The sequence below is a fragment of the Quercus robur genome, chromosome 3 (assembly GCF_932294415.1).
Source record: "Quercus robur chromosome 3, dhQueRobu3.1, whole genome shotgun sequence".
NCBI lineage: Eukaryota > Viridiplantae > Streptophyta > Magnoliopsida > Fagales > Fagaceae > Quercus > Quercus robur.
In genome coordinates this window covers 61,055,446-61,127,534 of record NC_065536.1, presented here as the reverse complement: position 1 = coordinate 61,127,534, position 72,089 = coordinate 61,055,446, and the positions used below count along the sequence as shown (strand labels likewise).

At 31.4% G+C, this 72,089-nt stretch overlaps 5 protein-coding genes across 10 annotated transcripts; 2 read left to right on the top strand and 3 right to left on the bottom strand.

Annotated features, from left to right (window-relative positions):
• Nucleotides 1–5,515: 5,515 nt before the first annotated feature.
• Nucleotides 5,516–7,661, bottom strand: LOC126716437 (pectate lyase-like). Its single transcript, XM_050417273.1, has 4 exons — nucleotides 7,462–7,661; nucleotides 6,674–7,325; nucleotides 6,108–6,350; nucleotides 5,516–5,808 (listed from the first exon to the last, which is right to left on the bottom strand). The coding sequence occupies exons 1-4, from the start codon at nucleotides 7,659–7,661 to the stop codon at nucleotides 5,584–5,586; spliced, it is 1,320 nt and encodes a 439-aa protein (XP_050273230.1). The 3' UTR covers nucleotides 5,516–5,583.
• Nucleotides 7,662–12,083: 4,422 nt separating this feature from the next.
• On the bottom strand, nucleotides 12,084–23,237 carry LOC126718721 (alpha-amylase 3, chloroplastic). 2 transcript variants are annotated; one of them, XM_050421044.1, is made up of 14 exons: nucleotides 22,815–23,237; nucleotides 22,061–22,105; nucleotides 21,825–21,955; nucleotides 21,607–21,661; nucleotides 21,406–21,525; nucleotides 21,146–21,275; nucleotides 20,108–20,463; nucleotides 18,204–18,859; nucleotides 17,029–17,218; nucleotides 15,907–16,013; nucleotides 14,573–14,822; nucleotides 13,851–13,973; nucleotides 13,134–13,301; nucleotides 12,084–12,629 (listed from the first exon to the last, which is right to left on the bottom strand). In XM_050421044.1, the coding sequence occupies exons 1-14, from the start codon at nucleotides 23,106–23,108 to the stop codon at nucleotides 12,468–12,470; spliced, it is 2,787 nt and encodes a 928-aa protein (XP_050277001.1). In that variant the 5' UTR covers nucleotides 23,109–23,237; the 3' UTR covers nucleotides 12,084–12,467. The 2 variants fall into 2 exon arrangements, with proteins under 2 accessions (XP_050277001.1, XP_050277002.1); XM_050421045.1 differs by lacking the exon at nucleotides 22,061–22,105 and having other exon boundaries at nucleotides 22,815–23,236.
• Nucleotides 23,238–43,479: 20,242 nt separating this feature from the next.
• On the top strand, nucleotides 43,480–46,625 carry LOC126718720 (mitochondrial outer membrane protein porin of 36 kDa). The gene is made up of 6 exons (XM_050421043.1): nucleotides 43,480–43,648; nucleotides 43,757–43,824; nucleotides 44,814–44,924; nucleotides 45,429–45,515; nucleotides 45,666–45,874; nucleotides 46,016–46,625. Exons 1-6 carry the CDS (start codon nucleotides 43,600–43,602, stop codon nucleotides 46,320–46,322), a joined length of 831 nt encoding a protein of 276 aa, XP_050277000.1. The 5' UTR covers nucleotides 43,480–43,599; the 3' UTR covers nucleotides 46,323–46,625.
• A 2,828-nt stretch (nucleotides 46,626–49,453) lies between these two features.
• LOC126718719 (hypersensitive-induced response protein 1-like) lies at nucleotides 49,454–53,636 on the bottom strand. 5 transcript variants are annotated; one of them, XM_050421038.1, is made up of 6 exons: nucleotides 53,475–53,636; nucleotides 51,839–52,035; nucleotides 51,198–51,318; nucleotides 50,455–50,546; nucleotides 50,267–50,363; nucleotides 49,454–50,149 (listed from the first exon to the last, which is right to left on the bottom strand). In XM_050421038.1, exons 2-6 carry the CDS (start codon nucleotides 52,025–52,027, stop codon nucleotides 49,788–49,790), a joined length of 861 nt encoding a protein of 286 aa, XP_050276995.1. In that variant the 5' UTR covers nucleotides 52,028–52,035; nucleotides 53,475–53,636; the 3' UTR covers nucleotides 49,454–49,787. The 5 variants fall into 5 exon arrangements, with proteins under 5 accessions (XP_050276995.1, XP_050276996.1, XP_050276997.1 ...); XM_050421039.1 differs by lacking the exon at nucleotides 53,475–53,636 and adding an exon at nucleotides 52,876–53,019; XM_050421040.1 differs by lacking the exon at nucleotides 53,475–53,636 and adding an exon at nucleotides 52,755–52,907.
• A 12,198-nt stretch (nucleotides 53,637–65,834) lies between these two features.
• Nucleotides 65,835–70,922, top strand: LOC126718718 (uncharacterized). Its single transcript, XM_050421036.1, has 7 exons — nucleotides 65,835–66,174; nucleotides 66,976–67,125; nucleotides 67,637–67,852; nucleotides 68,474–68,595; nucleotides 69,450–69,613; nucleotides 70,192–70,346; nucleotides 70,616–70,922. The coding sequence occupies exons 1-7, from the start codon at nucleotides 65,929–65,931 to the stop codon at nucleotides 70,712–70,714; spliced, it is 1,152 nt and encodes a 383-aa protein (XP_050276993.1). The 5' UTR covers nucleotides 65,835–65,928; the 3' UTR covers nucleotides 70,715–70,922.
• Nucleotides 70,923–72,089: the final 1,167 nt, after the last annotated feature.

Genomic DNA, 72,089 nt, shown 5'->3' with positions numbered 1-72,089 from the left:
GAGAAACTTATAATCTTCTTAAATTCTAAGGAGTATACAAAAGTTGTATAATTGGTTATACAATATATATACAAATATATAGAACAAAAAAATAAACGAATATAGTATCTTCCATCAAAGTCATGCTCAACAATAATACTTCACCTAATAAACTTCATCAATTATTATTTTTATAGCAAAATTATTCATAATTTTCTTTTTAATATATAAATTGTTTGCAAAACTTCATCCATGTTTGACAAATCAAAATCATAATGTTACAATTAAAGTCTCATATGAACTTTTTTTTTTTAAATTTATAAAGTATACCTATATTTTTTTTTTTAAATTAAAATTTTGGAGGGCCATGGCCCCACAACCATGCATGTGGCTCCGCCATTCTACAATTAAGAATTATAATGACCGTTAAATATTCGTGTTGATTCTACGTTGCTAATTACCAAACACAAGCAGTGCTTGTGCCTAAATTCCTCTTCGTAAAAACAAAACAAAACAAAAAATCATTTTCGGCAATCTCCGAGTACATTGGAATACAAAACTTGGTCACCCCTGAACCATAAGCATTTTAGTATATTACTACCAACTGTACTTCTTGTAACATGTAACTTTCAACACACATATAGAGAATAGAGATACATCATACATGCACATGCATGCGCGCTTACATTTAGAATTGCATGGCTCATTTTGCTTTTAATAGAGAGGAATTAAAAGCAAGCAGAAAATTACCATACAGAAACTTTTTTTTTTTTTTTATCTCTTTTTCTTTTTTAACTACTTTTGCCAATTTGTGATATCCCAAGTACTTTGCTTTCTTTTTCCTCAAACAAGCTATGCACTATATATATGCCCACAACAATTGATTACTACAACATTTCTTTTGCTGATCATTTTCTTTTTCATCCTCTTGTTCTATCCTAGCAATAAAGATGAGGAGGTGAGGTTTTTAATTATGATCTATGAAATATGTTGAGGTAGCAGAAGTTTTGATACCTATTTGTTATGAGTGTACCCAATAATAATAGGTTTATGGAAAAATAGAAATTGAAAAATATATAAGAAACAATCACACAAGCAACACAAAAATTCATGTAGTTCGGTCTTAGGTTTATGTTTACAAGCAACATTGCCAGAGGGTCTCTGTTATGTCCCAGACAAAGTTGGAACAGCCAAACCACGTGGCTGATACAATTGCAGTCACGTAGCTGAAGTTACCAAGTTGCTGAGGATTCAAATATCTGCTATGTTTAAATTCTGTTAGTTCAATTTGATTGCAATAAGAATTCCTATTATTTAGGAGGTTAGGTTGGTTGTGATTAGGTTGGTTCTCTATTATTTAGGAGATTGAGTTGATTATTATTAGGATAGTGTTTAGCCAATTGTTACGGCTATTTAAATTATCTAGTAATCATTCGTGATTGTTATCAGAAGCTGTGTTTAAATACAACAAGGAAAGAAGTAAAAGGCAAGCAAAAATTAATCTTAATTCCCTTCCTTTCTCCCAAGTTCAAGAGGTTGGTTGCCTCATATACAACCAAAATTATCTTTTATAAGTGCTATTTACCCCAGACTTATTAGTCTCACTAAGAAAATAGGAAGATTAATTGTGGCATAAAAATAGTCTCACAAAACCTAAACCCGAAATACATCCAAAGAACTCTCTCTCTCTCTCTCTCTCTCTCCACAACTTACAAATTACAACGGCAAGAGCAATCACATTGGACTCCCTAAAATAGAATTACAATGGCAAGAGCAATCACATTGGACTCCCTAAAATAGGGTAAGACCTTAAATTTAGGGATTAACCCAAAAAAGTCTCACATTAAGGCTCTATTTTGATACCGCTTATTATTGAAAATTAAAAACTGAAAACTGAAAATACTACAGTAAAATAATTTTTAAATGTGTGAATAGTGCCGTGAGACCCAATTGTAGGTCCCGTGAACAGTGCATAGGACCCAGCCAAAAAATGCAAACGCGTTGCTATCCAAACTTACGTTGCTAAAATAGGAAAATACTAAAGTGTTTTTCTATATTTAGGGAAGCACTGTTCATTCTCCAAACTATTATTCTATTATTTTTGTATCTTGGTAACTTAAAAAAAAAAATTATTGTTTTGAAATGTGAGAGAAATAATAAAAAAGAATAAATAAATAATATTTTAATGAAAAAAAAGTATAATTAGAGAATCTAAGCATCCACAGCAGTAGAGTTAAAAATTTAGCAATTTAGCTCCACTAAAAGTTACTTTATCTATTTTACCTACATACATGCTAAAGCAGTGAATCTATTTTAGCTTTGAACACAATAAAATAATACAAACATCACAATAAAATAATCTATCTCACTACAATAAAAACACCACAAACCGATCCACCAACATGGCCAACCAAGAACAACCGCCCACAACCACCCAACAACAACTAGCAAGCCAAGAACAACCACCCACAACCATTGCCAAAAATCCAAATTAGCCAAAAATTACCACACAAATCACCACCATCAACATAATTCCCAAGCCACCACCACCATCAGAAACCCAACCCACTCCACTGCCCATCAAAACCCACTGCAAAACACACTGAAATCCACCGAAACCCATTGTGAAACAAACTGAAACCCACTGCAAAACCCAACCCAACCCACTGCCACCAGCCACCACTACCCACACCCACTGCCACAACCACCAATACCCATTGCCAAACCCACCGATAGCCAACCCACAAACCCAAAATCAAATCACAAACTCAAACCCACTTTGAAATCAAACACAAATCCAAACTAAAATCCCTTCTTTTCACGAAACCTAGAGAAACCCTTGAAATCCAGCCACAGCCACGAAATCCAACCACGAAATCCGCGACGCTCTTGAGTTCGATGAAGGCGGTGCCGGTGGAGCTTGGATCGACGATGAAGCTTAGGTCGGCAATGGAGCTTCGGTCGGCAATGGAGCTTGGATCGGCAGTGAGATGGAGGACTAGGCTTGTCAGCGTTGGGTGAGCGGTGAGATGGAGGACTGGGCGAGATGAGTCGGCAGCGTGGGACGGCAACGTGGGCAATGACAATGAAGATCGATGATGATGAAGATCCAGAATAGATCGGCAAAGCAGAGAGTAGATGAGGGAGAGAAAAAAAATGAGAGAGAGAGAGAGAGAGAGAGAGAGAGAGAATATTTTTTTAATGGAAGAGGAGAGAGAAATTCAATAAATTTTTTTTTTTTTTAGCTCACATGAACAATGCACATCTATCTATAGATGTGCACTGTAGCAATGGAGCCAAAAATTATAGATTTAGCTCCACTGCTGTGAGTATGATTTTGGGGTTTAAGAAGCTAAAATATAGCAATATAGCACCATTGCTGTGAGTGCTCTAATGCAGGTGTTTTAAAAAGTGATTGGCTAATATAGAAATCATAAGTTCTTATACTAAAGTAATTAAGGAGAACATTTTAAGAAGACCAATGTGAATACCTAAATATATATAATGGTTATTTATAGAGCTTTCCTTACCGCAGTTCAAGTCCCTAAGAATGAATAAAAATCCTTAAGCGGCTAGGCTTCTGCACTTTTCAATTTTAGAGTAGGGTAGAGCACTCATATGCTAGTGCAATTCGATCATTTGGTGGGTTTTAATTGGCAAATTTTAGCTGGAAATTTTGAGTTCTTAGTCAAAATAGATTTGAGTTACAATACTATAGTCCATTTTTGGATGACACTATAGCTTAATCATTCGTTTTCCGGTAGGACGTGTAGGTGTTGGTATTGACAATATTGTGGATCTACAGCCAGCAATAAAGTTCGGCTATTTCACATCGAGGAATTTTTGCGGTAATTTATTTTAATTGGGAAAAGTCAGTGAAGTATGGGATTTTTGCTGTGATTTTTTAAGTGATTTTGTATTCTTTTTGCAGTGATGGAGAAAGAACAATATGAGATTTGGATTGAAGATGAGATTTTTTTTGCAATGAACATGGGTTTCTTTGGGTTAAGGACTTGAGAGAAATGAAATGAAATGATGATTAAGAAATGGTATTTTTCTATAGATTGGAGAAAGAAAATAGACAATGAGATGTGGAGTATATTTAAAAGTACCACAATACATAAAAATTGACCAATAATGTTATAGTTTAACTAGTTGGTATCTCCTAGTACTTTTAATGGAAATATCTATGGTTCAAATTTCTCATCTCCGTTATAAATATCGAATTACCAAAAAAATTAAATAAATAAAAAAGTAATTTCTTAAGCTAAAATTAGTTTTAAAAGAATGTGAATGCTTCTAGCTTGCTATGTGCCCATCACTAAATATTAAGTTTGGTAGGGGTAGAACATCCATGGCCATGATTTTTTGTGTCACAAAATTTGTGCACTTGATGCACCTCTTTGAAGCCACAGATCAACATTTTCTAGAATTAGAGTTTACCCTTGATTCTTGGATAGAATTTGATAAAAATTTATTATCCCTCCTTTTGTTTGTCAAGGAACTCAAGGCAAAAGAGTTTATGAGCTCCTACAAACAGAATTGCCTATGAAATTATTCCCTTATACTATTATTATTCTTTCTCTTTTGTCTTCCAGAAGCAGTACTGTAACATATAAGTTAGACAACTAGAGGCATTCTCCACAGAGAGAGAGAGAGAGAGAGAGAGAGAGAGAAAAAAGCTACTTAACATAAACTTTTCACTGACTTCTATAATTTTCTAATTACCAAAACACAATTACACAAGTACTTATCACTAACTTCCTCTTCGTAAATAAATAAATAAAAATTTAAAAAAAAAACAAAAAATAAATAAATAAATAAAACATTTTTTGGCACTCTCTTGTACATTAAAGTACAAATATTAGGTCACTAACCCCTGAATTCCTAAACATTTGGTATATTACCAACATGTACTTGTGATATGTAATTTTCTACATACATATATCATATGGATACAATCACATGCATGAAGACTTGTATATACTCCCTCCGTCCCATTTTGTTTGTCCTGTTTGAAAAGTCAAACTTTTTAAGGGAACATCATTTATTGTCTTGTCTACCTTTTAAAAATATATAAGTTTCCCAAACTACCCTTAAATAAATTTATCAAAAAATTGAATTAATAAATTAATAGGGATATAATTGGAACATTAGTAAATTAATGACTTTTATTTTTAGAAATAGGAAAATATTTTGGGACATCTCAAAATGGAATAGAGGACAAACAAAGTGGGACGGAGGGAGTAATTAGAATATGGCCTTTTTCTGCTTTGGATAATGAAGAATTAAAAGCATTCAGAAAATTACAGAAACATTTTCTTTCTTTCTTTTTTTTAAACCATTTTGCTCCATCTTTGTGATTTCCCAAAGTACTTTCCTGTGCTTTAATTAATTTCCTTCCTCCTTAATTAAACAAACCAAACACAAATTTTTATATATATATATGGATAGAATGTATACAAAGTCCATGAAAATTAATTACTACAACAGCAAAACTCTTTTGCTGGTTTTTCTTTCTGAACCTCTTGTTCTATCCTAACCTTAAAAAACACAAGGTGGTGAATCTTTTGCTTAGAACTATGAAATGAAACTGGAAAAGGCTTAACAAGGTATGCCCTTTCTGCATCTTACTGTGCCTGAGAAGCGAGTGAGTCTTCTCACATATGTGCCAGGTTTACTCTTGATCAATTGCTTCTTTGAGAAACCATGAGTTTTAAGTGGAGCCCCAGATTGAACGAAGAATGCACCATTCATCATCAGATCACCCTGTGATCTCCATCTCCAATTCTGCCAGACACCCTGTTCTGCATAGTCCCTCTTGGTCACCTTCACCAATGTCAAATTAAGATGAACAATTTGTTAGAATTTAGTCACTGTGATACAACGTAGCAACAAGCTACTTAAACAAGAACAGTAACACTAAGGACACAACAATTTTTATAATTTTTTTCACAACTGTTAATGTGATAAATTGTAATCGATCATTTCTATATGTCATCTCAACAGTTGTTAAATACATAGAAACTGTGTTACATGTTGTATTTGCATACATGACAAAAACAAAAACAAAATAAATCTAGTGACAAATCATCAATCATAAATCATTTTGAGAGAGGCATGCATACCTCTTTAGCAGCCAGGTTTGGAGGAGCGATGAATCGATTACCCTGACTGATAATAGTAGGACTGCTGCTACCACCAATGGCATACATGAGCCAGTGAGTGTAATCATTGTTAACCACATGGACGAATCCCCATCGGCACCTTGGCATCCGCTGCACCAATCCCCGGCCGAAATGGTTGAAGGCAACTGTAATTTGCATTATCTTGTCGCCAGAGAAGCTATCGCTTGCTCCAAACAACATCACCTGAATCAACCCCATCAAACTCTCAATTATGTTCTCCATTCTTCACTTGAAAATTGGATTAATATTTTACAATCTATTTCTTCTATATTACATAATACATTTGGACGTAGTTAACTTTTTTTTTTCTTAGGTTAAGTCATAATAGAGACTGAACTTTCACATATTAAGAGATGTGCTAGTACCTTCGTATTAATTTATGAATTATTTATGAACAAACATAATAATAAATGTGATTAATGCCACTTTAAGAATATAATAAATAAATGCTAGAATTACCTTCTTCTTTTTTTATGATTGACAACAAATAGAGATGAAAATGTTACCTCATTGTGGTGGGTGAAATGGCAATTGGAGATGGTAATAGCAGTTGAACCCATGATGGCATCAATGAGACCATCTTGGCAATTAGACATGGAAACATGGTCGATCCAGATTTTGGATGAGCCAAAGATAGAGATACCATCACCATCACTAGGGGTCCTAAAACCAACGTGGTCAATACTATCCCTAATAGTTCCACCACTTCCAGCAACAATGTTATGGATATGGATGTTATGGATGATCACATTCTTGACAAATTGGAGAGTAATGCCAGCACCATAAGCAATACGAACATTAGCTCCCCTACCATCAATGGTTTTGTGTCCAGTCATGATTAGCTCCTGATTAAGCCTAATGACCATGCTGCGTGCAAACACAATCCAGAGGGGCTTCTTTTGAATCACAGCATGTCTGAGAGTCCCAGGTTTGGGATTGACCATGTCACCGTCTGAGGAATCTGTGACCACATAGTACTTTCCCTTTTTTCCACCAATAGTCTTGTGGCCAAAGCCAAGGACACATTTAGTTAGCCTCTTGCGGTGATTGTACCATTCGGGGTCGCACCTCCAGCATCGATCAATAGGATTGGTGGCCACGCATGGGCCTTTATACTTTTTCAATTGTCTTCTTGTGCTGTTAGCGCCATCCAAAGCCCTATACATGCCAAATTTTAAATGAAAAGAATATTGGAGTCAAAACATGCCAATTCAACAGTTCTAAAAGAAATTGTAGATTTTTTTTTTTTCGTGTTGCTTTTACTTTATTATACTAATGATAATTTTTAACCTACTTGTTGACATGAGAGTTGAAGCTATTTGTGACTTCCTCAGGATCAGGATTATAGGCTTCATGGTTGTCTTTTTCGGCTTGGGCAGCTCTTTGCTTCCAGTAATCATCGTATTCAGCAATGTTGGCATGAAGGGTTGGGATGATTACAACAAATGATACAAAAAAGAAGAGAAGAAAGCAATTTTTGTTAACTTCTGCCATTGCTACTGTATGCATGTAAAACTTTAACGTAACTCTTTGTTTTTTCTTCGAAATTTTTATGAAAAAATTAATTGGTCAGGTCTTGGTTTTTCCCTGCAAAACCTTTTTCAATGGGACCTAAACCTAAGCCAATATGTCCAAGAAAAGCAGACAAGATGGTATTGAACCCTGAATGTAGAGGGTTCTCTTTGAGTGCTTGGAAGAATCCAATATTTAAGAAAGTGTTTGTTTATATATAACAGACATAATTCTAAAACAGGAGGACAATATATAAGTTTTGTGAAGGTGAGAGAGGCATTAGGCGGTAAGAGTGGAGAACCACTTCAATCTAACTGTGTATAGTCTAAAAAAACTTGGTATTTTGAATTCATTCTTCTATGTTTAGCCACACAATCTAACGCTATTGGCTGGTTGTCATAACTACAAGTAAATGGATGAGCTTGCGGCACTTTCACTTGTTTAACTTCTAAGTTATGCTAGAGATACAAACTGTCAATGTGGTAAGTGATTATTAGTAAATGAAAAAATGATGTTAATAATAGGCCTAGATAAAAACCAATGAGAAGTTGGATACATCAACAATTTGTAAAAATATTCTAAAATAGCTTTTGCATATTGCATTACTCTCAACTCTTTTGACTTTGTTTTTTATTTTTTATTTTTTAGAAAAAAAAAATTTATAAAATTTATTTTTTAATGAAATATATTTAGTGAACAATAATTATTGGAAATTTTCATTTAAAGGTCTATTGTTTAAGGTATAATAATTTAAACCCCATAGTTTCTAAATTAACAAATTAAAAACCATGAGGGTTTAAAAAATAAGCTAAAATGTAAAATGTACCTTCTAAGTTTGACTAAAATTCATTTCAGTCCTTTAATTTTACTTTTGTTAATTGAGTCCTTTAAGTTTCAAAGTTATTCAATTCAGGCCTTTTGTCAAATTTTGTTTTTAAAAAAATTGTCATTAAGTATGCAATTAACTAATGAAAAAATATTTTGTGAAAAAAATTCTTACATAAAAAATCTATAAAATATTTTTATTAATTTTATAGATTTTTTTTCATGTGTAAAAAAATTTTTTATAGGCAATTTTTTAACAAAATTGAATAGAAAGCTTGAATTGAATAAATTTAAAACTTAAAGGACTTAATTGAATGAATTTGAAATTTAGAAAACTTAATTAAACAAATGTAAAGTTAGAAGAATAAAATTAATTTTAGTCAAACTTAAAGGGTGCACTTTGTATTTTAGCCTACTTTTTAAAACCTCACAATTTAATTTGATAATTTAGAAATTATAGGGTTTAATTTGTTATATTTAGTGAACAATAATTATTGAAAATTTTCATTTAAAGCTCTATTGTTTAAGGTATAACAAATTAAACCATATAATTTCAAAATTATCAAATTAAACCGAGAGGTTTTAAAAAGTAAATAAATAAAGAGTAACTGTTTAGTTTCAAAAATAATAAATTGAAGCTTAAGAATTCAAAAATAACAAATTAAACTCTCAATCTATATTAATTAAAATTAACTTAATCTTAATGTTGTTACACTTAATTGAACTAAGGTTTAATTTGATACTTTTTAAAATCTTAGGTTTAATTTCATAAGAAAAAACTTTAAAGGCATTATTGTTAAGGGATGAGATCATTGGATGACTTCAAAAAATAGCATTACAATACCTTTTTAATATTTAATATTCTCTCAAACAAGCTTTATGATTAGCCCAGAATATATTTCATTTTTTTAATTGGTAAATTATATACACATAATAACTTTTGAACTTATAACTCTACTTTCCATCCTCCCTATTTTTATAGTAAAAATGTGTCATTTGCGAAGCTCATTACTATTTTTTTTCTTCTTCTTTACTGATGTAAGATAACAGCAATCTAGGGTTGGATAAGATAACAGCAAAAGTCTCCCCTAATTGAGCCTTTTAGTCTATCAAAAAAGAAAAAAAAGATTGAACCTTTTAGAAAAATAATATTATTTTATTAAGATTTATTAAAAATAGCATTGTGAGAAGCTTTGTTTTCAAAACTCGATTTCAATTTTGTTGATATTACATGAGCTAACGGGGTAGCTTTCTGCATAGAACTCGGGAAAAATGGGCATTTGCCCCTAATTTACAAATTACGCAATAAAATGCCCTTGTTTTGAAATTAATTAGCAAAATACCCCTGTTTTTTAAACTCAATTTTAAAAAAATCAAGTTACTGGTAGAACTCGACATTAGTAATGTCGAATTCTATACATATTTTGTCACTTAATTTTATTTTGAAAATTTAAGTGAAACTCGACATTGCTAATGTTAAGTTTCACTTAAAAATATATATATAACTCGATTTTGAGGATATCGAGTTTTACACAGAACTCAATGTTGTTAAAATCGAATTTAAAAAATAAGGACATTTTGCTAAATAGTTTCAAAACAAAGATATTTTACTACATAGTTTGTAAATTAGGGACAAATGCCCATTTTCCCCATAGAATTCATCTATACTATCAATAATACAATTCTCTGTTTGAATTATCACCTTTTATTTTAAATTCAACCCCGGCCTTTATCCCCCACACCTCATAAGTACTCATACTTGTGAAGTAACCATCGCACCAAAGGTGTGCGGTGGTATATAATTTTAAAGTTAAAAACACAAACTAGTTAAAAGAGTAATTTACTATTTTTAAAAGGTGCCTTAGTTTTAGGCTTTTTTTTTCTTTCTCTTCTCTAATTTGAATTACCACCTTTTATTTTAAATTCAAATTTTGAAACTTTTATCAACTCTCACATAGAGAAAGATAAAAATAAATAAATAATTGAAAAAATTAGGACACTCACTCTATCTCACTTTTAAACACTATTCAAGAGTTTCAATTTCAATTAGTTTCTTCCATTCATATAAGCCACTAACTCATGTACAAATAACTAATTAAAATATATATATATATATATATATATCACATAAAGAAAGATCCTAAGAATTAGGAGACTTCTACATCTTATTTTTAGATAGAGAAATGATATATCCACAACATTTTTACAATAAATCTTAAATAGCGGATTGTTACTAGTTGTTATTGTTGGGTTAAAAAAGTGATCTCAGTGCTAAATTTAAATTTGAACCAATAACAACTAATCACCCATGATTTGTTGTGAAAATGTTGTAAAAATGTTGTAGACATAACACTTCTCTTTTAGATATTATGACACTAAACCCAAAACAAAAAATAAAAAAGAGTCATTACACACGCAAAGTACAGACTAGTATTTCTATAACACGATTTCTTTGCAGCCAATTTAAAACTCCAACCCAAACTATCTCCCTCTCCCTTTCCACCCACATGATTTCAGTTGTCCCTAAATCAACCTCTCTAAACACAATTTCGACCTTAAAATTACTGAGGAACACCTGTGTACAGCAAGACCATGCAAGTCCCCCAAACAAATTCAACCTCTTCCACCCTCACAATTTCAGCCTTAAATCTATCTGTCACTCCCTTTGTTCCAACTCTCTCTTTCCATTACGTTGCTCTCTCAACCCTTTTGTTCAACCTCACACTCCTTCCGCCACTCTTTCAATCGGGCTTTGCTCAACCTCCCTCTCTCTTTCCGCCGCTCTTAACATAGGAAAATATGTGCCATTGAATTATTAGTTTTTACAGCCAAATAAGATAAAGCTGACTTGTGAAATATCTTAAATTTTGTTATGCAAATTTGAGGAATTTAACATTTTAGTCCTTCCATTAATAACAGTTATAAAATATTCCAAATTTTGAAAAGATTCTTTTAACCAAATTCTAACCACCATTTGGTGACAATGAATATTATTTAACTAAATAAATTTTCACTAATCATGGGTAAGGTTTGGTCAAGGAAAACTTTTCAAAATTTGAAATATTCTATTAGACTATTACTACTGTTAATGAAAATACTAATGTGTTGATTTTCTCAAATCTCAAGGGAGGGGAGAGTCATTTTCAATCCTCAAGAAAGGCTTTTGAAATAAGGGCAAAGATGCATGTTATTTCATCCTGTTTGTAAGTGATGCCCAAGCTTTTTTTCTCATCTTTTACCAGATAGACGTACCGTAAACTGGAAAAGTTTTTAGCATTTGCTAACCAGTTTAGTACATTTCAAAATCTGTATCTTCTTATTGGCAGGGCTCATTTGCAAACTTGTTTTTCTGGAGCCATCATTATACATCAGGCGTAGACATAAGACATCCACATTCAGATTTCCCAGGCAAGAGAAAAGAAGCCAATCCCTACTATAGATAAGAGTGATCTCTCATCTTCTTGCCGTGAATTTTTATGCAAATAAATCCACCTTTTTTTCTTTCGACTTGCACATCAATTGCATAATCAAGTCAAAATTTTGCCTCAAAGCATACAAGGCATATAAACACTAAGTACAGGAATAGAATAGGTGATTTATATTGTTCCACTGATGAGAACAATTTAATATACTCATCTCTTATGATAGATGATTTGTTTTACAAAATTATACAATAGTGTAGGTATAATTATTTTATTTTACATGTTTATATAGAAAATGTTTCCACGGTGCCATGATAGTACCCCACTGTCAGCCCTTAGTCAAGTTGCTCTTAACCTGGCCTCTATGTCAGGAAAAGAATGGCAGAACCAACTTCAATAGGAGTACGCAACCAATCCACCATCGTGAACAAGTATTTTATTCTTGTGGTGCTCTTCAACTTGCTTTGTAGGAAAAAAACTAAGCAAACACCACCTGTAATGGACTTTATATACTAAAATACACAAGTGAAATCGTTGTGTTCTATGAAGATGATTCCCAGACCTTGTAATCTTTTCCCTCGCAGGCTGAAGACCATTTTTGCTGCCCACTTGGGGGTTCATAATGACCTGGTCCTATCTTAACCGCAACTTTTTCATCAATAATAGCCGCATACACATCCCTTTCAGCCTTAGTAATTTTAATCTAGATTAAACAATATCACAAATGAAGTCAGTATTTCAAAATCGTTTTCTGTTCAATTTTTATGTACAGACTTGGCTTTAACTTGCCCATGTAGAACAACAGCATCCTATTTTCATCAATGGAAGTCATAAACAATAACTGTGAATTTGGTGCCAACAAAAAATTAGAGAAACCAAAATGTATTGAAATAGCATGTTTTCGCTGTTATAATTCTGAACAGTATTAAGATGGTATTAGCCAACAATGACAGTTATACTAGAGACCAATTAAGTGGATTGTTCAATGTCTTGGGGGTAATACTACTAAGAAGTAAAAATTTAAATTGCAGTTTCTATTAATTTTTTAAATCTGTCTTCTTTCCCTATATCCATATGATTTTGACTAGCTTTATTCTTCAGTTCTTTTATGTATGAAAAGAAAATTGTAACAAACATTTGCTTGTTTATGGAATGTTTTCTATGCACATCATGATGCCAACAATTGGAGCCAATGATTGACACTTACTATACTGCGACAATGGAGTTTGTTCCGGTTTCTTATAGAGATTAGAGCTTCGATTTCAGAACGGTAGTGAGAGAAAATGTGGTCGAAGAACACTGTGGGTGTTCCAGGATGAGTCAGAATATAAGCATATCCTTGCATTTCCTTTCCACGTGGGAATCTCCAATGGCCCTGCAGGACAAAGAATAGAAAAAGGTAATATATGTGAGTGCAATAACACTTAACAATTCCAAATTGAGACAATAGCATCACAAAACATGTTTAAACACAGTCTTGTTCTTTCCTAATACTAGTAAGAGAATTGTACGCTGAATCTTATTCTTTCCTAATTCCAGTAAGTTAAAATTGAAAGCTGGTCCAAGATTTATGGTACCGCTTCCACAAATTACCAGCAGAAAAATGTCCTTGTGTCCCAAGGTCTTCATTTTTAAGATTTTACAGAATTTCGTATGAACCTTAAACCTGAAATGAAGAGTAACCCTTAATTTGGGGTCTAAGTAATTGTAGAGAAAGGCATATCTTCATTCTCAGTTTTTATATGCTAGACTAGAACCAATTTTCTACTTAGCTGTTAATTTGGTTATTAGCTGTATTTTTTTTCATTCTTCAATGAAAATTGTTTTTTTCTTTTTTTTATCAATATTCTTCAATGAAAAATGTTTATCAGCAGACAAAAAGTGACAGATAGAATGGAAATTTCAAAATGGAAGATGTTTAAACCTGAGTAGAACCAGTATCATGATTCTCTATAAAGGTAACAGCACGCGATGGCCACCATCCAACAACCCCAGGAGGCTTTCCCTTTGAATCTGATAATCGCCAATATTCACATCTTTCCAGTGTCTGTATAAAATAAATGTATTATTTAAGTATAGACCATCCACCTTATATTGCACCTTATAAAAAGGGTTACCCAGTGTAAGTACCATCAAAGTTGGTTCCTAATTGTAGAGATAAAATTCCACCTTATGCATGCATATGAAATTGTGAGAAGGGAGGTATGCTATTAGGAGTTCTAGCAAGGTGGCAATTTTTTTTTATTATGTAAACCTCACATATTGCAGGGTCATAGAGACACCGCTTCCATAGGAACAACCACAAAGAATTGTGGCATAACTGCAAGCTATATAGTCTACGAACATCTCTCCCTCAATTTATGGATACCAAATCACTTCATTGTTTCTTTAATTAAGATATGAACACACAAGTCAATAGAATCACCATACAACAACAACAACAACAACAAAGCCTTATTCCAAAATTAAATTATAAATCATTTAATCTAATAATTATTTTTACTTGAAACAATAATTGAGACATTTATAATGATAACAAAAACAAAATTGGCTCTCAATTGTTTAGTCCATAGAAAACACAGTTAATTGATACAATATCCTCTAATATTCCTAATGGGACAAAGAATTGTCCCCATGAATACTTACTGCATGAAGAATCCCTTTCGTTGTGACATCAAATGCACCAGCAGTTCCATTAGTTGCGTTGATCCAGTCAATAATTCTCTGCCTATGCGCATCTTGATTGTGATCCATTTCACCATATGTATAACTGAGGGAATCCCAATACTCCCCAACAGCAAAGGAAGGTTCACTTACATCTATGTAATCTTTGACATAACCACCCCAAAATCCTCTGACGAAATCAAGCCTCCATCCATCATACCCAATTTCTTTCCTGTGGATCACATGTTGAAGCAAAATTATACAACTAAATTCTTAACACAACAATATTTACAGAAACATATGCACCAGAGAGAGAATGCATGTTTATAAGAAGTGGAGCTCGAATTACATTTTAAACACCACCAATGCACAACTGACTTCATAATATGATGAGGCAAGAGATAAGAGAAAGTTATTAAATTATAAGAAACCTTCAAGTAATAGATTTTTGCAGCAATCTCCAGCCCAACATTTTAAGGTTTAGAAAGATTATGCATCATCCGTCAAATTAACTTGGAATAAGAATTTGATTAATATCATGAAGGACATTTATTTACTGTATTAGGCAATACTCTAATTGACTACACCTCTGAAGTCCAGAAACAACCAAGGGTCCTCTCAAGCATTCATTTTTTATGAAGTCATTTTTCTATGAAGAAAACATGGTGTTTTTACTGTCACGGGATTGGATCATCACCTCTTAGGCAACTTTAAGAAAATGCTTTGAGATGCCTCTAGAGGTGCTGTGATCAAGAATCAACCCCAGCTTTCTTTATGTCATGACTCAAGTCTACTTTGTGCGTTTGTGTAAGGGGAGGAGAGAGAGAGAGAGATTTAACTTGCTGATATATCAGGGATTGCTAGAATAATGTTCTTTTTTTTTACGTAAATAAATTCATTAAAAAAAAGAAGGCACTCCCAATACGCAGGCTGTTCACAAAAGACAAATCACTAATTCACCATTACCAAACAGCTTAAGCTTCTTAGATAAGAGATTATTTATCATGGTATCAGAGCAAGTCATCTTAAGTTTGAACATTATCTCTACTATACCTTCCATTTAAAAGTAAAAAAATGCCACATGTTGAGTTGCACTTATTGAATGGTCATTTGGACCCACATGTGAAAGAAAGAATTATAATAATGGTTTGATGATTAATTCACCATTGTCTAACTTAAACAGAAGTGGTATTTTATGAGTAATTATTTAGACGAGTTCCTTTTAAAGATACTTTTCAACTCTATTGATACAAAAAGAATATGTCTCTCTCAGAAATGTTCCTCAGAAATTCAAGAAAATAGCCCCAACTGCTCACCTCAGCCAACATAACCATTCTTTTAGATCCTTCCTCACAAATTCTTGTGAATGATCAATGTTTGGAGCAGCGTGGAAATTATCTCCACTACTCTTGTTGCCTCTGCCCTGTACGACACAAACAAGGTACTTTATATATCTAAAAACACACGCTAGTATTCTTCCCAACAATGATAAATTGCAAATATAGCATAGGAAAGTAGTGTCATAAATAAAGCATGCATGTTAATTCAGAAATATGTTGGCAATTCTGAAAGCTGCAAGGTTGCCCAATTCTATAGCATAAAAAATTGCAAGTTTCAATGTTCATTAGGTCTAAAAATTTTAATCATATGACAATAAAGATCAAGCCCTTCAAACAAGCTTCGAACCTTCTACTCCTAGAAGTATGAGTCAGATAAACAAGATCTTTTCCTCTCTCAAAGGGTGTAGGCTGCTGTGTTGAAAAGATGACTATTCAATAGGCCTATTATTTATTGGTATTCTCAACTGGCTTGGGCTATCAGGAAGCTGAAGGGAAAAAAATTTCAGCAGGTAGTTGGAAGCTTGCTTGGTCTGGTGTAATTAATCCCCATTGGAAAGATGGGCACGCTAGAATCCATGGGTAAAAGATAAGTATTGAATATCAGTTGGTGCAAAGAATGCTATTTGATCTTAGAGGCAGATTGTCTTGGTGCAAGAATATAAGGAACACTACCAAAATAGAATCCTCTGCAATTTTTGGAGAATTCAATTCTCTGTTTTTTATGTTAGTTGTCAGTTTGGAGTGCTGTTTAGTTTAGTTTTGAGCTGTGGGGTCAGCTTTGGCTGGTGGTAGTTCACTCTCTGGCTTTGTTGATTGCCTCTGCTGTTCTTGCAGCATTCTTTATTCTGCTTAGGATGTGGGCCTACTTGATTTGCTTGGCTTATTTCTGTGTTTGCTGCTCATACAGCTTGTTGTACTTTTGCCTTGGTTAATGAAAACTTTCCATTCATAAACTAAAAAAATAAATAAAAAAACAACAAAAAACTTTAAGATTACAATGCAACTTTGTCTTAGGAAAACATTCCATGAATTATGAAATAGAGTTCCCAAGACCGATAATTCAAAAAAAAAAGTGGGAACCATGGTAAAATAAAGCACCTGAAAATGTGGATCATCTGCAACAACTGCACGATCATCCCAATTTAAACGGCCACCATAGATATTCCAAATACCATTCTGATTCTTATAGTGTGCACAGCGGTGATTCAAGACAGCATCTCCAAGAACTTTAATACCAACTTCATGAAATTTCTTCACAACTTCTTTCAGCTGATCAATATTTCCATATCTGAATCATAAACCATAACAGCAACAAATATTAATCACGGGATTCTATTATTCTGATATCACCTATCATATTTCATACAGAAAAAAGTACATAGAAAACAATATAGATTTTTAAAGGTGACACATCTCTACTCACTAATAATAATAAGTATACCATCATTCAAGCAATTAAGTTTGGAAGTCCAACCAATTCTGCTCACTACCAATCATATATACACCAGTCAATCAGATGTCCCTAAGCTATACAGGACCTAATCTTCTTTTTTGTGAAAGAAACGTTTTAGTTATAATTAAGATAAAAGTACACAAAACCCCCCTTGTGGTTTCCCCTAAGAACACAGAACCCCTTGAGGTTTTGACTGTTATCCCCTCTGCAGTATTGTTTTACACTATGTTTGGCTTGGGGGAAAAAGGAGGGAAAGGAAGAGAAATTAAATGTTTTCTACTGTTTGGATAGCATGAAAAAAATAAAATAAAATAAAATAAAAAGAAGCTAAATGTGATGAAAAACTTATCACTTTGGCTTACATTTTTCCCTTCACCTTTATTCTTTTTCTCTTCTCTTCCATTCCCTTCCCTCAAACCAAACATGGGATTAATGTGTAAGCCCCAATAATTATGTAACACCTAACCCTTCTTGGGTTTTGAGTGTAACACAACCCCCCCCCCCCCCCCCCCTCTTGTGGTATTATTTTTAGGTGAAAATACAACTTCAAATATGGACACATGTCATAACATGAACAACTCCCCTTTATTTTAACAGATGTCTAACAGTTTACAAGTAACACTATATCATAGAGGGGTAAGTATTACATTCAAAACTTCAGGAGTTCCATGTTTTATGGATAAACCACAAGTATTTGAGCACTTTTCCCTATAATTAATGAAAGAGTTCAATAACAAGCTGAGAATTCTTTCAATAAAAACCACAACACAGATTCTGTAGGAGGTGGTACACAGATTATGTATTTAAAAATTTAAAATACCTGGAATTTAGATTATATAAATCCCTTGGCATATATCCTTCAGGTGATATAGATTCTGTAGGTGGTGGTAACCATAGCACAGTGAAACCAATTGAAGATAACTCTGCAGTTTTTTCTATCAGCTCCATGTACCATCTTCCAGATTTATGAGATTCCCAGTTAAATCCTTGGCACAATATTTCGAACCCTGTGCCTGTCCCTGAGCATATTTTGACTGGAGATATTTGTTCCTTGGATTCAACAACAGCTTCCTCTGTGAATGTTGGAACAGAGCTTCTGAAGATACTATAGGCTTCAGCAGCCAGTTTTTCAATTTCTTGAAGAATACTTTCTTGTGCTTCTTTACTTTTGATCTTTTGGCTCTTCTCAGAGGAAATGTCACCTACCAAGTTCCTTATTTCCTTAATTATTCCATTAGTATATTTACTAAGAGATCCTTCTTGATTTTCTTTTGCATTCTTTTCGGGTATCTGTGTGCCTTCAGATAGACTCTGTGTGGATCTAGCAGACAAGCTAGAACTTGAGAGGGGGATGTAGAAGTCATTTCCCATACAGTTCAACCAAGTGTTTTCATTTAGCTTGAGCACAAAAAGAAATCCTTCAAGTCCTTCTTCTACAGTAAACGATCCCCAACAACCATCACCACCCTCTTTTGGCTGCAGAACATGTTACCCATGTAAATAAAATTAAGAAAGAAGATAAATCATTCTTAAAAGCTTAAGACTAAAAATTAAGATGGCAGAATTGAGACATCCCAATTCAAAGTTTCCATAGAAGTATAGCATAGGGGAGGACACAAGTAATACCAAAACAATCTTTGATAAGAATTTTTTGAGGCAATTCCAAAACTTTCTTTTTCCCTCAGTAGAATTTAAGTGATACTAAAAACTTTAGTACAAGTAATTGCAAGTATAATAATGCTTTCATATCAGACCTTACATGAGTTCTTGTCAGCATCATCTATGATCAATGTATACATATCAGGTACATCTAAAATTTTATTTAAAAAATAAAAATATCCTCCCATATTCTAGTCTAAATCATGCTTGCAGATCGAGATTCCATCTCCCAATTGGTAGATATAATTATAATTCACAATACGAATTTGTTATGCCTGAAGGTTTACTAATCATTAAAAGAGATAAATAACACAGTAAAAAGACCCTAACATCAAATTGGAGGAAAGGAGCAAAAAGAATGACAAAGTCACATGACATGATAGAGGAAGCACAAGCTTGCACTTTTAACTCCATAAAACCAGAATTACTTTTCTTTTTTTTTTCCCGAATCAATTATAAGACAGTTACCTTCAGCAAAACTCAACATCTATAATGTCACCACACAAAAACAAAAGTGACATTCCAGAATTGGAAACGTTTTTAGTCAATCAAAACACAGACACACCTCTAGAGAATGCATGAAAGGTTTAACAAGCTTAGCAATATTGTGATGGACCTGATGGTTATATAAATTTAGAATATATACATGAACATATGTTTAACCCCAAGGATAGCACAAACGACTAGGGATCATGCCTCATTAAGTGGAGATCACAAGTTTGAATCTCCCCCTAAAACTTCCCCTTGGGGCCAAACTCACTAATTAAAATATATATATATATATATATATATGCATGGAGCCTATGTTTGTCTGCTATTTGTCAATATGGTTGTATTTACATATTTGGTGAGTAGATAACTATTTTATTAAGAAAAGTGGAATGGCCTTCACTATACCGGAGGTTCACCTTAAATTTTACTCAAAGTTCAAAGAATCAAGAAAGTCTAAAAAAGATAATAGGATGGAAAGCTGTCCAAAGCATTATACAAAAGCTCCACTCTTAAAACTTAAAAGTCCGGTTATTCCTATCATGCCAAATAATCCACATTATTTAGATGCTATACCTGTAATCGAGTCCGCAAAGCCTTGTCCTTGAATGATATTGTTTCTGGTGGATATGGGGCAGCAGGAATTTCCCACTTTTTAGCACCATCTAGACAAACTCCCCAGTGAATAACAACATCTCCAGGTAGATCAGTTTCTACATGTAGATGATTTTTAGCAGTCTCAGGGCACTTTCTAACAGAAACAGTGACCGAGTTATCAACAGAAACTTGTTTTGCAATGGGCTGCTCATCATAAAACTTTTCTAGGCTCCTACTTTCTTGTTTAGGGTCTCTGGAATTGGTGCTGTTGTCTGGACCAGTAGTAGCCGATGCTTCTCCTTTGAGGATCAAGCTAGATAGCGGGCCAAAAGCCCCTAGGTTTCAAGTAGAGCCAAGAAATTTCCTGTCAGATGATTGTTGAATATAGAATACATAGGAGAGTACAGTTACTAAGAAAACAATAGAATATCATTCACCACCCACCCATGACACACCTCCTCCCAAACCCATTACAGTAGGCAGTCTACCACTTAGCTGCAATAAGGCAAATAGGATCAACTTTCCAAATTGATTCATATATAATGTATGTAAAAGGAGGTGTTAGGGAACAAATCAGGTTTCCATCTTCAGCAGTTCAATATTAAAAACATAGTACAAGTATTCACACACTCAACTCAAATAAAAAATTAAAAGGAAATAACAGATAGAAAACATGCTTTTAACAGCATCTAATTCCCATTACAGCAACAACTGCATCTAAGATCAAAAGGAAGCTATAAACGAGTAACAATACTTTTATTTCTATTGACTCTGTTATGCCTTTCAGCAAGTGGATCTTATTAAGAAACTGTCTCTCCATTTGACACAACTTCATTCTAATATAGATGTAGTGTACACAATTAGACTCACATGTTTGCTTACGAGTTACAGTTACACCATGTCTGGAAGAGAACACAAAGTAATTCAGACAGGATCCAAATTTATGTGAGTAAATGGAACCATAATATTAAAAATGGATAAATCAAGTGAATGATGGTATATAATAATTCCTACAACCTGGCCATATACTGAAGCCCCATTTTGCTCCTGCTATATCGCTATCAGGCCGATCATCTTGAACATAGTCCACAAGAGGCACCTTAAAATCTCTCCCTCTGTGCTGATACCAAGCTCCAGTTTCATCGTCCTGCACCACCAACACCCCCAAACAAAATGAAAAAGTAAAATATATTTTACCAAAAAAGCTTCATAAACATCCAGCAAATTTTTACATAATGAACTGACATTCTCAACAGCTAACTGTTTAAAATAAGAACCTTCAAAACAAAATTTATTGCAGCAATTTCGCTATTGGGGCTGAGATCAATCTTCACTTCGTAAAATCCATCTCCTTCCGATGACGATGATTTCTTCATGGGTGTCTCTATTGCATAGTCCTGAAAAATATTTTGTTTTCCATATTCTTATTTGCAATACAAAAGTGGCTCAGTACACGATCTTAATAAACCAATACATACCTTGATGGGGATCGAATCTGGGGGTCTCATTTGAGTAGGAGGTTGATCCCATTCACTGCAAAAAATTTATCAACAGATCTTTCATCAGTCTTCAGATAACCATTACCGGTTAATCATTTTAACAATACCATATACTTTATAGTTTATACTTGAATTCTATGTAGGCATCTTCATAAGGCACATAATTACATAATCGAATAATCCAAAAGCACGCATACCTGCCAACATCGCCGACATACGAAACTCCCCAGTGAAGAATCCATTTCCCAGGAAGATTACAACCTACAGTTAGCTGCCAAATCTGACTATTTTTCACCTGATCTAGTCGGACGAAGATCTTTCCCTCCACCTACCATCCAAGTCAATCATAGGAACCTTTTTTTAAATCAGATTAAAACCTTGAATTCTTTCAATCTGCTGCTGAGAAAATAGAGTATTGAGTCTATTGACGTACAATTTTGAGTTTTTTATGCACGTCATTTCTTTCTCCCTTCACACTCTAGTAAGCCATAAAAAAATATAATAAATAATTAATTAAAAATTAAAGAAAGGATATATATAGCTTCCAATTAAATTTTTAAAGTTCTGTTTGATTGCTGAGAAAACCAAAAGAAAAAAAAAAAAAAAAAACCCTTTCCTTGTGGAGAATCTTCGCAATTAAGTTCTCCTACAACTATTTTCAAGTGATCTAATAAGTTCAAATTTTCATTTTCTTAAAAAGAAATTTGTAGAGCTTCAAGTTTCACACTTTCTTTTCCAACACTTTCTCAGGAACCAAACAGAAACCAGACCAAAAAAAAAAAAAAAAACATAAATAATTAAAAGTTATATAGCTTTTAATCAGCTTTTAAAGTTCTGTTTGATTGCTAATGAAACATAGGAACTCAAATCTAAAAATCAAGAAAATCTTTCCTCTTTAGAGAATCTCCTAAATTAAGCTCTTCTACAACTATTTCCATTCGATCTTAAACTTCAATTTTTTTTTTTCATTTTCCTTGTAGAAAATCTAGTCAATTAACTTTTAAAATTCTGTTTGATCGCCGAGAAAACAGAGGGAAGAAAGAACAAAAAACAGAATCTAGAAAAAGAAAATTATTGAACAATTATTGCAATTTAATCTAATTTGAATTCTTTCATTTTCTTCAAGTTTCATGTTCCAATCATTTTCCAGGGGACCAAACAGAAAATAAACAAAAACAAAATCAAACCGTTTCAGTTCGTTTGAGAGGGAAAGTCTCCTTGAAGAAAAGCTCAGCGGATTCGAAGGTCTGAACGACGGCGGTTTCGGCGGTGGAGGCAGCTTTAACAACAACATGAGAATGCTTTGGAGCTCTGAAGTTGCAGAAGCGTCGAGAATGGAAGAAGAGCTTAGTCTGAGTCAGAGTCTGAGTCTGAGGCGAGCAATTCAATGAACCAGGTTTGAATGCTTTGGATTTGGGACTGTACTTAGGGTTCTCTCTAAGACTGTGGTGCTGTAGAGAACCTATGCTAACGGTCGACATGGTTGACAGAAATTGAGAGAGCAAGCCAGAGCTTTTTCACAATTATAGAAAGAGAGGGGTTATAGATTCACTTGCGAGAATTGTTGCAAGATACTTATAGGAGTTGTGGACAACAAAAATTTAGCACTTTTTCTATTTCTTTATGTGATATTTTTACAGAAAGTGGGGAACCTTTTTTTTACTTTTTCTGTTCAGCTTCTACCTTCAACGTCGTTTTCCGTTTCACAGTCACTGTTTCTTTTCCTTATACACACAATCTAACGATATCGTTCCCGTTTGGCTTATCAGCTTTGCGTCTGCGTTTTTTTTGGTTTTTTTTGGGAAGCGCGTTTCTATTGTTGGTGGCTTTTTCTGTCGGTTTTGTGGATTGTTTATGGACCCATAAATCACTTTTTTTTCAACAAAATTTTTATTAAAATAGGTACTATTTATATACTTAAAAATTATTTTTCTTTTTTACTCTTCTAAAAAATTATACTATATTTTTGACTTTTTATACAGCATTTTATAATTTTTTATTGAATTTATATTTTAAAAACTTTTTCAACCAAAAATATATATTTTAAAAACTTTAGCATATACATGTGAATAAGATGTTTTTTATGAATTTTTAAACTTATCTTTTATGTATTATTTTAAATTATAAAATTCTGAATTTAAACAATTAGTTGGTGTTATGGTTTTTTTTTTTTTTTATAAATGCTATGGTTATTGTTATTGATCTGTGATTATCTTAAAATTTTGTAAGTATAAAGAATATATAAAAATAATATAATCTAACGTCATTTCTAAAAATAATAATAATAATAATAAGAAAAAAAGTTACACCAGGTGATCTAGGTGTAACTTAAAGTCTTAAACCCATCCCTTATAAAACTTATCACAAACAAAATTATATATTTAGTCCCTATTCTTAAATCCATCCCTTATAAATAATTATCACAAACAAGATTATATATTTAACGAACCCTTTCTTAAATGATATAAGATCTTTGGACCTTTGTCCTAATCAATGAAATATCGTACAAGTTGACTATTAAAAAAAAAAATCCCCCTCCTCCACTCAATTGGGCGAGTTGGTGAAGGGGGTGTAGGTTGGAATTGTTGAGACAACATAATAATCCAAATTATAGGGACTAGTCACGTTATTTCTCCTTAATTTTATGAGAAGTGCTACGTTCACAATATTTTCATAATAAATCATAAATGGTTAGTTGTTACTGGTTCAAATTTGAATCTAACACTAAGATTACTTTTTTGCCCCAACAATAACAACCTGCCACTTATGATTTGTTATGAAAATGTTGTGTACATATTATTTTTCTAATTTTATATGTTTCCTTGTCAATATTTTTCTTTTTTTATTGTTGAATTATTATGGTTTTTTTAATAGATATAACTTGATTTTTACACAATCTACAAAACAAGCTAAATGGAAATAATCTCATGCAAACGGATGATAACCTCTCTTTTTTATGACCCCCACAAAATATATTTGCATAAAAAAATGACAAAAGTTATTGGATGATAAGTTAAAAAGCTATAAATTGGTAAGCGAGAATTAAAATTTGAACCACAAACATAAGATACCTTAAAGTTATCACATGAATTTCATGTACAAGTTTTGAATCTTGATTCGTTTTATGCTACTGGGATATTTTTGTGAGTAATGGCAATTTGTTTTTGAATAATAGTACAACAAGCATGAGTGCTCCAAGTTTTGGTCTTATATTTGTTGTTTGGATTTAAGTGTGCTAGAAATAGTTATTGGATTTATATTAAAATATCTCTCTTTTTTTTCAGAAAAAAAAAAAAAAAAAAATTCTATATTTGTTTCGACTTTCATCTCAAACAAAAGAGGAGGAACCTCATATGTAATTCATGGGATTTTTTTTTTTTTTTTGGTTAAATAATTCATGGGACTTTGGCAATACGTTAAAGGGAATGATGCTCTTCAAATCGAATGTCTTCTTCGTCAAATATCTTCATAAAATACTATGACTATGGACCATTTGATGTCTTCTCCAAATTATGCATCAATGTCATCATCGGAAACTTTTACAAATTAAAATTTTTCTACCATGGTATGTGTATTTTTTTTTAATGAATATGCATGGTTTGTGTATTATTAATTATTATATATAAGAAACTACAAAAGGAACTCTCCTGCCTTTTCCAAAAAGAAACTACAAATTTTTTTATGTACTTTCCTTTTCGACTGACAGATCACAAATCTACGTTCTTAACTTTACGTGGATCTAAAGGGTCAACATTTATCATCCCGACAAATCAAAAAGTATCATCGGATTATAAAAATAGCAAGAAGAAAATCTAAGGGCATTCACGTCTATTTGTACAAAAACTTCTGCGTATTTTAATATAATAAATTACTTTTTTTATATTTTATATATTTATTTTTTAAAGTATTTTATATCATATTATTTATTTTACACTACATTTCATTAAAATATAAATTTTTCGTGACTTTTTTAATTGTTTCTCTCTCTTCACACACAATAATCATCAACCACTATTTTCTTTTGTAATTGAAGCACATAAAAGAAAGAATAAACAATTAAATGGAAAATGAATAGTGTTAGTATCAAATTTACATGGTTATTATAGCAAACTTATAAATTTACAAAATTATACATGGATTGATGTTAATCATTTTTAGACAAAAGTCTCAAAACTATGTAAATTTTATACATTTTTCTATTATACTATATGAATGCTCCAATAAGAGCTCCTTAGGCTGACATGGCAAAAAATTCCATTAAAGGGCTCCTTGGGGTGCCAAGATAAAACAGTATGAAAAATATTTAGGGCTTCCAACAGTAGTTGGCAGAAATAAGAGAGCAAGCTTGAATTATATAAAAGATCGGGTTTGGAGTAAATTGCAAAAGTGGAAGGAAAAAATCCTATCTCAACCTGAAAAAGAAGTGTTGTTAAAAGCGATGATTCAAGCTATACCCACCTTTGCAATGGGGTGTTTTAAACTCCCTGTGGGTCTATGTAGGGATATTGAGATGCTAATACGGAAATTTTGATGAGGACAAAGAGGAGAACGAAAGGACATTTATTAGAAAAATTGGGAAACACTTTGTAAACCCAAGAAAGAAGGTGGGTTGGGTTTTAAGAAGTTGATCAAGTTCAACGATGTTATGTTGACAAAACAAGCATGGAGACTTATCTATGATAAAATAGCTACAGTATATTTAAGTCAAAATACTTCCCAAATGGCACTATTTTTTATGCAAAACAGTCTTGGGGGGTCGTTGCTTGGAAAAGCATTTTGAAGGCGAGAAAAGTAATCTCCATGGGTGCAAAATGGAGAGTCGGGGATGGATTGTCCATAAGTGTATTTAAGGTCAACTGAATACCAGATGCCTCAGGTGGGAGAGTAACATCTTCTGCATTGGCAGTGGACGCCAACATGAAGGTGGCTGACTTGATTGATACTAGTCTGGGCTGCTGGAAAGAACAAAAAATTGATGAATGCTTGGTGTCGTTTGATGCCCAAAGGATTAAGGCGATTCCTCTTTGTGATATTCCACAACCTGATTTTTTATACTGGGCACTAGAAAGTAATGGGATGTATTCGGTAAAATCCGGGTATCGAGCCTTGTGCGAAGAAGCAAGGAGTGAGGAAGCATCGGGTTCAAACTCAGGTCTGCTAGCTGGGTTTTGGTCGAGCATATGGAAGTTAAACGTGCCGGGGAAGGTGAAACATTTTCTTTGGAGAGCATGTTCAAACAGTTTGACAACGAAAACAAATTTGGTGAAGAGGAGAGTGTTGATTGACTCGGTCTGTCACCTATGTGGCCGAGCTGATAAAGACACTTACCATGCATTGTAAGGCTGTGAAGCGTTACAACAGGTATGGGATATAGACTTCAACTGGGTAAACCAATTCGAAGCATCACAGGGTTCATTCCAAGACTTGGTGGCTAGAATTATGTCGAAATCGAGAGTTCGTGAAGTTTTTGCAACAACGGCTTGGTTCATATGGTCTCACAGAAACAAGTCTAGATTGCACCGGTTCAACTCCTGCTGTGAACATTCTGGCTGGCAGCACCAAGGTGGTGAGACGACGCAAATGGCAACATCCAAACCCAGGTGAATATAAAACAAATTTTGATGGCGCTATGTTTAACGAATGCGATGAAGCAGGCGTGGGCATTGTGATTCGAGATTCAGGAGGTATGGTGGTGGCTGCGATGGCAGAAAAAATCAAAAAACCCCATTCAGTGTAGTGTTTAGAGTTGTTGGAAGCAAGGTGTGTTGTGCTTTTCGCAAAGGAAATCGGGTTACAACAGTCCCACTTCAAAGCAGACTCGGAAATGGTTACCAAGGGGTTGGCATGCACTTCTCATCTCTTGGTCACTTGTTTAGAGACACTTTATTTCATGTTAGCTTCATGCGAAGTTTCTCTTTGGCTCATGTTGTAAGCTAAAGTAATGCGGTGTTACATACTTTAGTCCAAAGAGCAAGATTATCATTTTCTTTTTTTGCTTGGATGGAGTCTGTGTCATCTGACATTGACGCTTTTGTATGGGCTGATTTTCAAGCTGCAAAATAATAAAACAAGTATGATGTTGCTTACCTAAAAATAAAAAAAAATGTCTCCAGCCCTTTTTGATTAACTGAAAAAAATAACAGTAAAAACAGATTTTTTATCTTTTTTTTTTTTTTTTTTAAAGACAGATTATGTTTTAAGTACTTTGAATCCATCAATCTGCTTTGAGAAAACAACGTAACTGCTTACCATTAAAAAATACTGATAATAATACCATTGTTAATAATGATAAAAATCAGCAAATAATAAGATCATGTGCAATAAATAAAATCTACAATAATTTTATTCATTGAATTTATTTTATTAAAAAAAATTAAAATCTATGAATGAGCAACATTATACATCTAGAGCTCATCTAGGCTTTATATACTAGGAAGGGGAAAAATATCCATCCCTGATGGTTTCTTAGTTCAGGATTTCCTCTTCGTTTAATGGTATGTTTCTGGTTTTTTCATTAAAAAAATTAGGTCATTCTAGTATGTCGTTTTGAGAACCGTTATTCTAATTTTTTTACTAAAAATATTGTAAATTAAATGTAAAAATTAAATAAAATAAGTATGTGATTCTCGTGAAACCTACAAGTAGTATAAAAAATATAATTAATAAGATCATAAGTGTATCTCAAACGGAGAAAGTCATTAATTTGAAAAAACTATACAGCTTGTATAGAGATCACACTCATAAAGGAAGAAGATATGACTTTATTCTACCATTTCTTCCAAACAATGGAGAGAACATGAACGAAGAAGATTGAGAATTTTTTATTCTGCCAAATTCTTCTTACATAAAAGCAAATGATCATAGTATTTCAACTATTAACAATTCCAAATTCAACAGACCTATCAAATCGGTCTTTCATTTACCTTTTTGGCCTTTAAATCGTGACGAAGTTATCATCATTTCAAAAAGTTTTTTATTTTTTTATTTTTTAATTTTTTATACAAGATAGAATTCTACTTTAACTTAATTTAAGTGTATATGTATGTGATATTTACTCTTAGAGACTTGAATCTCGATCTTTACCATCAAATTCATCAAGTACTTATACTTGTAAAGTGACCATCACATCAATAGCGTGCGATGGTAAAAAGTTTGTTGAATTGACAATGGCTTGACTTTCTTTTGCTTTTCGTGCAAACAGTTTTTAATTACTGTTATATATATTCGGTCATGGATCCCATACCCACATAAATATACCAACTGTATGTTCTATTCGCTCCCTCCTATTGATTGCATATACAGGTAATGACTTATTATTTCATTACTTTCAACTCATAAGATTAATTTGTTTCTATATATTTTTAGGTTGCGTTTGGGAATAGGTTATAAAGTCAGCTTATTTTACTATTTAATTTATTTTTGATACTATTTATTAAGTCAAAATCTTTTATCCCACTTTTCCTATTTCATTTTATACTCCACCAATAAAAACTTGTCATGTGTTCACCTAATTAATTAAATACTACTATTAATTAATAACGATAGTATTAATAGTAGTATTTAATTAATTAGGTGAACACGTGACAAGTTTTTATTAGTGGAGTATAGAGTGGAGCAGGAAAAGCATGACAGAAAATTTGGACTCTTATTTATGGGTCATACTGGCATACTGCACTTTTTAGTACTATTCTTAAGTCTCACAGTACTATTTCAGCTAGTTTTTATCTTGATCTACAGTACTTTTAGCAAAAAAACTTTCAGTCTTAGTTAAATAAGCTGTTCCAAACGGATACTCAACTGGTAAATTTATTCTTATCAAATTGTTTGGTTGGAGGGGTGGAAAAGTAAGAAGAGAGAAAATAGTGGGATGATAGAAAAGTGGGAGGATATAAAAAATTTTAATTTCTCTCATTTTTGTTAAAATTGGGAGTGGAAAAATGAAATGATAGAAAAAATGAGTTTTTATAAATTTACTCATATACTCTTATTAAAAAATGATATCCAATTAAAACAAAAAAAATGACCCAAAAAAAAAAAACAATCATCCAAATTTATTAAAAAAAGTAAAAATCATCTAAAAAAATCACTTCTAGTTAAAAAATAAATAAATAAAAAAGAAAAACAATACAAATGACTGTTACGCCAAGCCCTAGGAAATCAAAAAAGAAAAGGCAACGTCCAAAGAAAAAAGAGAGAAAAAAAAAGTACTAGACAAAAGCCCATGTGCAAGTGCACGTGAGCATTTTGGTCCATAGATAAATCAAACTCCCCACAGTAGTTCTCTCTCCATTTTGGGGAGACAACTTTTTGGCGGGCGCAAAGAGAAAACACCCAACCCCACCCTTTTTTTTTTTGCTCTCTCCCTCCCAACCAAACAACCTCCAAATAGTTTTCTCTCCTCATTTTCTCTCCTTTTTTTTTTCCTCTATCCTTCCTAAAATTCACTCTACCAAATACAACCTTAAATTAATATCTAACCTAAACATAAAACCAATTGATGCTTTTACCTGATGGTAAAGAATAATTAGCATCATGAAACGAACATCATATATTCAAATCCTATCCTATCTATTAAGTATTCAATTTCTTTCCATGCAACTTGTATCCTATAATGATCTATTATGAAAATAATTTCCCTCCAGATTAGTTGAAAGAAAAGTTCTACAACTTATAGTGTAATTACTTAAATAAGCATCCATGAATACTTTTAGTCACACAACTTGTTTAATAATCATATGACTTCTTTAGATGACTTAATGAGTTTAAACAAAATGACAAAATTTAGGTACAGTACTATAGGTGTTGTTCCTTAAGTTCATCTCTTTAGATTCATCCATGTAGCTATTTAACTAAAAAATACACTTCCAACTCATAAGAAAAAAATCCACATAGCAAAATTTTAAAAAGTGAACCTAAGGAACAGAACCTAAGTACTATACCTAAGTCTTGTTCTAAACAAAATAATCATAAATGATCATTGGACTGCCACATAGTGGGTTGAAAAATATTTCTTCAATCTGATCTGAAATAAAATCTAATACATTATACTATCCAATATCTCACCAAACAACCTTTCGATCCATATCCTTAAAACTTTGTGTGCATTTTGATTTTTTTTGCTAAACAAATAATTTTTTATATTTAACAAAATTTAGCAAAAGTAAAATCATACCTCGAAAAAACTTTATAAAATGTACATAAACAAAATAACTTAAAAAAAAAAAAAAAAAAAAAAAAACCCTAAGCCTATATCACTTGTTAACTAATGATCCCTAGAAAGAATTTAAGAGGGATCTCTCTGTCTACCGTTGATCGATTCCCAGGCCTAAAAAGTGAATGATTATGCATTTCACTTCAATGACATAGTGCAATTAGAGCACTTGCATCAAACTCAAAAATCAAAAATTAAGACTCTGAGAGCATTCTCATCAGGTGTGCCAAATGCCAAATATTTGGCATTTGGCACACCAAACACCCAAAACCAACCCTCATCAGGTATTCCAAATCTCAAAAAATTTGCCACACAGCTATAGTATCATCTCAAATATGAGACAGTACGAACATCAATGCCAAAAATATTTTGTCTTATTTAATTAGTTTTTCTCTCTCCTCCCATCAGATATCTCTCTCTCTGTCTGCAACACAGCACTCCCTCTCCTCTCTGGTCTCCATCTCTCTTGCTCCCTATTTCTTTCTCACTTTCATTTTTTTTTTCTCTCACTCTCTTCCTCTCTCGTCCTCAATCTACTCCGCTACACTTTAAGCCGTTGTCGTGCTGCCGAGTTGTGAGTTCAAGCCGCTGCCGTGCCACCGATCTCGCCTGGAGCCGCCGCCCACCGATCTTGCTTGGAGTTGCTCTCTCTCTCTCTCTCTCTCTCTCTCTCTCTCTCTCTTAGTGGTTGTGGCAGTGTTTCTAATGGTGGTTGGCTGATTTGGTTGAAGGTGGTGGGTTGATCGGGTTGTGGGTGTGAGATTTGGGATGGTCTCAGATCGGGTTATGGTGGTTGATGTTGTGGTGTTTTTTTCTTTTGGTGTAGGGGTTGATATTGGTTGTAATGTTTGTTTGATTTTTTTTTTTTTTTTTTTTTTTGGTATCAATGGCTGATATTGGTGGTCGGTGGTTGATTTTGTGGGGGTGGTCAGTGGTTGTGGGCTGTGGCGGTTGATCTATGGGTGTGGGTGGTGGAGGATTTTGTATGTATATATATATATATATATATATATTTGTAAAAGTTTTTTTTAGATTATTTTAATGTGTTGGATATATTATTTTAATGTGTTGAAGGAAAAAATAGAATATCTGATGAATGGGGTATTGTAAAGTGGTGTATTAAAATGATAAAGTAGGCTTTTGATGTGTCAAAATGGCATTTTTAATAAGAGAGCTAATAAGAATGCTCTTTTATAAGATTCAATAGCCTAATTATAGCGCTTACATCAACTTAACATTCCTTTTTAGTAAACATATAGCTAAACTTAGTTTATAAACTCTTAGATTAGACTCAATAGCTTTTGGACAAAAAGTATTTTATGAACAGTAACTCAATATATATATATATATATATATATATATATTGAAACATGACAACTCAATATCAGGAAAGTTCGTGTTGGAATTAAAGCTACAATTTGGCCTTTCAAGTCGATGAACATCGATTTGACCCCACAACAAGATCATTAGAATCAAGTCGAAGACAAAAGTCACAAAAGTAACGGTGGTTGTTTCCTCTTTGAAGATGACAATGAACACTTTCGAAGAATACAAGGATTGTTTTGTGATTTTTTGTGAAAATTGTTGAAATTGTGAAAGCTAGTTGTGTCTCAATGTGAAAATTGGTGAGCTTTTAAAATTTTCATAAAGTGAATTTGTGATAAAACACACTTTTCATGTGTCTTTGGTTTTTTGTGAATATTTGTTAATTCGTGAGATGCGAAAGGGTTGATTCGTCTTTAACTGATGAGAGAGATGCTAATATTGGAGAAGGGCGTGGGAGAGGGAAAAAATCGATATCTTTAGAGAGAGAAAAATAATGTGAAAAAAAAAATGAAGAGTCTAATGTATAAATATTGAAGTAGTTACAAATTTGAAATTTAGGGGGGGAAATGTTGAGCTTTTAGAGTTTTAGTTGGAAAAAAAATTAAAAAGGTATTGAGGCTCAAATACAAAATAATATTTGTGATCAAATGGTGATCCATATCATTAATCAGATTTTTCTAGCAAATTTATCATTTGAGTATTTTTTTAATGAAAAACTTATATAGTGTTTACAATTAGACAATATATTGAGTGTTTTTTTTTAGTAGTGGTATACATGTGTCTTGGGCTCAAGTTATAAAGCACATGTGAGAGATGTCTCTCCCCGATGTGGGATTGAGCAAAACCGTGAGGCATAACCAAAGCGAACAATACCTACTAATTGGGGGCTGAGACAAGAAACCCTCCCACAAGAACAAAAAATATACTTTAGTTAAAAAGTCAATTATTCCCTTTTGGGGCCTTTGGCTTAAAGCTAGCCTTTCTTTTATATATGGATAGAATGCAAAAATATTCCCTAAACTTTAGATCAAAATCAAATTGATTTTCTAATTTGTAATTATAAGCCATTAACTTTGATAAATACCCAATTTAAAGAAAAAAAAAGAAAAAGAAAAAGAAAAAGAAAAAGAAATTAATTGCAATAAATGCCAAGACTTTTTGGTATTTCTCAAAATTTAAATGCAAAATAAATAGTGTCAGTGTAAAATTTACATGGTTATTATAACAAAACTTATAAATTTACAAAATTATACACAGACTGATGTTAGTCATTTTTAGACAAAAATCTCAAAATTATGTAAATTTTATACATTTTTCTATTATACTATGAATGCTCTAATAAGTCTCTGACCCTTTTTGATTAACTGGAAGAAAAAAAATAACAGTAAAAACAGATTTTTTATCCTCTTTTTTTAAGACATTCCATTGGCAAGCAGAGCTGAACGTTAGACATGCTTGCCTTGGTTCTACATACTCGCTTTTTAAAACGCTCTACATCAGATTATCTATTTTACACTACATTTATTAAAATATAAATTTTTTCTTGATTTTTTTAATTGTTTCTCTTTTTTCATATACATCAACTATCATCCACTATCTTCTTTCATTGTCGAGACACATAAATAAAGAATAAACAATTAAATGCAAAATAAATAGTGCAAGTGTAAAATTTACATGTTTATTATAGCAAAACTTAGTTTCTTCATATATAACAACCATTATCCACTCTCTTTTTTCGTTATCGAGACACACAAAGAAAGAATTAACAATTAAGTGCAAAATTTTTAAAACGCTCTATATCAGATTATCTCTTTTACACTATATTTATTAAAATATAAAAATTTTTCTTGATTTTTTTAATTGTTTCTCTTTTTTCATACACATCAACTATCATCCACTATCTTCTTTCGTTTTCAAGACACATAAATAAAGAATAAACAATTAAATGCAAAATAAATAGTGTCAGTGTAAAATTTACATGTTTATTATAGCAAAACTTAGTTTCTTCATATATAACAACCATTATCCACTTTTTTTTTTTTGTTATCGAGACACACAAAGAAAGAATTAATAATTAAATGCAAAATGAATAAAGTTAATGTAAAATTTACACAGTTACTATAACAAATTTATAAATTTATAAAATTATACACGGACTTATGTTAGTCATTTTTAGACAAAAATCTCATAACTACATAAATTTTATCATTTTTCTATTATACTATGAATGCTCTAATAAGTCTCTGACCCTTTTTGATTAAGGCTGTGTTTGAATGGACTGAAAATCATTTTCGGAAATTATTTTCCGTAAAATCCATGTGTTTGGCAGCTACGGAAAATAGATTTTCCGGAAAATCATTTCCGTTTGACCAAAATTTACACTTGTTGACCCGGAAATCATTTTACATACTTGTTTTACCTTCAAATGATTTCCGTAGCTGTGAGAGCAACACACTCAGCCAAAACACCTGAAACACAAGACCAAACGCAGCGAGAGAGAGAGAGATCGTTCGCAGCGAGAGAGAGAGAGACCGATCCAGACACTGCGCCGATCGGCGTCAATCATGATCGCGATCGACTCGCGATCGGAGCTTTGCGCGATCACGATCGAAGCTTCGCGCGATCGCGATCGCGATCGACGCATCGCACGAAGCTTCAATTGTGATCGCGCAAAGCTCCGATCGCGATCCCACCGATCGCGCCGATCGAGATCGCGATCTCACCGATCGCGATCTCGCCTTCGTTTGTCCGGATTTGATGATTTTTTTCTAGGCTTTGTTTGTGATTTGAGGAATGTATTCGTTTGGTAACCGAGAAAATGTGAGAAAATGTGAGCAACAAGTAGAAAATGTATTTTCTATGGTATTTTCAAGAACACAACCAAACATCAGAAAATATTTTCCGAAAATTTTTTTGAAATGCAACCAAACACATGAAAATATTTTCTTTTCTGGAAAATAGCATTTCCGGAAAATATCTATTTTCCGGAAATGCTTTTACACGAACCAAACACAGCCTAACTAAAAAAAATTAACGGTAAAAACAGATTTTTTATCTTTTTTTTTTTTTTTTTTTTTAAGACATTCCATTGGCAAGCGGAGCTGAACATTAGGCCTGCTTGCCTTGGTTTACAGATTATGTTTTAAGTACTCTGAATCCATCAATCTGCTTTGAGGAAACAACGTAACTGCTTACCATTAAAAAATACTAATAATAATACCAGTGTTTTTTTTTTTTTTTTTGAACGTAATAATAATACCAGTGTTAACAATGATAAAAATCAGCAAATAATAAGATCATGTGCAATAAATTAATAAAATCTACAATAATTTTATTCATTGAATTTATTTTATTAAAGAAAATTACAATCTACGAATGAGCAACAATATACATCTAGAGCTCATCTAGGCTTTATACGCTAGGAAGGGGAAAAATATCCAACCATGATGGTTTCTTAGTTCAGGATTTCCTCTTCGTTTAATGGTATATTTCTGGTATTTTTATTTTTATTTTTTAAAAAAAGGCCATTCTAGTACGTCATTTTGAGAACAGTATTTTTTTTTTTTGGTTGAAAATTTTTTATTAAAATACTTTAAATAAAATGTAAAAGCTAAATAAAATAAATATATGATTCACATGAAACCTGCAAATAATTTTAAAAAAAAAATTATAAACTAGCTCATAAGTGTATCTCAAACGGAAAAAGTGATTAAATTGAAAAAACTATAAAGCTTGTATAGAGATCACACTCATAGAGGAAGAAGATATGACTTTATTCTATCATTTCTTCCAAACAATGGAGAGAACATGAACGAAGAAGATTGAGAATTTTTTGTTCTGCCAAATTCTTCCTACATAAGATAAAAGCAGTAGCAACGCCACGTTTAGGCTGTTCCCACGAGCACCCTAACCTAGCAAAAAAAATTATATATAATAATTAATTTTTTTTTATTTATCTATCCTTAAAAAATAATTAGGAACAACCTCAAAAAATTAGGAATACCCTCAAAAAAAATTTTATGCCAATAAAATTAAATTTTTGTGGATTATTTGTTCTGCTTTCAAGCAAAAAAAAAAAAAAAAAAAAAAAGCTTAAAAAATGTAACAGAGCAAGCAAATCTACCAGGAGGGACAGACCAGGTGGGGGCCTAAAGGGGCCTGAGCCCCCTGCCCTTTAGAAAAAAAATAAATTAAAATAGTCAACAACCCGTAACAAGAAAAACCTTCAAATAGAATAAAATTTCGGTCTAAACAAAAAAAATACATAATATAGTCATATCACAAATCTAAAATAACAAAATAAAAATCACAAATTTCCAATTTTACCCATTTAAATTTCTCTCCCTCAATTTCACTCTCTCAAACTCTTATTCTTCCTCCAACAACTGTTGTTTTCTACCTAAATCCTTTAAGCTTCTTCAGTTCTTCTTGCCTGGACTGTCATACTGTTATGATTGATGTTGTCTGCTGTTTGAACAACAAAAATCTTCTTCTATTTTTTTCTTCTGCTTTGGCTTAGATTTCTCCACCAGTTTGCTAAAATCCTCCTCTATTATTTTCTTTCTTCAACTTTGATTTCTCCAGCAGCCCACTGTCTCTTTGTTTTCTCAAGAGATTTTTTACTTTCCCTATATCTACTTTTAAGCTTTTGGTCAAAAATGTCAGACACACATGTGGTTTTCACTATTGTATTTTGTCCAAGAGTCCATCTACTCTACACGTGGGATTCACTTCTCCGCATCTTTCTTTTTCCTACCTTTTATCTATTTTGTTTTTCATATTAATGAGTTGGGATAGAAATCAAAATGTACCTTGTGCAATATATTATTAAGTTAGAGGTATGTTTAGAATCGATTTATTTTGTTAAAATTGAAATTTTTTTATTAAAAGTATTGTAGATAAAAGTAAGAGTTAGTTAAAATAGTACAGTGAGACCTATGAATAGTACTAAAAGATGTACGAAGACCCATAAATAATAACAAAAATAAGATAAATAGTAAAATATATATGCTGGTAAAATTAAGCCATACCAAACACAAACTACATATATGAATTTATGGCTTAAAAATAGATTATATGAATTTACATTTTTTTAAAGCTCTTAAAAAAAAAAGTGGGGTTCTAATTTATAAACAAATTAAATATAATATATATAAAGTGATAACTCTAAAAGGTAAATTATGATTGATTGATACCTAAATATATCATTTTTTTTTCTTCTTAACTAAACTTAAATGGCCTTAGAATAAAATTGACCATTTTGCTTCGGGGCCCCTTTAAGTTCAAATCCTGAGTCTATTCCTGTCAGGAATACCCTGAGGAACATTCTTGGAGCAGCCACGGAATAAAAGCAAAAGATCATAGATTCATAGTATTTCAACTATTAACAATTCACCAAATTCAACAGACCTATCAAATTGGTCTTTAATTTACCTCTTTGGCATTTAAATCATGATTTATAATCATTTTAAAATGTTTGTTGAATTGACAATGCTTGACTTTCTTTTGCTTTTCGTGCAAACTGTTTTTAATTACTGTTATATATCTTCGGTCTTGGATCCCGTACCCACATAAATATACCAACTACAGAGTATTTTCTATTCGTTCCCTCCTATTGATTGCATATCCAGATAATGACGTATTATTTCATTACTTCAACTCCTAAGATTATTTTGCTTTTATATCTTTTTAGTTAACCTGTAAATTTATTCTCATCAAATAAGAAACTTAGATTAATATCTAACCTAAACATAAAACTAATTAATGTTTTTACCTAATGGTAAAGAGTAATCAACATCATGAAACGAACATTGTATATTCAAATCCTATCATTTTAAGTAATCAATTTCTCTCCATGCAACTTATAAGTATCCTATAATGATCTATTATGAAAATAACTTCCCTTCAGATTAGTTGAAAGAAAAGTTTTACAACTTATAGTGTGATTCCTTAAATAAGTGTTTATGTATACTTTTAATCACACAACCTATTTAATAATTATATGTCTTGTTTAGATGATTTAATGAGTTTAACAAAATAATCGTAAATCATCGTTGAACTGCCACATAATGGGTTGAAAAATATTTCTTCAATCTGATTTGAAATAAAATCTGCTACATTATACTATCCAATGTCTCACCAAACAACCTTTTGATCCATATCTCTAAAATTTTGTGTGCATTTTGATTATTTTTTGCTAAACAATCTATTTTTATATTTAATAAAAGTTAGCAATAGTAAAATCGTAACTCAGAAAAACTTTATAAAATGTACATAAACAAAATAACTTAAAAAAAAAAAAAAAAAAAAAAAAAAACCAACTAAGCCAAATTCACTTGTTAACTAACGATCCTTAGAAAGAATTTAAGAGGGATGTCAATTTAAGAGGGATGTCTCCGCCTACCATTGATCGATTCCCAAGGCCTAAAAAGTGAATGATTGTGCATTTCACTTCAATGACATGGTGCAATTAGAGCACTCGTATCAAACTCAACGTGTCTTTATTTTAGTTAAAAAAAAAAAAAAAAATCTTATATAAGACTGAGGGTATGTTTGCACTTTGAATACCGTTTATTTTACTGAAACTAAAAAATTATTGCTAAAAATACAGTAAATAAAAGTAAAAATTTGTTGAAATAGTATAATAGGATCCATAAATAGTAGTAAAAATAAATTAAATAGTGAAATAATTTTAATTTTTAAATCTAACCCAAACGCACACTTAATATCTTAATTCGAGCACTCACATCAACTCAACGTTCCTCTTTAGTAAACATATGGCTAAACTCAGTTAAAAAACTCTTAGAATGTTGGACAAAAAGTAGCAGTGGTTGTTTCCTCTTTGAAGATAACAATGAACACTCACGAAGAATACAAGGATAGTTTTGTGATTTTTTGTGAAAATTGATGAGCTTCTGAAATTTTCATAAAGTGAATTTGTGATAAGAATCACACTTTTCATGCGTCTTTTGGTTTTTTGTGAACATTAGTTTGAGTTGATCGTGCAAGCGTGCTACCCTTTTAGTAAGAAAATTACGATCTAATTTTGTTTGAATAAGTAAAAAGTCATGTACTTAAATTTAAAATAGCTTTGTTTCTTAAAAAAAATTAAACTAACTTTTTAACATATGAATATCTATTTACTATGACAATTTCTTAAAAGTTAAAACCTATTTGTTAAATGTAAAATCTACTCACTTAAAAATTCTGTTAAGAATGATAATAAATGTCATTATCTTTCAACAATAAATAACGAAATTTTGATAAGAAATTGTCACAATATATAAAATTTCGCAATAAATGATAATATATGCTACAATTAAAACTCTTAATCAAATGAAATAGTTGCAATCATCTACAATGAAGATTTTGTTATCCATGCATACTTCTATCTTTATTTTCTTATTTTATGAGCATAACTATTATGTTTAACTTACTTAATTTTTAATATGAAAAACCCTTCTAAGCAATTAAAAAAGAACAAGATAACAAAAGATATATGCTATCAAATTTTTCATTAGATAAAATTATAAGCATAGAAGATTTAAATTTTATAAATTAGTGTTTTCAAGGTAACAAATAGAACATCATATATCACAATTCTCACTTTTTAGGCATGACTACGACATAAAATTCAAAATACATAAAGAAAATTTTTGGGACATTAAAATTTAATGGAATGTAATTTAATTAGACATTGCACAGTAGAATATTCTAGAAATCATAAAGTTTCATTAGAGTTTATCTAAGAGTGTAATAGTAGGGGTACATGCTACTTTACAAAATATAAAGGAGGAAAATTTTCAACTTTAGTTAGGGAAGGAATGAAACTACCCCAAACATAAAGGGTGAAAGTGCTTTTTTGCCTTTCTTTTATTATTATTATTTTTGTTGTTGTTGTTGTGTGTGTGTGTGTGTTTTTTTTAACATTAAACAACGTGTTAAAAAAAAGTTAGCCCATGAAAACTGTGCATAAAACAATGAATTTTGACTTAACAAATTGACTAATCCCAAAAAAAAAAAAAAAGTCTAACAACACAACAAAATTTCATGATATTTTTACAATACCTTTATTTTTAGCTATGGTGGGTCCTAGTCTAATATTTTATTATTTTATTTTAAAATAATGCTATGTTTACAACATTTTCACAACAAACTTTAGGTGGTAAATTGTTATTGGTTTTAAATTGTTCATTGAAAAAAATAAACAAAAAGCCAATTGAAGAAAATTGTTCCTGAAACAATGAATTTTGGCTCACCAAATTTTACTAAACCAAAAAAGAAGCCTAAGAACATAACAAAATATCACAGCATTTTCACAATATCTTTTATTTCCAGTTGTGGTAGGTCTCAGTCTGATATTTTATTTTTTACGTCCACAATAATTTTACAACAAAGCTTAAGTGGCAAATTGCTACTAGTTTTAAATTGGAACGACCACTTTAAATTTTGTATTAAAAACAAAAAACAAAAAACCAACATAAAAAAACTGTGCGTGAAATAATGAATTTTGACTCACCCAAATTGACTAAAATAAAAAAGAAGTCTAGGAATATAATAAAATGTCATAATATTTTCACAATACCATTATTTTCAGCTATGGTAAGCCCCGATATGATATTTTATTATTTTATTTTAGAGAAATGTTACTTCCATAACATTTTCACAACAAATTTTCGATGACAAATTGTTATCGGTTTTAAACTTGGCCCATTATTGATATCACTTTTTTATCCATCAATAATATCTTACCACTTAGAATTTGTTATAAAATTATCGTGAAAATGTTGTGAACTTAGCATTTTTCTTTATTTATAAGGAACTGAGATATCAGCAATTGTAAAAATATTGTGACAACAACAAGATATTATAATATTTTCACAATACATTTATTTTTAGTTGTAGTTGGTCTCAATCTCATATTTTATTATTTTATTTTGAGATATAAAAAATTTACTCCTCAATAATTGTGAAAATATTGTAATAATATTTTGAGTCAATATAGCAATATTGTGTCGACACATATAAATATTTAAAAGAAAAAAAACAAAAAGAGCACGAACCAAAACTTGGCGTACTATGAAGAAAAAAAAAGGGGGGTCAGTTCAAGCAAAACGGTGAGCTTTGCCTCACCCAATTGAGCTTTGCCTCACCCAATTGAATAAACCAAAAATCACTGTAGACAATGTTAAAATTGGAAATGGTTAGTAGATTTGTTAATTTGTGAGATGTGAGAGAGTAAAAAAATTGGAGAAGGGCGTGGGAGAGGACAAAAATTTGATATCCGTAGAGAGAGAAAAATAATATGAAAAAAAAAAAAAAATGAAGAGTTTCTATTAACTATATAAAAAGCAGCTATGCCGCTACAGTGCTTCGGTACCATGCACTTAGTGTGTTTGCATTGTGTAAGCACGGTAGCGAAAACTTTTTTTTTTTTTTTTTTTTTTCGTTTGTTTGTTTTTGTTTTTTTTTTTGTCTTTTCCTTCTTCTTTATATACAGTGTTTTTGGTTTAGTTAATCGGTACTGTAGCTGCCGACCCTAACGTTTTTTTTTTTTTTTTTCTAATATTTATGTAAGCTGGTACATATATTGTTATGCTGACGCAACAAATTTCACAATATTTTCACAATTATTGACCGGAACTGTATTTACAGTGCTTAAAGTTTTTTTTTTTTCCCAGTAATCGGTTTGTGCGTGTGTGTGTTTTTTTTTTTAAATATTTATGTAAGCTGGTATATATATTGTTATACTGACACAACAAAGGGCATGCACTGTAGCACTGTAGTTACAACAGTGCTTTTGGTTTAGTTACCGACAATATAGCTACAGTGCCTAAAGTTTTTTTTTTCCCTTTTAAATATTTATATTTATGTAAGCTGATATATATATTGTTATACTAACGCAACAAATTTCACAATATTTTTCACAATTATTGACCGGCACTATAGCTACAGTGCCTAAAGTTTTTTTTTTTTTTTTTTTTTTTTTTTTTTCCAGTAATCAGTTTGTGTTTTTTTTTTCCTTTTAAATATTTATGTAAACTGGTATATATATTGTTATACTGCTACAACAAATTTCACAATATTTTCACAATTATTGACGTATCAATTTCTTACAAGTCGAAATAAAATAATAAAATATGAGACTATGACTAACCACAATTAAAAATAAATATTTTGAGAAAATGTTACAACACTTATTGTATAGTACTTTTGCTTTATCGCGAATGCGTGTATGCACGGTAGCTACAGTGCTTTTGGTTTAGTTAACTGGCACTGTAGCTACTATATATAAAAGCGCGAATGCGTTAAATTACTGTAGCTACACTGATTTGGTTTCATGAGCCACTTTTTTTTTTCCAAGTTTTAAAATTTTCATTTTGACTCTTCATATTTGATTTCGTTTCCATATTGACTTTATAGTCCATTTTTGCTAGTAACCTAACTATCCATAATATGTTTTTTAGTCTACAATCATGAAATTCTTACATTTCACATTTTTAAAGTTAGTATTTCATATAATAGTTAAATATGAAAGGTACTTAAAAATCAACAAATTACTAACAAAAATTGACAGCATGACCAATATAAAAATATAATTAAACATAAAGGGTCAAAAAAAAAAAATTGAAACGGAAATAACCAAATAAACACAATTCAAATTATAAGAACAAAAACTATACTTTAATTAAAAGTCAATTATTCCCTTTTGGTGCCTTTGGCTTAAAGCTAGCCTTTCTTTTATATATGGATATAATGCAAAAATATTCCCTAAACTTTGGATCAAAATCAAATTGATTTTCTAATTTGTAATTATAAGTCATTAACTTTGATAAATACCCAAGTTAAAGGAAAAAAAGAAAAAGAAAAAGAAAAAGAAATTAATTGCAATACGTAAATGCCAAGACTTTTTGGTATTTCTCAAAATTTAATTAGTACCAAAAACAGAGAAACAAAAACAAGTATATATATTCTAAAAAAAAAAAAAAGTATATATGTAATCGGTAGTGCACCACGTCATTTTTGAAAAACAGAACCAAGGAAGCGAATATGCCAAAGACACCCTCTATCCCGATTCTCAAGGCCAGTACAGAACTAGAGGATCGCACCGGCGCTCTCTTAGCTTCTCTCACACACACTCACTTTCCTTTTTATTTATTTTTTAAATCAACGGCCAGCGAAGCGAATATCCACCCGACGCATAATCCGACGGTCCAGATCCAACCACTCAATCCGAAAAGACCAAAAACACCTTGGTATTAATCAATATTACCAGACCAGTCCACACCTCATTTCCTTTTTTATTTTTTCTTCTCTCACACTTACACTCTCTCTCTCTCTCTCTCTCTCTGTCTCTGAATAACCAAACAGTCTCTACCAAACCCTCTCTCTCTCTTTCTCTCTCATTTTCTTTCTCAAATTTTCTCGGGAAAATCATGGTGAAAGGTCCAGGTCTTTACTCCGATATCGGCAAGAAAGCCAGAGGTCAAATCGATTCAAACTAAAAAAATTTTGTTTTTATTTTTTTTTCTATTTATTATTTTCTCGGTGACTGACCTTTTTTTTTTTTTTTTTTTTTTTTTGAATTTTCAGATCTTCTCTACAAAGATTATCAGAGCGACCACAAGTTCACCGTCACTACCTACACTTCCACGGGAGTTGTGAGTTTTTTTCTTTGTTTTTGATTTTTTTTTTTGTACTTTTTTGGTTATTAAATATTGACTTTATGAAGCTTTATGAAGCCACGCTATGCCTTTTGTTTTGATTTTTAATTTTTTAAAATCCTGTTTGGTTGCCGAGAAAATTGGAGGTAACGATAGGACAAAGAAAAAAAAATCGAGTATCGTATTTTATTTTATTATTTACTTATTCTCTTAAGTTAAGGAAATCTCGTTTGACTAAAAAACCGAGTAGTTTTCGGTGGCTTAGCTTAGTGAGAAAGTTGTTGCTTGATTTTGAATATTTTTAAGATCTAGAATCGTGGTTTATATATTTTCCTTCTTTTTCCTATTAACCAAACAGAGCTGTAGGTCTGTCAGAGGTTCCATGCCATAAATAAATAAATAAATAAAAATACACACACATATGTCAAGAACATCATAGTTTAGCTTGAAGCACTAGTTGCCTTTACACTAGTACAGCGGCCAGCCTAATTTTTGAACTACTTACCAAATGATACAGTGTATTATTCAAATCTGGTTCATTTTGATTAGCCTAGTGCTCTTGAATTTGATAATTGTATGTGCATCTGTGTCGTTTTGGGGATGATCAAAACTTTGTTGTAAAAGCCGCATTTAAATAGGCTACTTTAGGTTCTTATTACTATTATTTTCAGTTTTCAATAAATTGTGGTTGGTCAGCATGTGCTGTTTTCTTGTCAAAATATGAATAATTGATCCGGGTTTTTGATATAACGTTTCTATCATAGTCCCAAATTTGTGGGGTTGGCTATGGATCCTTGACAGATTAATTTGGATCAGTCACATGTTTTTTTTATCTTGTATGTTTCTGAAAATTTGTATTGGTATGGAATCACAATTCAGATTCACACTAAGAAATTGTTTTTGTTGATTTGCTTATATGCTTCCATACATTTTGCTTATGTTATTCTTTTTAATGTTCTGACCATTCTATTTGTCATGTTTCTCAGGCAATCACTTCAACTGGAATTAAGAAAGGTGAGCTGTTTTTGGCCGATGTGAGCACTCAGCTGAAGAACAAGAACATCACGACTGACATTAAAGTCGATACCAACTCTAATGTAAGTATTAGAGCTGCTTTGGAATTTCTTCATTATTTGCCCTCCAATTTTCAAGAAGTTTATCCTTTTAAACTATGCTATCTGATCTTGCATGTATTGAATGTTAGACCTGAAGCGACATATCCAAACATTTGGTTTTGCATTGCTCCTGGATAAAGAATCAAGTGGTTTTCAAGATTTTGATAATTGAAACTACAATTATATTGCTCCTTATGCGTTGATGCTATATCTAAATATAAATGTGAAATATGTGAAATTACTGTTGTATGGTTCTCAGCAGCATACTATGCTTCATTCTGTTTGTGATTTTTAATTGTTAGATACTACTCAAGGACCAAAGATATGAACAGGTTTATTATTTATTATACATGATTTGGTTTGATGTTAAGAAGTTTACTTGATAACCGATATATCCAGTCCTATTGATTTTTAATTGATTGACTGACAATGACCATTGCTTCAATGCAAAATAATTGTTTCTGACGATTTTATGTGAATTTGTAGCTTCTCACAACGGTTACTGTTGATGAACCTGCACCTGGACTCAAGACTATCTTTAGCTTTATTGTTCCTGATCAGAGGTCTGGTAAGGTAAGAAAAACATTTGTATTTGTCCTGCCTAATAAGTTAATTTCTAGATTCACTTGTGTGAACTTTGCTTCATTGATGAGCACGACTTGTGCTAGAGATAGAATTATATTGGTGCATTTTGATCCTAGTTATTGGTGATATTGATGACAGGTAGAACTCCAATACCAGCATGAATATGCTGGAATTAGCACCAGCATTGGATTGACTGCCAATCCAATTGTGAACTTTTCTGGTGTCATTGGAAACAATGTTGTTTCCCTTGGGACTGATCTTGCATTTGACACTGCCTCTGGGAACTTCAACAAGTTGAATGCTGGGTTGAGTTACACCCAATCTGACCTCATTGCTTCCCTGACAGTGTGAGTATATCTTTAAAGGGTTTCATTTACTCTTTACGCAACAATATTGCCTTTTTGAGTTATAATTGAGTGTTATCTACTTCTTGCATGTATTGGTTGATATGTGTTCCCTGACTAATGAGTCGATGATGATGAATATAGGAATGATAAAGGTGACACCCTTAATGCTTCATACTACCACATAGTAAGCCCATTGACCAGCACAGCTGTCGGTGCGGAGCTGTCACATAGCTTTTCAAGCAATGAAAACACTCTCACAATTGGCACACAGCATGCACTTGACCCCTTAACCTCGGTGAAGGCCAGAGTGAACAACTATGGTAGGGCCAGTGCTCTCATCCAGCATGAGTGGCGCCCAAAATCCTTGTTCACCATCTCAGGAGAGGTGGATACCAGGGCAATTGAAAAGAGTGCAAAGATCGGGCTGGCCTTGGCGCTTAAGCCTTGAGCTAATTAACTACCCTTGGTGTGAGTGGAAAGATGGACTTGTTTCGTTGTGGTGGAGGGTAATAAGGTAGATGAATGACTCTTTTTGATCCAATTAATTTCGATCTTTTGATGCTGTGCTATTGGTTTCTGCATATTTTGGTGGTCAAGGGTTGTAAAAAATAATTTTAGCTGGTGGCACGAACCAATGTCAATTTTCATTTCGAATTCTTATCCATTCAAATGTTTATGGAAGGTATTCTTTGAGGAAACAGTTATATGGAGTTTTTTTTCACTCGATGAATGCTGTTTCTCGCACTCCAAATTTCTGTTGTTATTCATTATTCTTCCAATCTCATTACGCAGAGAAATTGTAGTATTTTGCTATGTGATGCATACTCCTGCTGCCGCGGTATTCTGTCTCCTTCAAATGTAACAGGCTCTTGTGCATATGGAATTGGGTCCTAATCATTCTGAAACAAATGAGCTCCTTTCTTAGTACCGAAGAAGCTTCAAAAATTGTTGGCTAACTATATAATAGCATATACGGAACTTGACTGTTACACATAGGAAACAACTGCTGTTTAGACTTTGGTATATATTAAAGGCATAAGGAGATGAAGCCAGAGCTTATTAGAGGTGAACTCTGGAGAATATTTGGTTGTGCATGATGGTGTCCCCCAATTTCATTCTGTTATTTTGAATGATGTATTTGCAAACTTTTTCCTCTCCTGTACAGGTTGAATAATCAGAAATGGGAATCCACTTGAACCTGGCATTGGCAAGCAACGCTATAATATGACATTATAATTAGGCTGGTGCTACTAGGAGCTTGATGGCATATGAGAGTGAGGTCCTGGGCCCTCAGATGAAATGAAGCACGAGTGTGCTATATACATTTTAAAAAATGAGTGATAAGAATGATTTAACCTGCTTGCCAAAACTATTAGTAGCCTATAAACTATAAAGCACGAACCGATTTCACCTATGGAAAAACAGGATGCCAAATTTGTCTTAAAATTCCCAATCTCATATTATAAAGAGCCAAAAATAAAAAATGGAGCATGATAAAGCTAGGCTCCTATTACTGGAAAATTCTTAAGAAATGATGCTTTTTCCTCTTACATTTATAGTGGATTTCATCATGAATTTAATAAGTGGACTTTATCATGAATGTGAGAGGAGGAAGCACCATTTTCTATGTTCTGGGTATACTTAAGAATTATTTCTTATTATTATCATTGAGTCATATAATCTATTAAGCATACTTTACTAGTATAATCAATTATCTCACGATAATCAATTTATTTAAATTATTAAGAGCCAAATTGGTTCAACTTTTATGTTCTGTACTTTTTGAAAAAATGGAGTTGCACATTTTGAAGAAGTGGCGTTGTGCAACTGTAACTTTGAGAGGCAATGAGAAAATGTGAAGAACACATTTCATGAGCCCAAAACATATGATATTGAAATTCTATTAAATGCAAAATTTCCCGTTGACAAAACGCTATAGTGACTTTTTGGGTCCAAAAATTGGAAATGAAAATGCACAAATAATTATAAATTTAATAATTTAACCATATTATTTGAACGCTCTTCACCTGTTTGTGGAGAAATTATATAATCTTCTAGTGGATCATATCACTTGTCCACCATTCCACTAAAAGATTTCTAGTTGTTTAAAATTGCTGAGTCAGTAATTAATTTTTGTTTAAAATTTTTTTTTAACTCAACAATTTTAAATAAATAGGAGTCTTTTAGTGAAATAGTGGACCACATCATTTATCCACCATGAGAACCTTATAATTTCTCATGTTTGTGAGCCCACGACCTTTCCATTTTGTTTTTCAATGATGTTTTCTTCTCTCACATTTATGATAGACCCCATCATAAATTAAATAAGTAGACCTTACCATGAATGTGAGAGGAGGAAGCGCCATTCGCCGTGCTCCAAGAATATCTAAGAATTACTTCCTATTACCATCATTGAGCCATATAATCTATTAAGCCTACTTTACTAGCATAATCAATTATCATGAGATAATTGATTATCTCATGATAATCAATTTACTTAAATTATTAAGAGCCAAATTTGTTCAACTTTTACGTTTTGTACTTTTTGAAAAAGTGGAGTTGCACATTTTGTACTTTTTGAAGAAGTGGCGTTGTGCAACTGTAACTTTGAGAGGCAATGAGAAAATGTGAAGAACACATTTCATGAGCCCAAAACATATGATATTGAAATTCTATTAAACGCAAAATTTCCTGTTGTCAAAACCCTATAGTGATTTTTTGGTCCAAAAATCGGAAATGAAAAGGCACAAATAATTATAAATTTAATAATTTAACCATATTATTTTAATGTTCTTCACCTATTTATGAATCCAAGATCTTTCTATTTTTGTATAAGCATAACAAAATATGCCTTATTCTACCCAAAAAAAAAAAAAAACACAGAAAAGAAAAACAAAATATGCCTTATTTTGTGTCATTTTAAACCGAAACGAATTCAAATTGTTTATGAAGATTTTCGTTTTGGTTTGATTCCATCTCTGCCTATGGACAACGAGTCTTAAAAAAATATCCCACTTTTTCTCATATTTAGTTTTTCTTCTCTCTGTGCTCTACATTAGTTCAGTCTTTAGACGTTTAAGAGTGATTTCTTCATTGAAATTAGGAATAGTGCTCAACGGTATTTTTAAGTTCCCTTTTTCTATTTAGGGATAATGGAATAACTTCTCTTTTTATATATGTTATTTACTTTCTTATTAACTGATGAATCAGCCAACATGCGTAGTCATTTTGCAACTTATGCCATTTTCCTTCTGCAATGATTAATTTTGTTCTTACAATTAAAAGTATAGACAGCCCAAACTGGTTCTCTGTCGTCTCTCTTCCAATGGATAAGACTTCAATTTTTCAATGATCATCTACATTCTGAGCTTTATGCTCATTCATGACCATAAAGCCCCAACAACAGCTGGATTTTTTTCCCCCTTCAAATCAAGCAAGAAAGACAAACTTAAATCATGACACAAGAACCATTATTACTGCAAATTTTGGTCTGTTCTCAAAGCAAACCCATCAAAGGGAACCATTCACAAAATGCAGACAACATTTACAAAATAGCATAAAACCAGAGGATACCACAAATTTACACAAACCAATATCGTTTTTACTATAAAGAATATTGATCACACTATGGCAGAGTTCAAGACCATCTATACACGCCACACCACTTAGTTGCAACTTGCAAGACACTCCCTAACTCCTAGCTTTACTCATGTAATACTTACGAAAGTAGAAAAGAAGAAGAATAAAAGACACAAGTATTCCATTGAAAAGCCACTCATGAAACATATATGCTGCAATAAAAGTCACTAATTCTGACTGGTATTTCCTTGAAGGAGGCCATCCCTAATCTGTGAAGCAATGTCTCTCGCAGCTCCAGCTCCATGTGGGATGAAAACAGAGTTGGACTTTGGCACTAATTCTGAACGGTATTTCCTTGAAGGAGGCCATCCCTAATCTGAGAAGCAATGTCTCTCACAGCTCCTGGTCCGTGTGGGATGAAAACAGAGTTGGACTTTGAAGATGCACCGATTTCTTTCATTGTGTCGAAATATTGAGTAACCAGAACCATGTCCATGACATCCTTTGATGTAGTCCCAGGTACATTCACAGAAAAAGCAAGCACGCTGTCCCTCAGCCCATCTACAATGGCTTGACGCTGGCGGGCTATACCAAGCCCAGCCAGATATTTAGATTCGGCGTCTCCCTCGGCACGTTTGATTTGCAGGATTTTTTCTGCTTCAGCCTTGTCATTAGCTGCCACCCTCATTCTTGCAGCTGTTCATCACATGTAGAAGGTCAATGACAGGTTAATTAGTATTCAGGGAAAAAGAAGCCAAACTTATCCACACACGGAGAGAGAGAAACAATATTCAATTCAAAATGAACACTTACCAGCATTTATCTCGTTCATAGCTCTCTTCACATGTTCATCAGGTTCAATGTCCACAATGAGAGTTTGAACAATCTCAAATCCATAAGCAGACATGGCCTATGCATGTAAAATTCAAAGATATTAAAAAGAAACAGATTTAGCTTGTAAATTGACTAATACTAAACTAGATTAGCAGACAGAGAAATACCTTTTCAAGTTCCTCTTCCACAGCTTTCGCGATCTCATTCTTTTGTTCAAAAACAGAATCCAGCTCCAACTTCGGAACACTAGCTCTAATAACTAGAAGAATGGAGACATAAGCCTGTTAGTTTCTCCAAACGATGTACAAACAGATAAAATTGTCTCCAATGGAAATTATGACATAACAAGTATATGCATGGATTGGATAGTGACTGAAAATTTCCCCAACCTCAAAGACATTATTTTAAGCTAAATTTCATAACAATGCTATAAGAACTTCTCTCTTTTTCTGTCACTACTTCACTCTGAGCCATTTGTCATCATAATATTCATATCAAGATACATTACCTCAATGGTCCTCTCCACATGAACATTATTGTTAAAATAAGCACTTTTCCAAGTCCAAGAAAGCATATCATGTACATAGTTAACCATGATTCTTTAAGCAAATCATAAAGAACATTACAACATTAAACAATTATCCAATATAGCTGTTTCACTAAGAATATACATTTCAATTCTTTTAGCATAAACTTCAAAATATCAATGTCAAGCTAGAAAAGAAGTCCTCAATTTCTCAGCAAAAACTTAAAAAAGCCAATATCAAGTTAAAAAACCCAGAATTTTCAGAATTTATTTTTTTCCTAAAAAATATGGATCCATGGGACAAATCAGTAAAGATCATGACTCTTTTAATTTCATTATTATGACAAACATGGTGACTTTCAAGGTCAAGTTACACATCCATACCATCAAAGACATAGGATTGGATTTGTGCTCTGGTGTTGCTGAGTTTGTAGAAAGCATCAGAAGCTTTGTCTGCCAAGGCCCGGTATTGAATAGAAGCAACAACAGTAACAAACACATTATCCTGAAAATGAATTATAGATCAGAAGCCGCAGAAGGATCATGCTTTCAGCATATAAAATAGTTTAGAACAAGATGATAGTGCTGTAGCCTAAAATATTCTTGCTTTTAACTCAAAAAAAGATAAGTTCCCAATCAATTCTGCAGAATTAAGCAAAACGCATTAGAAATCAAACATTTCTTGCAAATCTGTATGATACTAATACTTTCAAATCAGTTTCGGATTCTTCACTTCAAACCCAGAAAAGAAATAAACACCTTTATACTCAGACAAAGTGAATGTTTTACTCTTTCTGAATGCTATAAAACAGATAAATTATTGTGAATGCAAATTTAAAATGTCAACTTTGACTTCCCATATAATTTCCAAAGTATATGATTCTTTTTTTCACACTATTAAACCCCTCTAGGACCAATGATACCATGTGGCTCTCATAGAATACAACAGTTTACAAGCATGTTCCAGGTAAATTTCCCAGAATAAAAAGAAAAGTAAATAAGGCAAAAATAAATACGCAACAAACCTTTGTCTTCGTTTCACATCGAACATCCAGCTGCTGCACACGCAAAGAGAGGTGGCCAGCTATCTGCTGTCCCAAAACCCAAGGCAAGCAGTGACATCCGGGATCAAGCACATCATCAAACTTCCCAAAAGTTTCTTTGATGGCTACAGTTGACTGGTCCACTTGAACACAACATAAAGCTTGGCCCATTTTTCACTCTGCATAGCACAGAAACCATCAAAGGTGCACAAACAAAATTGGTAGAGACTTAACAAGGTATACTAAATAAATAGACAAAACAAAATATAATCACACAACAACAACCTTGAATGATAAATGAAATACAAAAATCTTTGTGTGCTAAATAAATTTAATTGTAAATAAACAATAGTTTCTCACTGCAACTATATAGAATACCCCCATTAAAAAGAAATAATGACATAATTTGCTTCCAGACAGTAAGAAAATGACAAATATATTCTTAAAAAACAAAACCCAGAAAAGAAATTATATAAACAGGGCATAAGGTTCAACTTTCAAATGTCACCTAAATGTTTGTGATCTCTAAAAAGCCAATTTAAAAACTTGGGTCAGGATGAGAAAACCAATTGAAACTCCAGCGTTTGAGTTTGATAACAATATGAATCAGAAAACAACATAAAGAACACAAACACTTTTATGCGATTGAGCGAGCTTACTGTGAACAAAAATAGTTGGAACTGATATCAAACTCACAATCAATCAAACAGCTACATATATAGTTAGAACAAACAAGTTATAACTGTCATCATGTAAAAAAATCACCCGGGCAGTATCTATCTGGGAATGAAATTCTTAACAAACCAAGAATATTAAAAATGAAAAGAACCAATTCACACCGCAACAACAAGAAAGAAGACATTTTTACTTAAATAGAAAGCAATGCAATAAGACAGACCCACATAGCAAAAACGCTTCTGATAAAGACTGATTCTACTAAGCAATGAAAATTCAACAGTTTATGTATGTATTCTAATCTCTGGCCTAAAAAATCGCCGAAAAAACTATCTAAAATTTACATATTCGCATGAGAACAATTGAAAGTCAAGTTGTAGCGTGAGGTTCTGAAAGATTATGAATGTTTCCAAAAGATTTAAATCAAAGATGCAAATACAAAATAGTATTCAAACGTGAAAAGCATGACTCTTGTGCCGGCAAATAATTGAATTAATAAATAAATAAATATTGAGAAAATTCAACGCTGAAGTAGTCCATGACAATTACATTAGTGTGCGCTTGTTTTGTGTTGCGTTTGGCTACAGTGTTTTTGCTACAGTATTTTTACGGATTAAAAAATTATTTTACTATTTTGAGTAACAAGTGTCAAGACAGTAGAAAAATTATATTATTCATAAATACTTTTCAAAATCCAGGAACAAAAATCCATTAAATACAAACAAAATTAGAATTTTCTTTCAATGCTGTGTTTTTAAAAATCAAAACTATGAATCTGAAATTAAAAAGACAATAACAAAGACCTAATTTTTAGATATTCATTAAAAAAATTAAAATTGTGTAATGTTGCGAATAATAGTAATTCAAAAAAATAAAATTCAAAAAATTTCAGAGTTCAAATAAGCAAGGAAATTAAGAAATAGCAGAGAGATTAAAAGCTCACCCCTAACCGAAAACTCTGAGGCTTTTGGTGCTGAGAATGGGAATCGAATTGGATCAGAAAAAAAATGAGACGAAATTAAAGAGAAAGAGTGGGAATATTTATAGTGGGTGGTGGGAGCGTGGAAACGACGGCGTAATGGGTGAAGAAACAGCTAAGCAGATTACAAAAACAGGAAAAACAATAATGTGATGCGCGTTTGGTACGGTCATAGAGGAAAATTATTAGGTACTCCTGAAATATCATAAATGTGTATTTTTCTCTCATATAAATGATAGGTCCCATTATAAATTTATTAGAAAAGAATAAGTATTTATGGTAATGCGTGAGTACATAATAATTTCTTTTTTTTTTATACATTGGTTTTTTGGTTTGTAACTGAAACTGGAAGAGAGAGTATTGATTTTTAGTGATAGAGGAGAGTCAGTTTGTTGTTGCAAAAAACGGATTTTGTTATGCGGGTTCGTGGAAGAGGTGTGACTTTTGTGAGCAGTTTTCAGCCAAATTTCTGGTGGAGTTGGATCCTGGATCTTGCTTTTTCAAAAAAAAAAAAAATTGATAATAATTTTTTTTCAATAATATTTTTACAGAATTTTTTTGGGTTAAAATAAAAATTGTATGCCAAATTCATTTTAATGCTATAACTTTATTTTTGTTTAATTGAATTTTTTTAAGAATCAAAATTATTTAAATTCAGGCATTTTGCTCAATTTTGTTTTAAAAAATTATCCTTCAAAAATATTATTTTCACATGAAAAAAATCAATAAATTTAATAAAAATATTTTATGGATTTTTTATGTAAGAAATTTTTTTTCTTCAAAAAAATCATATTTCATTTGTTAACTACATAATTTATAGCAATTTTTTTGAATATAAAGCTTGAATTGTATAACTTTGAAATTTAGAGAAATAAATTGAAAGAAAAGAAAGAAGCCTGAAATGAATTTTCAGTTATATTTAGATGGTGCACTTATATTTTAACTTTTTTTCTTTTTTTCTTTTTTGGTGATGTAGTTCAAAACTACATGTTCAATGGTTGGGTAGGGTGAAAACATAACAGTTTGTAATTAGTATTTTTATTTTTATTCCTCTAAAAAAATAACATAATTTTTATTTAGATGAGTATTAACAATATTTTTATTGTACATTGATTATAAATTATCACCTCAATACATATTAGCTTCTCAGCACGCGTATGCTCAGAGGTTCTTCTATTTTTTGGGTAAAAATTAATAATTTACATTTATTATAATTTGAGATTTCTAATTTTTCCAATAAAAAAAAAAAAACCCTAAAGGTGTAATGAAATTATTTTTTTAAAAAATTGAAAAAAAGGAGGACAAAAGAAACAAATACACTGTGAGGAAGCAAAAAAAAAAAAAAAAAAAAATACTTGGGGTGAGTTTTGTAGATTAGAGGAGTTTTAAAACTAACAAAAAAGTAATCCTATTTTGTAAGGAGTTAATGAGTAGAAGTAGGAGTTTATTAGAAGCAGGAAGACATTTCAACGTAAAAGTAGGAATTTATTATTTTTGTTAATTTACTATTTTAACCTCATTTTTAAGTTTTAGGCAGGGGTATTTTTGACAGTAAAAAAAACAATAACTAACTTTCTTTTTCCAATTTACTATTTTAACCTCATTTTTAAGTTGTTGGTTAATTAATTTAGGGGTATTTTTGAAAGGAAAAAAATCAATAACTAACTTTCTAAATCATCTTAATATATACAGAAGATAACTAACTTTCTTTTTCCAATTTACTATTTTAACCTCATTTTTAAGTTATTGGTTAATTAATTTAGGGGTATTTTTGAAAGGAAAAAAAGTAATAATTAATTTTCTGAATCCTCTTAATATATACAGATAAAAATTGTTGTAAAATTTCTTATATCATTAGACGTATAATTAGACTTATTAACCCTCTTAAACACGTGTTCACATTTTTCCATGTGCTATAAATATATATATATATATATATATATATATATATAAAGCGGCTATGCCGCTACGGTGCTTTGCACTGTGCATTTTGGCTTCGTGAGTAGCGGCACTATAGCTACAGTGCCTAAAGTTTTTTTTTTTTTTTAGTAATCGGTTTGTGTTTTTTCCTTCTTTTAAATATTTATGTAAGTTGGTATATATATTGTTATACTAACACAAAAATTTCACAATTATTGACTGTCAATTTCTTACAAGTCGAAATAAAATAATAAAATATAAGACTGTGACCAACCGTAACTAAAAATAAATGTTTTAAGAAAATGTTACAACACTTATTGTGCAGTGCTTTTACTTTATCGCGAATGCCCTTATGCACTGTAGCTATAGTGCTTTTGGTTTAGTTAACTGGCACTGTAGATACAGTGCCTAAAGTTTTTTTTTTTTCCCCCAATAATCGGTTTGTGTTTTTTTTTTCTTTTAAATATTTATGTAAGCTGGTATATATATTGTTATACTGACACAACAAATTTCACAATATTTTTACAATTATTGACGTGTCAATTTCTTATAAGTCGAAATAAAACAATAAAATATGAGATTGTAACAAATCACAACTAAAAATAAATGTTTTGAGAAAATGTCACAACACTTATTATGCAGTGCTTTTGCTTTATTCAACTGGCACTATAGCTACAATGCCTAAAGCTTCTTTTTTTTTCTTTCCTTTTTAGATATTTATGTAAGCCGGTATATATATATTGTTATACGAACACAACAAATTTCACAATATTTTCATAATTATTGACGTGTCATTTTTTTACAAGTCGAAATAAAATAATAAAATATGAGACTGTGACCAAACACAACTAAAAATAAATTTTTTGAGAAAATGTTACAACACTTATTGTTATCACAATATTTTCACAATTGTCGAGATCTCAGTTTTTTATATATCAAATTAAAAAAACGCTGAGTCCACAACATTTTAACATTAATTTCTATAGTGTCTAAAGTTTTTTTTTTTTTTTTTTTTTTTTTTTTCTAGTTATCGGTTTGTGTTTTTTTTTTCCTTTTAAATATTTATGTAAGCTGACATATCTATTTCTATTAACTATATAAAAAGAGCCAAATGTTTATGAATAGTGTTTTTTTGGTTTATTCAATTAGTGAGGTGCACTTTTTTTTTTTTTTTTTTTTTTTTTTTTTTAAGATCTTTATATGTTTACTTTGTACTTGCAATGCAAGTTTACAATGTAAATACACAAAAGTGGTTAATATTATACACATTTGCACAAAAAATGTTAAATATTGTACAAATTTTATAAATGTGTACAAAATTTGCCAATTTTTTTGTGTCTACAATATAAATTTACATTGTAATTAAGTACAATGTATATATAGAGATATTGTGAAAATGTTGTGGCGTATGTGTCAATTCCTTATGGGTCAAAATAAAATAATAAAATATCATACCGAGATCTAGCACAACTAAAAATGTTGTGTCATATTGTTGTTATTACAATATATTCACAACTATCGAGGTGTAAGTTATAGGTCAAAATAAAATAATAAAATATTGAACTGGGATCCGTCACGGTCTTATACGAATGAGATTAACTTTTTATAACATAATTATCAAAATTTTTAAAATTAATATCTCTTTTGATTAACGTAAATCTCTATGTATTTTAAAAATCAAATGATTTATATTTTTATTTTGTGATACAAATAAACTTTAAAATTGATCCTAATCACTACCCTTTTTTTTTTCCATGGCTAGCACATACCTTGCACGTGCTGCCCTAACTAGTGTTTTTTCTAATGCAAGAAACCAAAACAAAACATTTGAAATGATACCAATGTACAAAAATATATGATGGTTTTCTTAATTTGACATGAACAAGAGCAAGAATAAGTTGTTTCAAATTATCGAAAACAATAATACTAAAAAAAAGTAAAAGAAGGGAAAGTTTCAAACAAAATAGTCTTCAAGTCAGGATATCTTCTAAGTCTCTAACGCACACGCACACAACTATTTGCTTACATGAATCTTCCTTATTTATCAAGGAAAACATAATGATAATGGAGATGAAACTTTTTTATTTTTATTTTAATAAATTATGCGTATTTTGAGATTGTTTAGAGAAAATAAGGGAAGTCTCAAAACAAAACAAAGTCTTCAAAACAAATTCTGTCTAATGCTACCAAGGCGCACACACAACTATTTGCTTCCCTAAATCTTCCTTATTAAGAAAAACATATTGATAATGGAGATTTTGGAAAGTTGTATGTGTTTTGAGATAATTTGAAAAGAATTTGGGAAGTTTGAAAAAATAGAGTCTTAAAATCGTGTTCCCTCCAAAACCGACAAGACGTGCCCACACAACTATTTGTTTACCTAAATCATCATTATTTATTAAGAAAAATGTATTAATAATAGAGATGAAGCTTTTAGTTTTAGAAATTATATGTATTTTGAGACAGTTTAAAAATAATATATTGAGATCGTGAGAATAATTTTATTTGTATTAATAACATTTATTATTAAATCCCATGTTAATTATCCATGTTTATGTTTTCTTGATACACATTATCTTATTTTAATGAACTCCATTTATATCTTTATTTAATTTAAATGATTAAAGGTTATTCATCATATCTTTGTATTTATAACTAGGCTACACGACAAAATTAATCATCTAATAATTTTAATATTGTAAACACATGTCATCGGTAAATATGCAATCTCAAAATATTTTAAAAAGGTTAAACCATTTTTCATTTTGAATTAATTGACATCCAATGTCCTAACCTCTTTTTTAACTAATTTAGAAATATTACTAAATAAACACCTCACTCCACCTCCTGTGTTCGATCTAAAGCCCCCCCGCTTCAAATTGATAGATAAAACTTACATAATTAACGGCAAACAAATTGATAGTATCATAATAAAAAAATTGTTAAATAAAAGCTATCTTTTGGTTTTGTGCAAGATAAAGCTATTTCTACTAGAATTTTCTAAAAAACAACTCTATCTTGTAAATAAAACAAGTTATTGATAGTTTTCTAACTCATTTTAAAGTTCCTACCAAATATAGAAAAATTAAATATTTTTTAGAAAATACTATTTGAAAAAAATTAAATTTTCATAAAATATTAATATTGAAACAAATAGAGGGTATACAACATAAGTTTTTCGATGTAAAACGCCAAGCAAACACTGTTGCGCATGCTCTTGTTCTTTTGTTGCATCTTGATTTAAGCTAAATAATTTTTAAAAAATATATACACAAACTAAATAAAGTTGACAATCCTTCTCAAAAAAAAATAAAAAATGTTACTGTGCAATTTTATCTTTTGACTCCACTTATTTAGTTTGGTGGAAGATAGAGTTGTTCTACAAAATTTTTTTGGAAAACAACTCTATCTTGCACCAAGCTAAATAAAATACGTCAATTGATAGTTTTCGAACTCATTTTAAAGCTCCTACCAAATATAGAAAAATTAGATAGTTTTTAAGAAAATATTGTTTGAAAAATAATTAATTTTTCATAAAATATTAATATTGAAACAAATAGAGGGTATATGAAATAAGTTTTTCGACGTAAAATGCCAAGCAAACACTGTTGCACATGCTCTTGTTCCTTTGTTACGTCATGATTTAAGCTAAATAATTTTTTTTTTAATATATACACAAACTAAATAAAGTTGGATTTCCTTCTCAAAAAAAAAAAAAAAATTGTTAATGTGCAATTTTATCTTTTGACTTCACTTATTTAGTTTGGTGTGAGATAGAATTATTTTTACTAAATTTTTTTGGAAAACAACTCTATCTTGCACCAAGCTAAATAAAATAAGTGAATTGATAGTTTTCTAACTCATTTTAAAATTCCTACCAAACATAGAAAAATTATATAGTTTTCAAGAAAATACTATTTGAAAAATAATTAATTTTTCATAAAATATTAATATCGAAACAAATAGAGGGTATATGACATAAGTTTTTTGATGTAAAACACCAAGCAAACACTGTTGTTCATGCTCTTGTTCCTTTGTTATGGCATGATTTACGTTAAATAATTCTTTTTAATATATACACAACCCAAATAAAGTTGACTTACCTTCTAAAAGAAAATCTTATTGTGCAATTTTAGCTTTTGACTTCACTTATCTATATATCTATATATATAATAATAAGTGAAGTTGAGAGAAATTCAAATTAGAGTTCCAATTTCACGCCATGTGTCCTAAATTATTTATTCTTAAAAAGTTTTATTTCTTAATGTTAGAGTCAAATGTGAGACCACGTCATAAATATTCATCTAAGTTAGTTATTAAGTACAAAAACCAAAGAGTGTAGAATAAATAAATCGTATATAAAAAAAAGTTTTTTGATGTAAAACACCAAGCAAACATTGTTGCACATGCCCTTGTTCCTTTCTTACATCATGATTTAAGCTAAACAATTTTTTTTTAATATATACACAAACTAAATAAAGTTGACTTACCTTCTCAAAAAAAAAAAAAAAAAAAAAGGCTATTGTGCAATTTAAATTTTTTATTGATATTATAGAAAAACATGCCATAGATTTAATGCACATATTTATTTCATATTAAAAACTTATTATTATAGAACCACATAACATATTTAAATCCTATAATCTTATTATTTAATGTAATTAAAAAACAATATTTTTAAAGAAAATATTTTATCAAGTGTTTTTTGAGGGAAAACATAAAAGTATCATAGAAAAATTAAATACTAGTAATAAAGTATTAAACAAAAAGTTGATGCTAATTTTTTGTTCTGATTCTACATTCTTATGGTTGTCTTTTAACATTTTTACATTTTAATTTTCCAAACTGCCCGCATGAAGCATAACTTCTCCAAAAGAGTAATATATGTATAAAATAATGCTTTCCATTGTGGTAATATATATTGGTTTTTTTGAGAAACAAACACCCACAAGTGAGAGGGAAATGAGTTCTAACACAAAGATATAATATAACTCCACTCAAAAATCATGATTAATAATATATATTTTTTGATGGAACGTTATGGTAATTTTGTTTTTGATGGGAACTTTATGGTAATATTGATATGATATAATTGAGTTTGGGGACCATAATATTGATTTTTATTTTGTAGTGGACTTGGACCTTTTTTTTTTTTTTTTTTTTTTTTTTAATAACGGGAGAAGACTTTGGGATTGGAACTTTGGATAACTTCAACAATGACGTTTCAAGTTCAACATGGCATTGGATAAGATCAAAGGATAAAATAGACGAGGTCTAATTTATTGGGACAATACCACTACTCAATATGGATATGCATTGGTGCTTTGTCTTACTCCATTCTATTGAAGTTGGTGGACCAAAAGCTCTGTTTGTTTGAATGCCCATTGAATTAATACTTCTTTGGTGCTCGTCCCTAAATATTATTCCTTTTTTTTTTTTTTTTTTTCTTTTTCTCTAATAGATTAATTCAATAAACCTATACCTTTATCTTTTATTATACGATTACGTAATTGTGTTCAGAAATGAGCATGCTGGAATTTTTGGAAACATCTTATTTTTCTTTTTATTAAGAATGTGTTAAAATATACTTGTATTTTAAACAATTAGTAAGAAATATTGAGATTTTAAAACGCTGTACATAAAAGAAAAAAAAAAAAAAAAGTGGCCTATAATCTGTTCCCAAACACCCACCTAGTATACATTCTTGTATTTGATTTTTTTTTTTTGGGAGAAACATGCTGATCATCTTATTGAAATTAAGATAGAAAATTAGCTATTACAAGCTTATTGATATCCGGAGGAACAGACTCCATTCAGACTAAAAAGAAAAAAGAAAATTTAGTTTTCCTTACTAAGGCATGACCTACCCCATTACCTTACTTATAAGTATGAGCAAAAAACCAACTTTGAAAAGAGTTGACAAAGGACATAGCGTCTTTTATCAAGTGACCAAAAGCATAGTTAAACATATTGCCTCTCTATAGGGCATTAATGAGTAATAACAATCTTCGAGTCACCTTCAAAAATAGACTTACCAATACCAAGTTCTTGAGCATAGAGGATTGCTCTTCTTGCTGCCAACATTTCCAAAGTAACCACCGAGGAGGAATTTGTATTTTTTCACAGAGAGAGAGGCCATAACTTTACCTCTATGATTGCGAACCACAACTCCAATACCAATTTCCCCTTCCTCAAATAGGGCACCATCAAAATTTGTTTTGTAGCAATCTTCATCAGGTGGTTTCCAAACTTTACTGACCCTTTGGATTTTTTTTCACCCGAGTTTCACTGCCTTTCTTGTGCAAAGCCAAGAAAATTTCTGCCTCAGTTACAATACTATTCAATTGATGCTAAATGCTTTCCTACCAACTTCCTTTATTCTACACAATCCATTTTCCATGGATGACTAAAGTAATTAAGGAGAAATTAACTAGGGTAGCATATGAATATGATTGTTCAAAGCCTTGGTTAGTTGACCGAGAATAAACAAATTGATTATTTATTGAAATTTAAACACTTATGAGAAGAAAATAAGTCTGTTTCATTAAGAAATAACATTTTTCCTCACATAACAGTAGTTATAAAGCTAATATCATTCTTTTAGCTTCATTGTATTATTATAAATGCATTGCTGTTTAGTATTTTCATCTGTGTTGTTAGATTCCTGTTCAACTCTTTGACAGAAGCTCGTGTAATATGTATGCCATTATATTTTTACAAATTATGCAAAGAAATATTATAGGGTAAACATATATTTGGTCCTCATCTTTTATATCATATTTCCATTTGGTCCCTAACCTTTCAATTGTGTCAATTTAGTCATTGTTGTTATCTTTTAGATGGAAATTGCTAACGTGCCAAATGGTTAAAATGAAAAATTACTTCCAAAAATTAGTTCATTGCTACATCAATGGAAACTAATTTTTTATTTTGGTCTTTTGCCACGTCGGCAATTTCTATCCAAGGGATAATGACAGTAACTAAATTGATATGGCACTGAAAAATTAGAGACTAAATTGACACAATTAAAAGGTTAGAGACTAAATTGAAATATAGTGTAAACAAAAATTTTCATCAAATCTAATCTCATACTTCTCATCAAATTTTCATCCATTATTTTTCCTCAAAAAAAAAAAAATCCATTATAATAATATAATAAGAATAAAATCAACCTGGGAAAAAAATTATAAGCATGAGAAATCAAAATTTGTTTCTTGTTGTACTTGTTTGTTTATTTATTTATTCCTTATAACCAGTGAGGAAAAGAGATTGAAATTTCTCCTAAATTAAAAATGTGAATAATGTTTTCTGACCTGTTCTCAAAAAAAAAAAAAATGTGAATAATGTTAATGAATCACAACATTCTTAACTACTATATTGAATTGGTTTTGATTGTAAATATAAAAATAAAATGTAATCTTTACTCATAAAGCAACATGAACAAGTTATGCAATAAAAAATCCTGTCTTAATGTCATAATGTGGATACTCCATTTTTATTCCATTCATCTCAAATTGACACAATCTTTTTATTCCCCTGTATCCAAAATTTAAAAGAAAAAAAGAAAAAGCATACATGATACACCTATCATACTGCAAATAATAATAGAGCATAATACTTGGAATTGTTTATTCACAATCAGTGAATGATATTGACATATTGTTATTGTATGTGGGTTTCACACCAAAGTTTGATTGTGCTTCTAAATAACAATGTTTTCAAACAGGATATAATCTCACGTGTCTTGGACTTTTAAAAAAAAATAATATTACCTATGTTATTTTTTTGTTTTGAAATATAAGAGTAATAAATAAATAAATAAAAGGAGGAAGAAGAAGAAGAAAAAAGAGAGACTGAGAGAAAGAGCATTGCGTATGGGGCATAAAAACTATCCGTTGAAGAATATTATTTAAAATTTAATGGTACTACTACTAGGTTGGTTCCAAAACCATTAAGTCCATTTATGTTTATTTGGGGAAAGATATTGGCTTTCCCTATGTATAATGGAGCAAAAGGCTTAATTATATTGTAAACTCTTTGTATGTTGAGTTAACCTGAGTTTTTATATATACTCTAGAAGGCTTTATATACATAATTTTTTTATAACACATTCAAGCATAGTATTAGTGGCGCCTCAAAGCCTAAGGCTCCATTTTTGAATAATTCTACCCTTTATAAAAAGGCTCCCTCCCATTATTAAACAATAATGTTAGGCATTATTGTTAGGCAATTTTTTTTTTATATATTTTATTATGGGGAATTACTTTTAATAAATAGGTAATTCTAATTTATTCTTTATCTTTCTACTTTTTCATTCTTTCTACTAACACACGCATAATGGAAAATACAAATATTTTCTCCCAACATTTTTATCCTCCCAACCAAACAAAATATAGATATCAGACATATCGACCAATAACAAATAACATTTATAGCTTTGAAGTAAAGATGGTAATTGAGTGGGTCGTGGTTAGATTAGGGTGTGTCCTATCCCTATTTTGGGGTAGAAAACTGGTGTGAGGCGAGAGTTGGCCAAATTAGGCAGCGAGACGTGTTAGAAGTATTTTGTAATTTTTTATGAGATGGTTTTGTCATCAATGGGGTGAAGATGAAAGATAAAAAAAAAAAAAAAAAAAGAAGGTAATTATTTCTTTTGCTAAAAAGAGAAAAGTGGTTTAAGAAAGATTATATTGTGTATATTTAGTTTGGACAAGCAAAATTCATCCCAACACCATCAACTATTCTAGGTGGGGAAAACCTCTGATAACATTGTAGAGGGGTGGAATGTAACGAACATGTTCATGTAATTTTATACAACTTTTTTTTTTTTAGCACACTATACAATTTATTTTCCAAACTAGTTTTTGGAAAGAATGAGGGATGTCAATATTCGACCCAACCCGTGAACACGACACGAACTCGACATGGGTTTTTTCGGGTTAGGGTTGGGACTTAATGAGTTTGGATCATAAATGGGTCGACCCGAAAGCGACACGATAAGAAACGTGTCATAAGCGGGTCAACCTGCGTAACCCGCAATAGACATGTTTGACACGCCAATTTATTTGTGTCAACCTGAAATGACCCACTTAACACAACCCATTTAACTCGTATAACAAATAAATATTTATTTTATTTTAGATTTGTCAAATACCTTTTATATCCAACATATATTTTAAATTTAAAAATAAAAGTGAGTAATTACAAAAACTTACAAGGGATATCATTGGAAATTGAAACTTTACAAACCCTAGATCTCTAAACCCTAAATTATTTCTAGACGGATGTTATATTTAATATTATGCAAGTTGAAATGGGTTGTGTTACATTCATATCAACCCAACATGACTTGTTTATTAAGCGTATCAAATGGGTTGAGTCAGGTCAACTTGTCTTATTAACAAGTCGGGTTAGGGTTGAGGGATCATGACATGATTATTAAATGGGTCGGGTTAGGGTTGAGCCGTTTAGTCAAATACCCGTATCTCGACACGATACGAACCTGACATGCTAACCCGAATTAATAGCCCTAGAAAGAATCCTTTTAAACTTCTTATATACATATATATTTTATTAGATGTGAAAATCTAATCGCTAGATTGTATATTTTTATTATATTTTTCATATTTACAAAATTTCAAGAAAATCAAAAATTAATAACTACGTCATCAATCAAATATTTAAAGTTCAAATTTTTTTAACATAAAATTATGCATAAAAAATAAATTAATTAATTAAATAATAAATAATATTCAATTTAAATAAAATTTAACATACATATTAAGAATAGGTAAATTCTCATCCAATATATATATAAAGAATTGGATGGATTTCTCTCCTTTGTCCTTATATCTTTCAACTTACAAATAAAGATGCCCTTGTAGTAGCAGACGTGTCCTTCAATTTTAGGATTTTGAAGTACTATCATTTTACGCTTTAACTTTAACTCTCAAATATATAAATAAAAAAAACTATGTGTCCTACACTCCTACTCTTTTAAAATTTAGAAATATTACCTTTTAAGGATTGAGACCAAATGTAATAAGCTTTAAGAATTTTAAAGTACTATTGTTTTACGTTTTAAAGGTTGAAATCAAGTGTAATATTTGATACAATTAGTATGAATGATTGAAATTTAAAATTGGAAAAAGAAACTTTAAAACTCAACTATTAAATAAATAAATAAATAAAAAAGAGTAAAAGTAAATAAAAGTAAAAAAAAATAAAATAAAATGTTATGAGTGGATTGGGATGAATTGCAGGTGTAATTGCAGTTGCATCTCAATCCCACGCTTTAACTCTATCTCTCGAACATAGATAGAAAAAACTCGATTTCCAATACCAGGTTATTACAATATACGACAAAGACACGTGGGCAAGACACGAGCTGACATGAATGAAGCAAACGCAAACGCAAACCAATCGCAAGTACAAAACCAGAGACAGTCACAGAGAGTTCCATTTTGTTAAATCAGTCAGACAATAAAACAAAAAATCCATGAGACTTTCCACCATGTTTTCCTTACAAAATCATTACTCATCAGCAATCAAGACCTTCCCTCACTCCTCAGCTTTCTTCTCATCACCTACCACCAATTCTTTTCCTCTCCAAACCAAATCCCGGAACTTTGTTTCCCTCAAGGAATCTTCATTTCCTGGGAAATCAATCTCCACCAACCCACGACAGCTCTGCGTCATGGGCTCTAAATCATCTGACGATGGATTCAACCAGCCTAGCTTTCAGGTGAGATCACACTTTAATATATAGTTCTGTGCGGTTGAGTTTGTTTTTCTTTTCAAATTGAAAAACAAAAGCCCAATTTGATTTTTTATATATATATATATATATATATTGCTTTTTGTTTGAATTTATTGATTCCCTGCTGTATGGCTGAAGATATAAAGGAAAATAATTAAGCGGTTTTAGTTAGCTAAACTGCTCATCAACGAGGAATTAGGATTACACCTTAAGAAAAAAAGGAAACACATTGATGTTTGGACTTATAATTAACAACCCATTTTTCCTAGTTCAAATTTATTTGAGACCCACTAGGTTTCATGTGCAGCTTAGTGCATTTTATTTTTTGGGTCATAATTGCTCAGAATATAAACCGAATAGAAAGGTGAGGAGGATAATGTTAGTTTTCACAACATTCATAAAAAGAAAAAAGAATTGTTGTTTTTGCAACAGAATTGTGCAGGAACCTAAAAGAAAAAAAACCAATATTAGTGGTTGTACCTACTTTAGATAATATGATTCTATGTAATGTACACTTGATTAAAGCCCAAATGGCTTGGAAAGTTGGGTCCAGGTGATCTGGTAAACTATTATTATACCCAAATGCAGAGTGATATAGACATTGTCAAATTAGGAACAAACCTAAGCTTACAACTTTTTATGTTGCTTTTATTTGCATTGTTACTTTAAAAAAAAAAAAAAAACTTTTTATGATGCTTTTTTGCCAGGTTGGCTTAAATAGGACTTTTAGTTCATAATTTGTTTATGTCTATCTTATTCTTCCAGATTGATATGTCTATGTTGCAGGGAGGTGAATCATTTTTAAGGAGTGTGCTGGCAAGTATGGAAACAGTGTACTTAAATAGGAACCCCACAGCAAAAGCAATCTTGGAGCTTGTTCAGTCTGTGGACAGTGACCATATTTTCTATGATCATCTTGCATTTAGGACATTTGGGGTATTCTTACTTATCTTTAATTTTATACTTGGAATAAATTTTCTCTGTTACTCACTGGTTGCAAGGCTTATCTATCACTGATCTTTCTTCATTTCATTGCTTCCTATTAGTATTAGGCTTGTAGACGATATATTTTCAATATGAACGACATTTTTGTCTTAATATTTATACAAATACAAATACTTAAATAAGCTGTTGTGAGATGGAAATTCATCTAATGCTCAAACATATGTGCACATACGTATTTACTGAAAAAGTCATGTTAATTATGGAGGTAATGGAGTATGATTTTGGATAGAACATAGTGATAGAAAATAATACATTTGGTCTCTTTCAATTAATCTAATGAGGATCCGTAGCCAATACCAAAGTTTTGAGAGTAAAGAATTGTTATTATGTTGTTACCTATCAAAAAAAAAAGTTATTATGTTGTTGTGTAGTTGCATTGGGATAACATTGTTTGCATTCTGTGTTATAATGCACAATTTGTCTTTATTTTGGAACATATTAGGTGAACGGCTATGGGATTGACTCCATAGCTAAGTTTTTCCTCGATTTTGGCTATACACAACGGGAGGAGTTGAGGTTTCCTGCAAAGAAACTGAAAGCACTGTGGTTTTCCCCTCCCAGTATTCCCCTCCCTCGTGGTGGTTGTCGAGTCAATGGGCCTTTACCAAGAGTATTTATATCAGAGCTTCTTGTAGATCAGATGAGTAATCAGACTCAGGTATGTCCTAGGGACTATTCTTAATGAAGAAATAATCTGCATTTTGCACTTAGGCTCCTAGTGATTTTGTGACTATTCTTGTGGACCAGGTCTCTCTCCTTTTTCTTTCTTTTTTTTGCTAAAATTTCCTTCTCAAAGCTTAGTGAAAATAAATAGTATGTTATGTTCGTATTTTCTATTGTTTCTCAAATCCCTTGTTATGTCATGTCTTTCTCTGATTTGGCATACTCTTCTACTGTTTTATGGGTACTTGATATCCCTATGCTGCCTTATTAATTATTGTAGTGTTCTGTGTTTTTTGGGAAGAAGGTTGGTGAAACTACTTCTGCAAGTTTATGATGACGCTTTAAGATTTGTTATACATGGTTTTCACTTACCGTCAAAATCCTGCTACTTTAATAGAATGAAAATGCTTTATCTCAATGTCAAAATCCAACATCTAATTATTCTACTGATTTAAAATTCCAAAATTTGTGAGTTCTTTTTACTTTTGTTGCTACCATCCATCAAGTGCACTTTAAAAAAAAATATATATATATATATATACCTTCACATGCGAATTACTTCAACAGTAAATATATCAGTTACATTGTTGTTATAACTTTTTCTTTCTGCATACAGGATATAATTAGGAAATACACTGAAATAGCTGGCAGTGGAAAAAATCATGCAGCTCTTGCAAGTTCCCTGGGATCTCTAACATGGGGAAAACCCTTATATTCAGAATTCCAACAATTGGCAAGGTACTTGTTTGTCTGTGTATGCAGCACTGTTTATATGAACAAATATTTGACCTTTTTGGATAGGATCATTACATAAATTTATGCACACATAAGCATAATGGCATCCTATAGGCTAGGCGCAAAGAGAAAATACTCACCAGATTGAAGTTATCGCACAATTTAAAAAAACATAGCACAATAAATTTGAAAACAAATATTAATAGACAATATGACAATCATGTGATCAGCTAATTACATAAAATTAAAACTATTGTTTTATATAATTCTCTTGTGATTTACAAAATTTACACAACAAAGATATTTGATAGTCATGATCAAAATGATGTACATCGTTGAATCAAAATATACCTAAACGGAAAAAACCAAAAGGCACTAGAATGGTAAGTAGTGACTTTTATGGCTAACAGATATTTTAGATGTCTTATTCTCGAATTTTTTATGAGGAATTGAGGTGTGGGTTTAATATACACAAAAAATTATTTGCATTGTATCACACCATAAATTTGGTCTTTGTATAACAAATTCAAGGTCCATATCAATAGCATAAAGGTTTAACAGTTAAATTCAGTAAGTTTTTAAAATAAAAGGGAAAAAACACTTTTTTTGCACTTTGCGCTTATTGAAAGCGCTAAAAAAAGTACACATAATGTGCAAATTTTCCAAAGGCACTTTGCTTTAGGTGCAAAAAGCATTTAAGGCTAGGCACTTTGTGCCTTAAGCACACTTTTCCCATTACTTTAGGCATTATATTTTTGGTTTGGACTTCATTATCTGGAAATAGTACATCTTGATTTATATATTTGGGACCTTACCTTCCATCTTGAAAGGCTTCTGTTTCGTTTTTGGATATGTAGGGAAAGTGAATATGCGGCATGGACCCTTGTCAATGGGTATGCACTGAACCATGTCACTATTTCCACTCATCAACTAAAATCTCACTTAAGAGATATCAAAAGTCTCAATCAGTTCATTGAAGAAAATGGGTTCAAGTTGAATTCTGAAGGGGGAGTTCTGAAAGGTTTGCTACCTAATCTCTAACTGTATTTTCATTTTCTTTTTCCAATTTCCTTATTTTGCTTCAAAGCAAAGTTTATGCAGTGATGTGCTAGTCACTCTTGTTAAAATAAATAAGTGAATGTTGTTTGATGAGAAAAAAATATAGGAAAAGAAACGTACATGAATATGTAAATGTTGATTTGCTTGTAAAATACGTGACTGGAATTTGGTGTCCTGTCTTGTCAACTGAATTGATGCACAATGGAAGTAGGCAGATATTTAAAATTTATTAAGAGAATCACTATCAATCTAATTAAAACTTATATACATGGTGATGTGCTAGTCGCTGTTAGTAGAATAAATAATTGAATGCTGTTTATTTATGCTCATGAATCTGTTATATGAGCTACGTCTTGTTCTCTTTTTAAATAATTGATGCAAATTGAAACTAAGCATTTAAAAAATATATTAAAATTTATTAAGAGAACATCACCATAAATCTAATTGAGGTATTCCTGTGTTGTTGCTATATAACCATATTAAAGTCTAAGGCTGGAGACGATGAATATATGACTATTTTTTTTTTTTTTTGGTTACTAGTGAGCCCTGATGGCCTTCTGCTACAAAGCTCAACTGTAGCAGATTCAGTTTCTTTCCAATTTGCTGATGGTATCACTGAATCAGTTCCCTGTTCATATATTGAGTTTGCTGAACGCCTGGTGCTGCCTCAATATAAAAATATACCTGAGATTGAGGTAACTAACCTTTTTTTTTTTTTTTTTCAATTTGACATCTTGGTTTAGATTTTATGTTCTGAGATTGATGACAGAAAAATAAATAATTCAAGACCAATTACGAACTTAGCCCTAGATTATTGAGTCCAATGGTTTGACTACACAAACTCCTCTTATAATGGTTAATCTGCTGAGTGATCATCAAGAATTTGCCTCATCACTCTTGCATCGGGGTCTAATTTTCTCTTTGTTGCCCATGTTCCAACTGCTTATATTATCTACTTGGATAGGTTAAAGAGTTCCATAGGCGAGATGGATTTGAGGTTGGAAATGCTGACAAGATCTTTGAGAGCACATCCAAGGAACAGCTGACCAGGAGGGCTGCATGAGATACAAAATGAAGTCTTTTAGCATGATGCAGTTAATTCACTCTCGGGGGGAAATAAGGGTTTGGTTCATCTAAGTGGAGGATCCAAAAAAGTGGTCTTCAAGTCTCAGATGTTAATATAAATGTATATTTCAACATTAAGTTCAAGGAGTTTGGTGTGTAGATTGCTTATTTCATAATAAAAGGAAGGAAGTTCAATTCAAATTTAACAGTTACTACATTGCAAAATAATAGTTTTCTACTTTGAACCATTGTAGAAATTATTTTGTACAGTGTTTTACACATTCCTCACATAAATGTAGATTCTACATAGATTCTTCTCACATGTGAAATCTACATTTATGTGAGAAGATGTATTACACCCATTGTAGTCAGAGAATTTATTCACTCCTACAGGAGGAGTCCTCTCTCCTCTCACAGGAAATAGGGCCCCTGTATGGGACTCATGGTAGGGCCCACTCCCCTTGTGAGAGGAGGGAAGACTTCTCCTATAGAAGTGAATAATTTCTCGTATAAACTGGAGATCTTGGTGTTTTACCATTATTATGGTACAAAAACACTTGCCTTTCCCAGTCCATGTTTAGAGTTCTCCATCCCACCCCCCATAAAATAAAGAATAACAAAAATGATGACGACAACAACAACAATCATGGTTAATTCTTAAATTGTGAAGATAGTTATGGATCATTGGATCTTGAACAAAGACTCGGTCATATGTATTTTTTTTCTCCATTATTTCATTATATCTGAAGTCATACCCTTAAAACAAAGAATTAAGTGCAAGAAATTAGTCACTTTATGAGTTTTGAAAAAAAAAAAAATTTTGGTTGCAAGTTAGAGAGAAAACCCAAGTTCTCCTCCAAAAAAAAAAAAAAAATAGGTAATGTCACTAAATCACAAAACTTGTGACAATTTTTTGACCTTATTTTTCATTTATCTTTTTTTTTTTTTTTCTTCTTAATGACTAGGAGAAAGAAGTAAGAACAGTTGCTGCTGTGGATGATGCAGCTACTTCCCAAAGTCCATCTTCTGAGGTGTGTTGATGTGCCAGAAACTTTGGGTAACACGCATCAATAATAAAATTTCCATAAACTTGGTCACTGTGCAATTGTGATTACGATGGTGTGTGGTTGCTCTTTTATTTTTGGCCCCAGAGGCTAAAAATGAATGAACTTTGTTGACAAAGATAAGGAAAACATCAGTGTCACCCTCTCATATACGTCCCTTTGTGCTAGCAAAGTCTGAGCAGAGTATAAATCCATCTAATCATACAGGTCAGTGAGCAATTTGAGGCTTATCTGTACTTTATGATTATTAAAATTTAACAGAAGTTTTCGGTGGTGATGGAGGGGAAAAAATGCTTTATTTTTTAAAAT

Coding starts and splice junctions, on each gene's coding strand:
- LOC126716437 (XM_050417273.1), bottom strand. CDS start 7,661: ATGGCAGAAGTTAACAAAAATTGCTTTCTTCTCTTCTTTTTTGTATCA. Junction 7,326..7,461: donor TTCAACTCTCATGTCAACAA/GTAGGTTAAAAA, acceptor TGGCATGTATAG/GGCTTTGGATGGCGCTAACA. Junction 6,351..6,673: donor ATTTCACCCACCACAATGAG/GTAACATTTTCA, acceptor GGGTTGATTCAG/GTGATGTTGTTTGGAGCAAG.
- LOC126718721 (XM_050421044.1), bottom strand. CDS start 23,108: ATGTCGACCGTTAGCATAGGTTCTCTACAGCACCACAGTCTTAGAGAG. Junction 22,106..22,814: donor CTCTCAAACGAACTGAAACG/GTTTGATTTTGT, acceptor ATGGCTTACTAG/AGTGTGAAGGGAGAAAGAAA. Junction 21,956..22,060: donor TGCATAAAAAACTCAAAATT/GTACGTCAATAG, acceptor CTTGGATGGTAG/GTGGAGGGAAAGATCTTCGT.
- LOC126718720 (XM_050421043.1), top strand. CDS start 43,600: ATGGTGAAAGGTCCAGGTCTTTACTCCGATATCGGCAAGAAAGCCAGA. Junction 43,825..44,813: donor CCTACACTTCCACGGGAGTT/GTGAGTTTTTTT, acceptor CATGTTTCTCAG/GCAATCACTTCAACTGGAAT. Junction 45,516..45,665: donor CTGATCAGAGGTCTGGTAAG/GTAAGAAAAACA, acceptor TATTGATGACAG/GTAGAACTCCAATACCAGCA.
- LOC126718719 (XM_050421038.1), bottom strand. CDS start 52,027: ATGGGCCAAGCTTTATGTTGTGTTCAAGTGGACCAGTCAACTGTAGCC. Junction 50,547..51,197: donor CCAATCCTATGTCTTTGATG/GTATGGATGTGT, acceptor CCATTCTTCTAG/TTATTAGAGCTAGTGTTCCG. Junction 50,364..50,454: donor TGGAAGAGGAACTTGAAAAG/GTATTTCTCTGT, acceptor TTACATGCATAG/GCCATGTCTGCTTATGGATT.
- LOC126718718 (XM_050421036.1), top strand. CDS start 65,929: ATGAGACTTTCCACCATGTTTTCCTTACAAAATCATTACTCATCAGCA. Junction 67,853..68,473: donor AGATGAGTAATCAGACTCAG/GTATGTCCTAGG, acceptor TTCTGCATACAG/GATATAATTAGGAAATACAC. Junction 69,614..70,191: donor TGAAGGGGGAGTTCTGAAAG/GTTTGCTACCTA, acceptor TTTGGTTACTAG/TGAGCCCTGATGGCCTTCTG.